This window comes from Diceros bicornis, chromosome 1 (genome assembly GCF_020826845.1).
Source record: "Diceros bicornis minor isolate mBicDic1 chromosome 1, mDicBic1.mat.cur, whole genome shotgun sequence".
In the NCBI taxonomy this organism is placed as follows: Eukaryota; Metazoa; Chordata; class Mammalia; order Perissodactyla; family Rhinocerotidae; genus Diceros; species Diceros bicornis.
The window spans coordinates 93,065,860-93,136,443 of NC_080740.1; the positions used below are offsets into that span (position 1 = coordinate 93,065,860).

General features: G+C 52.0%; 1 protein-coding gene across 1 annotated transcript; it reads right to left on the bottom strand.

Annotated features, from left to right (window-relative positions):
- Positions 1–4,344: 4,344 nt before the first annotated feature.
- Positions 4,345–37,292, bottom strand: RASGEF1C (RasGEF domain family member 1C). Its single transcript, XM_058548172.1, has 13 exons — positions 37,116–37,292; positions 36,841–36,963; positions 35,570–35,707; positions 28,137–28,337; positions 27,024–27,098; positions 21,585–21,674; positions 19,884–19,986; positions 19,296–19,375; positions 19,120–19,215; positions 14,297–14,392; positions 11,776–11,899; positions 4,837–4,909; positions 4,345–4,369 (listed from the first exon to the last, which is right to left on the bottom strand). The coding sequence occupies exons 1-13, from the start codon at positions 37,290–37,292 to the stop codon at positions 4,345–4,347; spliced, it is 1,401 nt and encodes a 466-aa protein (XP_058404155.1).
- Positions 37,293–70,584: the final 33,292 nt, after the last annotated feature.

Sequence of the window (70,584 nt, forward strand, 5' to 3'; positions counted from 1 at the left end):
ATTGGATGCCTCCAGGCCCAGGGCCCCGACCTGAGCCCTGAGGGGTGCAGGTAAAGCTATTTCACTGAAGACACTGTGCAATGGGACCCGAGCCTCACAGCACGGGTGCCGGTGACAAAGGTGGCGTGATGGGGAGTGAGGCCTGCTCTCTTCTGCTGCTGCAGACGAGGCACGGCTGCCTGGCAGGGCCATGGAGGGGAGAGGGAGCTGGGGGTAGCGGGAGGGTTCGTTTTGAATGTGATGAGACACCACAGGGCACTCCTGAAACACCAGGGGACACTGGGGGCTCAGGGACCCACAGAAGAGGAGGGGCAGGAGCAGAGGACAGACCGGTGTCACTGTGTCTGTGCTTGCGGAAAGACCAGGCGGCCTGTCGGAGCCCCTCCTTGGCTCCTCCACACCCTCAGGAGCAGAGCTCTAGAGACCCTGGTGGGGCCAGGCCCTGTCCCCGTGAGCTGGGTGTCCTCGGGCAGTGGCTTTGCCTTCCTGAGCCTCCATTTCGTCACTTGCCCAGGGGATAGTGACAGCTCCTACCCGTGGGGTTTGTTGGGCTGTGTATGAAGTGCCAGGCCAGGAGGGAAGCATTTGCGTTCGGGTGACGTAGAGCTTCCAGCGAGGCACCTCCACTGCGGCTCTTGACTAAACTACCCGCCTCCTCCCCCTTGACCCGCAGATGGGGTATATTAGCGGGCAGTGAGAGACTGCGGAGGGCATGGCTGGGGGTGCTGTGGGCGGGGTGCCCCTCCCTGCAGAACCTCATATGAGCCCTGCAGCATGGGGGGACGCAGCGGCCTGATCCCTGCCTGAGAGATCTGGGCAAGGGCCACTCTGACGGCCATCTGTCCGAGTTGTACAGGAAAGGAGGAGGGGGTCCGTGGTGTCCCTTAGGGTTATCTGGAGTCCTGCTCTGCAGGGGCCTGGATGTGGCCGGGTCACAGGATAAGTCGCTGGTCACAGAGAGATGCTGCCCAGGGAACCTCAGTGGGGGGGGGGTGCTGGCAGCAGCGTGGCTCCAGTGATGCAGCCATGTGGGTGCGGGGATCAGAGGACTTGCAGACCACCCACGTGACAATGAAGTGATTCTGAACCCCAGCCAGGCCCGGGTCCTCCGAGGAAAAGCCCAGCCAGGAAAGGCTTCCTGTCCCCCACTCACACTGTTCCCTCTCTGGAGGGCTCGGGGTGGGGTGGGGGGAAGTGCTAGGAGAGACCACAGCCACACCCTCTCCCTGGCCTCCTAGGCACAATGGGGCTGCTGGCTCTCCTAGAGCCTGGGGCCCACACGCCTGCCTCCTGGCTGAGCTGGGCAGCTTCAAACCTTGTGCTGCGTGTCGGGAGTCTGCGTCACCTGGCGCAGTGCCGGGCCTCACGGGCATCAGTCTTGGGCACCACCTGTGCTGCTGACACCTGTCCCACAGGCGTAGGCCTCGCCCTTCAGAGCCCCTGTGGGCCATCTGACTTGGCTGTAGGGACCGAGGCTAGGACAGCAGGAGGACAAAGGGACCTCTGCAGGGAAGGGCCACGTGTCTTGGATGTGGCTAAGGAACCGTCTGTGTGGCTGTGAGCTGAGCGCCATCCCTCTCTGGGCTCTGAGGTTGCATCTGGAGAAGGGGTACCACGATCTCCACCTAGGGGGCTGCTGGGTGGGTCCTCTGAGAGAAGGCCTCCTTTGGGCCGCACAGGGCCTGGCACCCAGCAGCTGCTCAGAGAGGTGGAGAGCGGGTTCAAGGGCCCCGTGGATGAACCTGAGACATAAACACACTCAGCCTGAGCCCCTCGGCCCTGCGTCCTCTGCGAGGCTGGCCATGGGCTGCCTCCTTCCCTCTTGCCCTGAGCCCTCTTCCAACTGGGAGTGAGCCCAGACCTCACTTTGCTATCCTCCCCTGACACCCATTCTGCACTGGGTCCCCGAGGGCAGGCAGGCTGGAAGGAGCAGGTGTAGAGGAGTGGGCTGCATGTTAGGAATCCTGCTCCAGAAGAGGCCTTGCACCTGAGGCTGCAGCTCTGACTAGATCGACAAGGAGGGGAACAGCATGCCAGGTGGTGGGAATGGCATGTGCAAGGCCACAGAAACAGGAAACAGTGTTTCCTTTGCACTGGGGCCGCAGGGCCTCTCAGCAGCAGGGTCAGCCCTGCCCTATTGGCACTGACAAGCTTAACCTGCCTCCTAGAGTTTCAATTGTCTGTCTGTACTGCTTTCTCCAACATCCTTTCCTCACATGTCTCCCAGCCTGGGACGAGGCTGCTGCAATCTCCTGGCAGAAAATAGGGAGGGCTGAGCTGGGCCTTGGCTGTGGGGGGCATGGCTGTGAGGAGGCATTTGAGGGCTGGCCCTGGAGAAAGCTAGGAGCCTGGGCCTGGGTGAGGGATGGCTTGAGGAGGGGAGGGCGCCGTGGCCAGCTGCCCCCAGGCCCCTTGGCCTCACCTGCTGTCTCCCCGAGTTCAGCATACTGGGGTTTCCTCACAAGCCCCTGCACAGAGTTGCTCAGGAGTAAGGAGATGGAGCCAGGTGACTGGCAAGGCCTGGGCCCTTGGGTCAGCCCCTCCAGAGTGTCCTGTGTCCCCAAGGCCGGGTAGGAGACAACCTCCTCTGCGAGAGCTGGGCCCCAAGCAGGCCTCCCAGAGCTCCCTGGGCATCAGCCCTGGACCTGCCATCACGCGTCTCCAAGGCTGGCCTAACTCCCTCGCACCACTTGCCCCCTGCTCCTGACAGGCAGCGCTCAGCATGACTGGGAGGCAGAGGGTCCTGTCTGATGCCGCCCCAGGGGACGTCAGGCACCAAGGGAGCGTGTTGGGTAGGGATGAGCGGATAAGAGATGCTTCTAGCCAGCTCCTGGGACCCCCCAGGATTCCTCGGCTTGACCTGAGGGCCAACTGGGCCCTGCTGGGAGCTGGGTGTAGTGTGAGGCGGGGTGGGAGCCTGGACTCAGTGGAAGCCTGGTCCTCCCTCTGCCACCTGCTCCCTGCACTACTCAGCCTGTCTCTCTGGGGTCTCAGATGGAAAGGGGGTGTGCCGGTTGGGGCTCAACCCTAGCATGCAGTGTTCCCACACCTCTGCCAGGCTGCCGGGCTCTTCTGGGGCCGTGCTGAGGTCCGGGTTCACCAGGCAGAAGTCCCCGAGTCAGGGGAGGCACCTGAGATGCTGGGGGCTCTGTCCCGAAGCCATGCTGCCAGGACAGCTGAGTCTGGTACCGAGTGGGCCCCAGCACAAGGGGCCTGATGTGGCCAGGAGCCAGCCAGCGTGGGCGGGTATACCCCGACACAGCCCCTCTGCCCAGCAGGCCCTGACCTGCATCACACATGACCCTCCTGATTTCCTGGCTGGGTGACCTGGTCACAGGCCAGGTGGGGGCTCAGTGGCTCCATGCCCCACTGCTTCCTGGCAGAGAAACTTACTCGGTGTGTGAGGGGCTGAGGGGCCCATGGGAGGAGCCTCACGGTGGGCCAAGTTGCATCGTCAGCTTCATCACCCCCACCCCCGATAAGAGAGGCGTCTGGCTGCAGAGGGCTGTCAGTATCCATTCACCGGGCCCCGTCAGCACAGCATGGAGAGGGAACGGCCACCATGGCCCCTCCTGACCCGTGGGGAAAACTGAGCTGGGAAACTGCCTGCATCCTGGCAGAAGCTCATCTCAGGCCCACGGGTGAGAGACATGGTGTGGATGTACCGATATGCGTTGATACCAGCTCTAAAGTTTACAGCGTACTGTACACGTTGTCAGCTCTGTGACTCAAATTTGTCCTGTGACCTGCATCACAGCTGTCACCAGAAAGCCATCCCCTCATACCAGCAGGATCCAGAAAGGGAGTGCACAGGGCTGCAGAAAGCAGCCATCGAGAGGGGTAGGGTAGGGTCCATCACAGAAGGACAGGGGACACTGAGGGCTCTGGCCCCTCTCACATCATTGTGAGCCCTGCTGGAGATGTGGAGGCTCCCAGGCCACCCGGAGACAGACTGGGTGTCGGCCTCCGTGGCACGCGTCACCCAGTGAGATCAAGACTGCAGCCGTCTGATCCTTTGAGGCCGTGCTGTGTCCTTGCTATGTCCTTGCCGAGGATGGACAAACTCACCAGCAATGTGACCCCTGCCATCCTGAAGGCAGGGTCCCTGAGGCACGTGCCACCTGCGTGTCTGGAGGCCCAGGCCCTGCCAGGGCTGAGGTTCCACAAAAGGTGGAAAAAGGTCTCCTGTGCCACGTGGTCACTGTGGTGGCGCCAGGCCATGGGGTCACAGTTTGCAAAGCAGTGAGATGCCAACACCTCCGCCTCCCGCTGGGCTGGCTGAGGCGGGCTGCAGAAGCCTTCTGCTGACTTCCTCCTCCTCCTCCTCCTGCAGCTCAGCACTTCTCACGTCTTCCCCAAAATAGAAGACCTGTGGATTTAAATGTGCTGAGGGCGGTGAGAGCCTGATGCCCGGCCGGGCAAGGCTACACTTCCCTCCAGCAGCGGCCTCCCGCCCCAGAGGGACGCCGCAATCCTCTGGGCTCAGTACTCAGAGCCTGCCGCTGCGGATCATTTCCCACCTCTGCTCGGCTGGGTTCACAGGCTGAACAAGCAGGAGATGGTGTGCGTCTCACCTTAAGGTGTGAGAATATGGACCAGAGGTTCCTGGCCCTGGGACACATCTTGACTGCCCACAGGGACAGCCTCCAGCCATAATCCTAGCCTCCTCTCCTACTCCAGCCCTTGAGTTCTGCCCCCACCCCTAAGACCCTGGCCTGACCTACCCCCTCCCCATGGGGTGGCGGGGCTCTCCGGAGGCTGAGATGCAGGTAGTGAAGCCCCTGGGCCCCGTCCTGGCCCCAAGCACCCCCAGCCCTGCTTGGCACACAGACTCACCTCAGAGACTTCCACCTCTCTTTTTCTGTTTGGTTCTCTGGGCTCTCACTTTCATAAGAAGCCAAATAAAGACCTAGTCAGAAAATGAAATTACACAATTATGGTTGATGATGATAACCTGTTCCACACCCAGAGTCTGACCTGCTTTAAGTTTTTACATCAATCTTGTCATTGAGAGGTAATTGTAGATTCACATGCAGTTGTAAGAAACAATACAGAGTGACCTGTGTACCCCTTACTCACTTTCTTCCAACGGCAACCACTAGCAAAACGACAGGACAGGCTCAGCACCAGGATATGACACAGATACAGTCAAGATGCAGAACATCCCATCACCACGAGGATCCCTCATGGAGCCCTTTTATAGCCACACCACCTTCCTCCCAACTTCATCCCTTGCTTGTCCCCCGGCAACCACTAATCAGTTCTCCATGTCTACATTGTCATTTCAACAGTTTGTAACCTTTTGGGATTGGCTCTTTTCACTCAGTGTAATTCTCTGGAGATTCATCCATGCTATAGGGTGTGTCAATACTTCATTCCTTTTTGCTGCTGAATAATGTTCCATGGTATGGACATACCACAGTGTGTTTAACCCTTCACCCACTGAACGACATCTAGGTTGTTTCCAGTGTTTAGCTATAACACATTAAGCTGCTATCAACATTCGTGTATGGGTTTCCGTGTGAACATGAGTATTCATTTCTCTGGAATAAATAAATGCCCAAGAGCGCAATTGCTGAGTCATATAGTAGCTGCATACTTACTTCTATAAGAAGTTCTACAACCCAAAGATTTTCTCTTGCTTTTTTTCCCTAAAGTTTTATAGTTTCACGTTCGAGTCTGTAATCCATTTTGAGTTAATTTTTGTATAAGTGTAAGACTTAGGTTGAGGTTCATTTTTTGGTTTATGGATGTCCAAATGCCCCAGCACCATTTGTTACAAAGGCTATCACTCCTCCACTGAATTGCTTTTGCACCTTTGTCAAAAACCATTGGGCATATTTGTGTAGGTCTACTTCTGGGTTCCCTATTCTGTCTCATTGATCCATGTGTCTGTCCCGCCAAGACCACACTCTCTTGATTACTGTAGCTATCAGCTTTCATATTGAGTAGAGTGGGTCCTCCCCATTTATTCTTGTTTTTCAAAATTGTTTCAGCTATTCTAGCTCCTTTGTCTTTCCATATAAATTTTAGAATAATCTTGTTTATTTCTACAAAAAAATCTTGCTGGAATTTTGATAAGAAGTGCATTAAACCTGTACTCGAACGCGGGGAGGAGAACTGATATCTTTGCTATGTGGCATTTTCCAATTCATGGATGTCACGTCTATCCATTTGTTTAGATCTTCTTTGATTTTTTTATCAGCATTGTGTAGTTTTTAGCATATAAATTTCATCCATGTTTTGCTGGATTTACACCTGAGCATTTCATTTTTTGAGCAATTATAAACGGTATTATATTGTCCACATATGCCTTGTTAGCACATAGAAATACAATAGATTTTTGCATGTTTATCTTGTATCCTGCGACTTTTGCTGAACTCAGGAGTTTTCGTAGATTTGGGGGGATTTTTTTACATCTTCTGCGAATAGGGACAGTGTTAATTCTTCCTTTCTGATCTGTATGTCTTTATTTCCTTTTCTTGCCTTTTGCATGGACTAGATCTTCCATTACTAAGTTGCATAAGAGTGGCGAGAGTAGATACCTTGCCTTGTAACCCATCTTAGTGAGAAAACAGTCTTTCACCATTAAATATAATGTTAGCTGAAGGATTTTTGTAGATGCAATTTATCAAGTGGATAAATTACTTCTATTTTTATTTTTTCTGAGACTTTTCCCCATGCGTGCGTGTTGAAATTTGTCAAATGCTTTATCTACATCAACTGATATAATGAAGTGATTTTTCTCCTTTAACCTGTTAATATGGTGGATTACATTGACTGATTTTCAAATATTGACCAGCCCCTTGCATCTCTGGAATAAACCCACTTGGTCATGATACATAATTATTTTTATATATTGTTGGATTCTATATGCTAATATTTTGTTAAAGACTTTTTGCATCTATGTTCATGAGGGATATTGATCTGTATTTCTTTTATTATCCTGTCTTTGTATAGTTTTGGTATCAGGGTAACACTGGGTTCACAAAATGAAATGGGAAGTTCCCTCCTCTTCTATTTTTTGAAAGAGATTGTGCAGAATTGGTATTAATTCTTCTTTAAATGTTTAATGGAATTCTCTAGTGTAACCATCTGGGCTTAGAGATTTCACTTTTGGGTATTTTTAATAGTTAGTTTCCTTAATAGTTATAGGGCTATTCAGATTATCTATTTTATGTTGACTTATGGTAGTTTGTGTTCTTTGAGGAATTGGTCCATTTTATCTAACTTGTCAAATTTATGTGCATAGAGTTGTTCATAGTATTTCCTTATTAGCCTTTTGATATTGGCAGAGTCTATAGTAACATCCTTTGTTTCATTCCTGATATTGATAATTTCTCTCTTTTCTCTCTTTTTCTTTGTCAAGAGGTTCTTTGCTAGAGGACGGCAATTTTATTGTTCTTTCCAAAGAACCAGCTTTTTGTTTAATTGATTTTCTTTATCGTTGTTCTGTTTCCCATTTCATTGATTTCTACTCTCCTGTGCTCTTCCTTCCTTCCTTCTGCTGGCTTTGGGTTTGTTTTGTTCCTCTTTTTCTAGGTTCTGGAGGTGTAAACTTAGATGACTAATGTGAGAACTTTCCTTTTTTCTTTTTTTTTTTTCTTTTGTGAGGAAGATCAGCCCTGAGCTAACATCCATGCCAATCCTCCTCTTTTTGCTGAGGAAGACTGGCCCTGTGCTAACATCCATGCCCATCTTCCTCTACTTTATATGGGACGCCGCCACAGCATGGCTTGACAAGTGGTGCGTTGGTGCGTGCCCAGGATCCAAACCCCAGGCCACTGCAGCGGAGCGTGTGCACTTAACCGCTATGCCACCGGGCCGACCCCTGACCTTTCCTTTTTTCTAATGTCTGCATTCAGTGCTGTAAAAGTCTTTCAGCCTTGCTTTAGCTGCATCCCACAGATTTTGACTGCATTATCATTTACTTTAATCATTTTTTGATTTCCTTTGAGACTTCTTCTTTGACTGATGGATTATTTAGAAAGGTGTTGTTTAGATTCTAAGTGTTTGGAGATTTTCCTGTTGTCATGTTACTGATTTCTAGTTTGATGCCATTGTGATCAGAAAACACACTCCGTATGATTTCAGTTTGTTGCAGTTTGTTTTATGTGGCTCAGGATATGGCCTATCTTGGTATATGTTCTGCGGGCAATTGAAAAAATGAGTATTCTGTAAATGTGTGGTGGTATGGAGTGTCCTGTAAATGTTGATCAGATCCTTTTGTTTGATGGTATTGGTGAGTTCTTCTATGTCTTTGCTGATTTTCTGTCTAGTTGTACTATCAATTGTTGAGAGGGGGCACTGAAGTCTCCAACTATAATTGTGGATCTGTTTATATCTCCTTCAGTTCTATCAGTTTTTTGCTTCATAAATGTTGCAACTCTGTTGTTTGGTGGATACACATTTAGGATTGCTATGTCTTCTTGGGAGATTGACCCCTTTATTACTATATAATGTCCCTCTCGTCTCTGGAAATTTTCTTCCCTCTGAAATTAATATCACAATTCCTGCTTTCCTTTGACTAATATTTCCCCATTCTTTTACTTTATAACCTGTCTATATTATGATATTTGAAATGAGTTTCTTGTAGACAGCATATTGTTGGGTCATGTCTTTAATTTACTCTGCCAATCTCTGTCTTTTACTTGGTGTATTAGACCATTTACATTTAATATGATTATTGATATGTTGGGCTTAAGTCTGACATTTTATTAATTTTTTTTTTGTTTTCTGTGTGTTCTTTCTGTTTTGTTTTTCTGTTTTATTTTTCCTCCTGGGGGTTACCTGAACAGCTTTTAGAATTCCATTTTGATTTATCTATAGTAAACTCCTGGAGGATATTTTCACTGGATATAGAATTCTGGGTTGATAGTTATTTTATTTCAGCAGTTGAAAAATGTGCCGTTGCCTTCTGGCCACCATGGTTTCTGATGAGAAATCTGATGTCATTTGAATTGTTTTCCCCTATAGGTAAAGCGTCATTTTTCTCTCAGTGCTTTTAAGATTTGTTTCCTTTTCTTTGGTTTTCAGAAGTTTGACTATGATGTGTCTTGGTATGTGTTTCTTTGGGTTTATTCTGTTTGGGATTCACTCAGCTTCTTGAATCTGCAGGATTATGTCTTTTCCAAATCTGGGAACTTGCCAGCCATTACTTCTTCTATTACTTTTTCAACCCTGCCTTCTTTGTCCCCTTCCTTCCCAGACTCTGATGACATGGGTGTTAGATCTTTTTTCTTTTTTTTTTTTTTGGTGAGGAAGATTCGCCCTGGGCTAACATCTGTGTCCATCTTCCTCTACTTTATATGGGATGCCGCCACAGCATGGCTTGACAAGTGGTGCGTCAGTGTGCACCTGGGATCCAAACCTATGAACCCCGGGCTGCTGCAGCGGAGCACGTGCACTTAACTGCTGCACCACCAGGCCAGCCCCTAGATCGTTTGTTATAGTCCCGCAGGTCCCTGAGGCTCTGTTGTTCAGACTGCATGGTTTCTGTTGTTCTGTCTTCCAGCTCACTGATTATTTCCTCTGTCCTCTCCATTCTGCTGCTGAGCCCATCTACTCAGTTTTTATTTCAGTTATTGTGTTTTCAGTTTTAAAATTTCCATTTGGCTCTTCCTTATGTCTTCTGTTTCTTTGCTGAGACTTTCTATATTTTTATTTGTTTTAAAGAGCCTCAAGGATGACTGGATTGCCAGGAGGGCCCTGCCAGGGGAGGCCTGGAGCTGAGGGCAGGGTGAGACTTCTGTCAGAGGCTGTGAGGCAGTCAGGGCTCAATACATCTTAGGTCCCTTCTCTTGCTTTTCTCCACTTTTTTGGGGTGGGGGGAGGGACAAGAGGAAGAGAAGGTCAAAATGGGAGGTGCTCCTCTCTAAGGGTGCTCCAGAAGGGCTGGGCTTTTATCTGTATGTTCACAGCTGAATTGCTGACTGGCACACAGCAGGCTCTCTAGAAATACTGAGACTGAAGGAGTGAATGAAATGCCCCTCCCTTTCTTCCCTCCCTGCCCTTAAACTCCCCCTGATCCCTCCTAATGTGCCTTTAACACATCTTATTACCCAAGTTCCATGAAGAAGGCATTGGCTAATGACAATAATCATCATAATAACCAGTGTAGGAGGCTGAATACTAGCCCTCAGAGAATCCCAGTCCTGTCAGTATGTTACCACCAATGGCCAAAAGGGATTTTGCAGATGTGATTAAGTTAAGAATTTGGAGATGGGTAGATTATCCTGAATTATCCAGGTGGGCCTTAAATGCAGTCATAAGTGTCCTTCTAAGAGGGAGACAGAGGGAAACTTAACTACAGGAGAGAGAAGATGATATGATGGTGGAAGCAGATGTTGGAGTGATGTGATTTGAAGATGGAGGGAGGGGCCATAAGCCAAGGAATACAGGCAGCCACTAGATGTCATAAAGGGCCAGGAAGTGGATTGTCCCCTTAGAGTCTCCAGAAATAACCAGGTCTAACACCTTGACTTTAGCCCAGTGGAATTGACTTCAGACTTCTAATCTCCATAACTGTAAGAGGATAAATTTGTGTTGTTTTGAGCCACCAAGTTTGTAGTGATTTGTTTCAGCACTAATAGGAAACAAATACAACTAGTATCGATGGAGTGTAGTTCTATGGGCTTTGCCTGTGCCAACTCAAGTAATTCTCATTGCGGCCCTGGGAAGTATATTCTCTTCTCACTTTATAAATGCAGCAGGGGAGGCTCAGAGAGGGTGAGGAATCTACCCAGGGTCACACAGCTCACTGGGGTGGGAGCAGCCCGGGCTGGTTGACGGATATATCAGACTGCTGAGCTTCTTGTGTTGGGGGAGGGACTCCAGTTATGGGTGATACCCCCACCAAAAAGTTACTGGCTCCAAAATAAAAAGTAAAATGGCAAAGTTGAAAGTATTAATAATTCAAAAACAAAATCATTTAAAAAATCCTTCCCCTTAATTTTTTGTTTTTGGCAGAACATGTTCTCCTGATCATGGGTGTGGGTCCCTTTGTAAAATGCTTGCTGTGACGAGGAGCCAGGCCTCCGGTGTGCTGAACAGGGCCTCTCAGGGTGGTTCAAGAGTGTCCTGGATCCAGAAAGCAGCTAACCGTGGGGCCACACTGCCCCCACAGGGACGATCAACTCAGGCCTAGACAACCACTTGCTTCTCCAGCACTTCCTCTTACTTGAGGAGGGGGATCCTAGAGGACACACACTTAGCAAATTCACAAGCAAATTTGTTATATCTGACAAATGATCAAGTGGGAATGCTGATTTACTGGAGGGGACAGACATTAATGGCTCTCTGGAGAAAGGATGTCTCATCTCATGCTGGTGTGTATCACACGCACGTGCACACATTCACACACGCACGCATGTGCACACACACATCAGCTGTGGAAATACCCAGGAGCCCAGTGCTCTGCATCCCCACATGAGCCCTGGGAGGGCAGTTCTTATCATCACCCCTACTTTACTGATGAGGAAAGTGGGGTCAGACAGATGGATGGTTCAGATTTAAGATGCCCAAGAGTGTCCAAACTACGTCTAGGGGGAAGCCTGGCCCTGGGGTCCCAACCCACAGCTCCTCAGGCCCCGTCCTGTGCTCCAAGGGTGGCAACCATCCAGCTGGGGGATGCAGCCTTCTCTGCTCCCTCCCAGAGCCAGCAAATGTGGGTATGGTGCGTCCTGCTCAGAGCAGGGGCCCTGAATGGCGATGTGACTATGAGACCACCCAAGAGTCCCATCGCTGGGGGTCAGGGAGGCCGTGGGACCACCTTACCATCCTCGCTGAAGATGGGGGCGGTGTGCAGGTAGTGGGTGATGCTGGGGTCTTGCTGGAAGGGACACTCCACTTGTTTCCATGTGATGAACTCTCCAACTTGCTTGGCCAGCTCCAGAAATTTCTGCCAGGGTCGTAGAGACACAAAATGGGTGCCCCCGCAGTGCCTGGAGGTCACCTGTGAGAGTGGGGCCAGCCCTGGCCAGGCTCTCTCACCACTCCCAGTGAGGCCCACCTATGGGGCAGGCCAGGTGGAACACTGGGCAGTAAATGACAACATCATCCACCGGGAAACCCAGGTGTTTGTCACATCTCCTCATTCCCTCTGAGGAATCTGCTGTGCCTAACACCTCGGGCTCACCAGCTGCTCGCATCATGGGGAGAGAGCAGCTCGGGCTGGGCCATCAGCTGGCAGTGCATCTAGAGGGGACTATTACTTTAGTTCCATTCTATTTATTTTTGTGGTCATCCCCACTTATGGCAAGTGATATATCCCTACTTATGACACGTTTGTTTATTTAGAGAATGTTGCAAAAAAATGTTTAAAAATGTATTTAAATAAAATTTATGTAAATTCATTTAAGCAGAATTTTATTTAAGTAAAATTTAAATTAAAAAAGAAAAACTGTGCGGGGCTGGCCTGGTGGCATAGCTGTTAAGTGTACTAGCTCTGCTGCGGCAGCCTGGGTTTGGATCCCGGGCGCGCACCGATGCACTGCTTGTCAAGCCATGCTGTGGCAGCGTCCCATATAAAGTAGAGGAAGATGGGCATGGATGTTATCCCAGGGCCAGTCTTCCTCAGCAAAAAGAGGAGGATTGGCAGATGTTAGCTCAGGGCTAATCTTCCTCACACACACAAAAAAGAAAAACTGTGCTAACTTAAAGAAGGATTTTTTTCCCCCTGAGGAAGATTGGCCCTGAGCTAACATCTGTGCCAGTCTTCCTCTATTTTGTATGTGGGTCGCCACCCCAGCATGGCTGATGAGTGATGTAGGTCCGTACCCAGGAACCGAACCCTGGGCTGCTGAAGTGGAGCACGCTGAACTTAACCACTGTGCCACGTGGCCAGCCCCCAAGAAGAATTTTAAATAAATAGCAGCCCAAAGTCATGACGGGGTGGCTGGTTCCAGCCCCTACTGCCTGCGCCCTGATCTAGGCCACATGAGCACCTTGCAGTCTTGCCTCTCACCCTCCAGCCTCGGTTCTGAGGACCAATGCAAGAAGGGCAAAGACAGGGGCTCCCACACCTGGTATGTGTTGGGGTCACCTGGAGAGTGAGCTCCCAGGCCCCCGTCCCTGCAGCCTCACCCAAGCCTAGCCTCTCATGTGGCCTCCAGCCCGGACTGCCCCAGGATGCAGGGCCTCAGCTTCCTGCTGGACAGGACTTCCTCCAGCCTTGCCAGCCCTCAGGGGTACCAAGCCTGCGGGCAGCATCTGAAGGTCTGTGGGGTGTCGATGTGAGGCCCCACAGTGGAGGCAACTCCAGCCAAAGGGTCCAGGCATTGGCTGGGGGCCCCGTCAGCAGGGGACACCTGTAGAGTCCTTGGTGGGCCTCACAGCGTGTCCATTCCTTCTAGTCCCTCCGTACGGCCGTGGTCGAAGGCCCATTTTACAGAGGAAGAGACTGAGATTCGGCCCAAGACTGACTGCCCCTTGGAGTTGGAGGCTGAGTAGGGCCAGCACTAGGGTGGGGCCAGCCCTCTTGTGGAAGAAGAGCCCCCTCTTTCTTGAAGATTGGGAGGGTGCATGGCTGCATGGCATGCTCTGTCGGACTCAGTGACCACCTGCTGGCACTGCCCCATGCCCTCAGGGCTTCTGGGCCTTGGCCCCCACCACGCTTAGCCCACCAGCCACACTGAGAAACATGTGCTGGGTGGGCCTGTGGGGTGGTCAAGACACAGAGCAGATCAGCCTGGCCTTGCTTCTGAGGAGCTCAAGAACTGGAGTGCTGTGCAAGGGATGCCCAGCCCACCGTGCATGGGCCTCCTTCTGCCTGGGAGGTCAAGGGGTCTTCCTGGAGGAGGGGACACTTGAGCTGACAACAGTGAGTGTCTGCAGAGGGAGAAGAATCTTTCTTTCCTTCTGCCCACTCCGCCCTCTGCCTGACCACTTCCTCCTGCTGCTCAGGGCCCTCCTCTGGGAGGCCTCCCCGACCCCAACGCACTGTGCCCCTGTGCAGCCCCTGTCATGGCACCTCGCCAGCTGTCACTGTGGGTCTGCAGGGCTGTCTTCCTCACCAGTCTGGTGCTGCTCCTCAAGGGCTGAAAATGATTCTGCTTCACCTGTTCTGGGCACAAGGCCCACACGGAGTCGAATCAGTGCCTCACAAACCTCAGTCTCCTCCTCTTGACGATGTGCGGTGGGGAGACTCCGATAATCCCACCCTAATGTCGACTGTGAGCTTCTGCGCTCCACCTCGGGGACCCATTAGTCCAAGTGTTCAGGGCCAGTGCTCCTGCTTGGGGGCTTTTACTGGCCTGTCTAACTTGGGGCACACCCCACAGGGGCCCCCAGACCCTACCTCGAAGTTGACATGTCCATTGGGGAGGCGGTTGGCGCAGCCCTCATTCAGGAAGTAGATGTCCTTGATGAGCAGGCTGAAGAAGGGAATGACGATCTGGAAGGGAGAGGGTGAGGTCAGCCCTCAGCCGGCCTTCCCGCAGGGGCTGCCAGGCAGTAGGCAGCCCTGCCAGCAGCCACCTGCCGCAGGACCTCAGAGGCAATCCTGGGAGGCAGAGGGCGGGAGAGACTTCCAGGGCAAGGCTGGTGGCCTCCGTGCTTCACGGGTTACAGGCTACTTAGTGTGCACCATGGGGGCAATATGGAAACCACAGAGAGAGGAGGCACAGGCCCTTTACTGGGGGGCCAGACCGTTTCCTCCCAGGCCCCAGAAGACCCCATGGCTGACTGAGCCCCTACTGTATATGGTGCCATTCCCCCTCGTGTTGGGGCTGGGTGAAAGATGCATACTCGCAATGACCCTTGAACATTGCTTCCATTGCCCACTGGGAGAGGCTGGTGGGAGCTTCCCCCCACAATCTGGGGGTCCACAGACCTAGGCCTCCCAGCTCGTGTGCACCAGGAGGAACAGTGCATGCTGAGCACACTGTGAAATATGTACGGAATACGAATCATCTATTGTAAAGTTTGTAGCCTCCTTTTTTTTAAATACATATTAAACAACTGTCATTCTATGTCTTTCTTGATGCTAAAGATCCGATCCTGATGCACTATGGTAAGGCCAAAAGCACGCCTTCTCCGGGTCCTGAGGGACTGCTCACTACCTCAGCCTGGGAGGGCGGTGCTCTGTTTCACTGTCGGATGTCTTGCTTCTCCCTCCCTGCTCTGCACCTGCCCACTCCTAGAGAATGGAGACCCACTGCTGACAGTTCACACCATCCTTGGGGAGCCAGCTGGGTCTACCCTGCTGTTGTGGGTTGAACTGTGGCCCCCAAAAAGATATGTTCAAGTCCTACGCCCTGTGAATGGGACCTTATTTGGAGATAGTCTTTGCAGATGGAATCAAGTTAAGATGAGGTCATACTGGTTTAGGTGGGCTCTAATCCAGTGACTGGTGTCCTTATAAAAATAGAGAAATTTGGACACACCCGGAAAGATGGCCACGTGAAGGCAGAGGCAGAGATGGGAGTGACGTGGCCACTGGCCAACAAACGTGCGAGATCATCAGAAGTTGGAGGCAACGAAAGATCCACCTCGAGCCTCTGGAGAGAGCACAGCCCTGCCAACCTTGACTTCGGCCTCCAGAACTAGGAGAGGATACATTTCTGTTGTTCTAAGCCCCCCAGTTTGTGTGCTTTGCTACAGCAGCCCCAGGAAACTAACACACCCGCTCTGCCTTCGGGCTCCAGCCAGGACCGGCTCCAGCCTGTCGCCCTTGGGACCAGGCACCAGGCCCTGACATTTCTGGCCCGGGGAGCTCTGAGGTCACCCTCCCATCCAAGTTGACAAGAGCTTTGAGTGAAGACCTGGCCACTGAGCACTCTGCACAGCACAGAAGCATGGATGACTCAGCTGGGCAGGGCAGATGGGGAAACCGAGGCCCATAGAGTGGCTGGGCCTGGCCTAGGGTCACCTGGCTAGTGACCACCAAGGCTAGGACCAGAGCCAGATTTAGCAGAGAAACCAACCGCCTGGTGTTTCCTGGGACGTAGGACTTTTGGTGCTAAAACTGGGGCAGTCCCGGGGAAACTGGGACCAACTGGTCACCCTAGATTTATGTGAATTCCACAAACATTTGCTCAGGTCTTCTCTGTGCCAGGTGCCAGGGCTTGGGGGACAGTGAGAGCGTGTCAGACACATTCACCCTGACCTCAGTGTAGCAGAAGACAGTCATGGGAACAGCCTACAGAGTAAGGAAGGCTTTGCTGAGTTTAGTCCCTTTCTGTGCCCTCAAAGAGCCCTCTGCTTATGCCCTTGTCACGGGGGCCTTGTGGCGGGCCTGAGAGCTTCCCCGTGCTGAGCTGTAGGTGACAGGATCGTGTTTCAGCCTCGCCACAGTCCTGTGAAGCAGGGCTCTCATTACCCTACCTTACAGATGAGGAAGCTGAGACCCAGAGAGGTTAAGTAACTCACATAAGTTCACACAGCAGTAAGGAGCAGAGGCAGGACTAAGACCCAGGTGGCTCAGCTCCAGAGCCCCTGTCCTGCCTGCTTCCATACCGTGCCAGGAGAGAGGGTGGTCTCTGTCCATCTCCCCCGCTCCACTGCTGGTGCTGAGGCCCAGGCCCAGTGTCAGTGCCTGACGGCTGAACGGGGTTGGAATGGGGAGAAGTGCTGGCACAGAGATGGGTAAGGTCAGTGGGCCTCCGCGGACAGAGACGCTCTTCAGAGGCCTGGTGCAGACTTCCTGGAGGCAGGGCCATCGGAGCTGGTCCTCAGGATGCTAGCATTTTCCATACATGAGCCCTTCTCACCACCTCCACCATGTCCATGTGGGTCCAGGCCCATCATACCAGGCTTTAGCATCCTAGCTGGTCTCCCTGCCCCCACGGCATGACTGTAAATTCACTGCCTTTGCTTTCTGGACCTGAGCAGTTTGATCAGAACCCAGCTCAGCTTGGAGGTGACCCAGAGAAGCCTGTGTGGAGTGGGCCCTGTGACAGAGACTAGGGGAGAGGGAGAGACAGTCAAGAGCCTGCCACAGGCAGGAAGAAAACAGAGTGCCATGACCACTGAGACCTCCTGCCCTCAAAGTTTCAGCTGGGGGCACCAGGGGACTGCAAGAGCATCTCCAAACTTCCATCCTTCCTTCCAACCCTCCTTCCATCCCGCCTTCCTTCCTTGCATCCTTCCTTCTGTCTATCCATCTTTCCACTCTTCCTTCCTTGTAATTTTCCTTCCATCCATTCATCCATCTTTCTGTCCTTCCTTCCTTCCACTGATCCATCCATCCTTCTGTCTATCCATTCTTCCATCCATCCATCCATCTATCCATCAATCCATCATTCAGCCCTCAGCTTTCCATCCATTTATGAAGCATCTTCTAGCTCATGTTCCCTGTCTCTCCAGAAGTTAGAGGAGAATGCAGTAAACTAAATGCACAGCTCTGTAAGTCACCCACCGACAGACCTAAACACAGAGCATTCCAGCACCCCAGAGCTGGAAGGGGGTTCAGAGTGCAGGAACACCAAGTCCCAGTCTGTTCACTCTGCCCCACGGCCACCTGCCTCAGCACACATGGAAGAAAAGCAGTCCAGAGCACCAGTGCCGTGACCGACACTGCAGACCAAAGGCTGCAGCCAACTCTACACACCCCAGCCACAGTCCACCACTGGGCCATATGCCAGTGTCCCTGTGACTGCCGCAGCACCTGTGCCCTGGGAACGGGAGGCAGCCTGGTGGGATGCACAGTCCACGAGATTCAGAGCCAGACAGGCCAGAGTCTGATTCCTGGCTCTGCCACCTCCTTGCTGTTTGACTAGACAAGTGAGTTCCCCTCTCTGAGACTCAGTCTTCTAAGCTGGGAAATGGCAATGCTGAAATCCACCCCAGAGAGTAGTTGTCAGAATTAAGTGGGGGGTGGAGGTCAGGTGGCCCTCAGGTGGTAGGTGCTCAATGAGGCAAGGTCCCTGCCCCTGCTGCCCCTGGTTCCCCAGTTTCCTGGCTCCTGGAAGACAGGCTCACCCACCCTGGGGCTCGAGGTCTCGCCTCACTGAATGCTGTCCCCACCACATCAGCCCTCCTGGGACCAAGTTGCTGAGGTGCTCACAGCCTGAACAGGAAGGGCCAGCTGCATAGGACACGGCCATCTATGTGGCCAGGTCTGTGCACAAATCCCCCTGGGTGGGGGGTGCCAGGAAGACCTGCTCGGGGGCACAGGCATGCATATCTTGGCCTGCTCCCCAAACCTGACCACTGGTGTCCATCCAGTACAACTCCAGAGTGACTTAGCATGTCAAGAACAGCAGCTCGTTCTATTATCCCTCAAGCTGGAAACAGACCCCCACAAACCGCAGCAGGGACCTGACTCCACCAATGTTCCTGCAAGATACCAGACTGAAAAGGCAGGGCAGTCTTGATGCTTCCTCCCCGTGGAGACGAACGACTCACATCATTGGGCTGGTGACAGGTTTTAAGCCAGAGGTTCACGCAATCCCAGGGCCTGTGCATGGTTTCCTGTATCAGAGGCCACGAGGGGAATTTGCAGGAGAATAATAATGATCAGGGTGAGCGAAGGCCCCCAAATGCAAATGTATAAGAACAGGACCTGTGAAAAGGCAGTTTTAGTGAGCAAGAAGCTTGGTTCAGCCACTGCAGATACGTAACTGATCTGAGGCCACATCAATGAAAGTATTACGTTTAGAATACAGAGGTATGAGACCCAGCGTATTTGGAACCACAATTTGATCTGAAACAGAAGGGACTCTGACAAATGGAGCAGTTCTGAGATCAAAGGGACCCAAGTGGGGCGGGACCTGGAGACCAGAGCTCAGTAGGGCAGGCCTGGGCTGTTGACTCAGGCAGAGAGAGGGAGAGGTCTGGGGGCTCTGAAGGACTGGGAAGTAAAAGGGGGAGCAGCCTCACTCGTGTGGCGCTCCAGAGAGGATGACCCCAGGGGGCTGACTGCGGCCCCATAAAGAAGCACATCCTACCAGTTCGGGCTGCTTGGGCACGGGCTGATCCGTTTTGGGAGGTGGTGAGTTGCTCATACCGGAGGCATGCAAGTAAGGCAACATGGTTGTCTATTACAGATGCTGCAGAAGGGCAGGGGGTTGGAGCAGGTGACTGTCAAGTCAGCATCCAGGTTCTCTGATGCAGCCTGCCTGGGCCGAGGTGGTCTGGAGCAGGGAGGAGCTCCGAGGGCCGGGCAGGCCTCTGACCTACCTTCTCCCGGCTGCTGTGGGCAGTCAGTGAGCGGTGGGCTGCTCCGCGCAGGGCTGTCCTGTAGTTGCAGAAGTTCCCTGTTGGGTCCGTCTGGTGCTGGAAGGAGACGGAGGCATTTGGGCAGCTGTGTCCTGGGGACAGCCGGTGACACCGGGCCGCCCAGCAACTTTGCTTACCTCAAGGATGAAAAACTTGGCTGTCTTCACTTTGGCCCAGGTCTTCTTCAGCCTGGAGACAGGGCTCATGTTCATGCCGGCTGGAAGAGGGAGGGCTGAGCTGGGGGGCCCGCTTCGGGCTGCACAGCCCCACTCACTCCCTCAGGCAGGAGGTCTCTGCCCTGCCCAGCTGGCCCAGCCCTTCAGGTTGCACCCTGACCAAGGTGAGGTCTGCAGTGGCCTCTGCCTGACAGACTATGGGCGGGTGCTGGTGGACATTGTGTCTGGGGGGCCCTGGCTCTGTGTGTGCAGGCCCCCTGCCCCTGCCCCCACCACACTGGCCCCATACGGTGGCCAGGGGCTGCTGTGGGTTCCTGCTTTCCCTGGATCTGGGGACACACCGCCAAGCCCCACCAAACACCCTGAGGAGGCTGAGCTTGCTTCAAAAGGGGCACCTCCCCAGGGCCTCTGGGCGAGGAGGTGGGCCCAGCTGGCACTGACCTCTGCTCAGAGGAGCACCCCGGCTTGCACCCCGCCTGCCTGGTGCGCCCCTTCCAACCTCTCTGGGGGCACTCGCACTGGGGGCCTTATCCGGCTTCACAGACTCACAGATGATGGCCATCAGGGAGTTGAAGTTGCCGATGTTGAAGCATTCGCGGGCCACGTCGATGAAGAACTCGATCACCTGGGCCCTCTGCTTCTTCTTGGCTGCCTGGGAACAGTAAGCCTGAGCCTCAGAGACGTGCTCCCACCGCCTGGACCAGACTCCTGCTCATCATCCTTCTCTAAGCCCATTTCATGGCCGAGCCGCTCAGTGCCAGGGCAGTAGCCTGAGGGCTCAGGGCATGTCCCAGGCAGAGCCAGCACAGAGCCCACTGCCAGGGGGGGCTCAGGTGGGCCCCCCTCGTGGGGCTGAGGGCCCCCCCTCAGGCCCCCCTCCCTCAGGCCCAACTCCCGCACTCCACCTCCGGAAGCGGAAAGCGTGGCTCTCTCGCCCTTCTCCCAGCACCAAGCTTGCTCTCCCTACATGGGGGACACACACACTGACCCCAGGCCCTGACCTCTGAGCAGCCCCTCCACCGTTTTCTGTAGAATGACCGTGTGACTTCAACCCCAGCTTGTGGCCGAAGGCTTGGGACATCAACCTCTCTGATGGCTCACAACCAAACCATGTCCTCCCTTGGGCATCCTGGGCCGAAGCACTGCCCAAGCCCCGGGCAGGCTCAGTCCAGGCTTCATGAAGGTAAACCCCGATCTCTGCTGCTGGGCCAATGACGGAAAGGTAAGAAGCGGCAGGGCATGGACCCTGCACCATGTTCTCTCCACACAGACACATTCTGCCTATCTGCCTACCAGGCAGATACTAAGTGTGCAGTAGTGGTCTTTACTGCCTGCAGGAAGTGTGACGTGGGGTCTGCGGAGAGGTGACACCCAAATCTCCTTCAGAGAGCTGCCTGCCTGAGGTCCTGCCCTGTCCTTTGCAGGGCAGCTGGCATGGTGACGGTGACGGTGATGGTGGCAGAGAAAGGCTGGGGATAGATAAAGGCCAACCATTCCGGCCCCATGTGGGAAACACTCTCACAGGCTGAGGCACCGTGGCTCTGCTTCTCCTGAGCAGTCCTGCCTCTTCCTCTTTCTCTGTCGCAGGTGTCAACCCCTCATGAACACCTTGCACCCCAAGTTCTGCCTCAGCATCTGCTTCCGGAGAGCCCAACCTGGCACGTACGCTGCCTGCAATCTTTCCCTGACAAGTGGCCTCTGGGCTTGACCTGAGGTGGGAGAGTGGGTTCAGAGGAAGGTCCCTCCACTGTAAGGAAGAGGGTCGACAGGGTCTGGCCCGGCGGGACTGCGACTCGGTGACAAGCACGTCTGGCTCAGCACTGCCGGGTCTTCCTGCTTTCCAGGAGAAGCCAGAGACCTGGACTTGGTATGTGCAATCTCCTCGTTATTAAAGGTGAGGTCATCTCTACCTCTCCATCCTAGTGAGCCAGGAAGGAAACGCGGCCGCAGCCAGGCCGTCCATGACAGACAGGAACAGATGGAGGGAGAAGAGCCACTTGCAGGAGCACTCGACTGCCCTCACTCCTGCAGCAAGCACCTCTGACACTCTGCCAGAGGCCAGTGGATCCCTGCCAGGCTCTAGCCAGAGGGGAAACGCCACTGCAGGCAAGCCGGAGGGATGTTCAGCCCGGCCCTGGGCTTAGAGACGGACAGGCTCATGATGCCCTTCGGGTTCCCTCCCAGCTGGGCTCCTCCCAACCTCTGGCCACCTTTGGCTACGCCAGGTCATGCCCCTGGCTTTCTACCCACCATGCAGATCTCAGTCGCCACGAGGTAGCACAGTCTGTTGAACCATTTCACGTAAGCCTCCAGGTTGTTAGTCTTGTCACTGAAACAAGGCTGGGGAAGACACAAGGACCACACTCAGTCTTTCTATCAATAACTTTTTGAACCCAAAGTCAGTTCATGATCACTATAGACAATCTGGAAAATGCTGAAACCTCAAATCTATCCACAAATATCAGTGATTTGATGTGTATCCTTCTAGTCTTTTTTCTATACACTTAAAGATGTAATTTAATATGAGATATATTAATATGAGATGTATATATGTACAGCTGATCCTCCTTATTCCTGGATTCTGTACTTGTAAATCTGTCTACTCCCTAAAAATTTATTTGTAACCCAAAATTAATACTCTTGTCACTTTCACTGTCATTCATGGATGCACAGAGTGGCAAAAAATTTGAGTCGCCCACCGCGCCTGGCATTCCCGGCTGAGGTTGAGCTAGGTAACGCCCTGCCTTCTCGTTTCAGCACCCACACTGTAAACAAGTGTCCTTTATGCAGTCTACTTAGTGTCATGGTGATTTCACTGCTTAGAGTGGCCCCCGAGCACAGTCCTCAGCCCTGTGTAGTGTCCCGAAGGCTGTGATGGACACTTAGGAGAGAACGTGCCTTAGATAAGCTTTGTTTAGACACGAGTCACAGGGCTGTTAGCATGAGTCCAATGTCACGGAATCAACAATGTATATTAAATAAGGTATCTTTAAACAGAAGCACACATACAACAAGGTTCTATACCGACTGGTTGATGGAAATGCTGTGATGAGAGGCTGGCAGGAACCTGACTCTGTACTTCCTGCAGGAGCAGTGGTTCTGTGGTCCCTAGTCCAGTGCTTGCACTGACTGACCACAGGCTGTAACCCTGTGGATAGTGAGAACCAGCTGTCTGTCTGTGTGCATCTTTCTATCCATATATAACCGTAGATATATTTCCATATTTTTCCACATAAACCTTTTCATGTGCCATAAACTATCCTTTGGAAATACAATTTTTTGAATTAATATAGAACATTCCACTGCATAAATGTACCATAATTTAAAAGAATCCAAAAGAAGTAAAAAAAGGAGGAAAAAAGAAACTGAAAAGATGAGAAAGACAATCGAAGAGTACAAGAGAAGCGAGTAAAAACAGATCCACATAGATCAGCAATTACAACCACTGTAGTGAAAAAAAAATCCGGTCTTTTGCTATTTTCAAGAGACACACCCCAAACCCAAGAATACAAGTGAAAAAAATAGAAAAATATGATAAATATCACCTAGCTAAATTAATATTAGACAAAATAGACATTAGGGCAAAAAACTACTCTAAGGCAGAACGCCTTGGGAGAGTTTAAAGGGTACTGCACAATGATAAGAGCTTCAATTTATCGGGAATATGCCACAAATCTAAATTTGTTGGCATCTAATAACACGGCTTTAAAATATGGAGGCGAAAATAATCAGAAAGGTAAGTTCTTTACAAGAAGAAAATTAAGAACACCTGTTCATCAAAAAACATAATAATGAGAATGAAAGCAACCAACCAGAAGAAAATTTGCAGTACGTTTAACTGACAAAGGATAATTAACTAGTACATAGTAAAAAAAAAAACTCATAGAAACTCTTAAAAATCCTTAAGAAAAAGACAAATCACCAATAGAAAACTAGACAAAAATCATGGACAGACATTTCATAGACAAAACAAGAATGTCCAAAACACATGAAAAGTTGCTCCATTTAACAGTTTGACAAAAATTAAAAAGTCTGACAATTTCCAGTGTCCAGGAGGCTGTGGAGCAAGAACAGCTCCCTGATGGGAGTGGGAATGGGTCAGCCTCGCCCAGGTCCCTGGTAAGGCTGGCCAGGTGCCCACTCTGGGACAGACGCAGCGAGCCCCTCCAAGGAAACCCTAGAGCAACAGTGCTCAGTGCTGTCCATGGACTCCTGGGGTCCTGGGCTCTTCCAGGGGTTCTCTAGGACACAACAATGCCCATATTCACAGTGTCACTGCCTTGTCACTGTGTGGACATTTGCGCTGATATGTAAAAGAACGGCGTGTAAAATTGCTGCCACCTGAGCCCGAATCAAGGCAGAGGCCCCACCCACTCCAGCGGTCACTGCGTCCTTCACGACTACACACTCATGGTAAAGGAAAAAAGCGAGTGCGACTTAAGAATGTCCTTGAGGAAGCAAAGCTTCTCAGTTTTACTAAATTTCAGCCTTTGAGTACACGTCTTTTTCGTATTCTATGTGACAAAGCAAGAGGACATGCAAAGCCCTTCTGCCGCATGGAGTCTGACGGGGTCTGGAGGGAAGCACTGCAGTGACCTACTTGTGAGCTGAACCAGCTACTTTCCTCATGGACACCGTTTCCACCTGATGGAAGGCCTGACCATCTATGGTTATTCAGACCTCAGTATTTGGCTGAGAGCGTCTCGAAAATGAACAAAATGAGCTTGTCACTTCAAGGAAAACAATTGATAGTATTTGTTGCCAAAGATAAAATTCACATTTTCAAGAGAAAATTGAAAACTTGTAAAATATGTATCCAGCTCTGTGACTTTGACAGCTTCCTAATATTTAAAGACTTTTTTGGGATGAGATCAGTAGTGATACTAATGAATCTGATTTAAAAATATTGTATAATGAAATGAGCCAACGTTCGTAAGATCTGCTTGATTCAGTGAACTCGTATTTTCTAAATGACCTACGGATCATGTTACAAAATCATGCCTGGGCAAGAGATCCCTTCAAACTGCAAGATGGACCAATGGATTTCAATGGAACAGAGTACAGAAAGTCCACTGATAGATTTTCAGATTGTAATTAATCTCAAAAATCTGCCACTTGCTGAACTTTAGCATAGTATCAAAGAAGAATATTCACAATTATCTGAAAAGGCTGTAAAATACTCCTCCTTTTTCCAACTACGCATTTGTGTGTGGCTGGATTTTCAACCAAAATAATGTAGCTCAAGAGACTGAATGCAGGGCCGGCCCCGTGGCTTAGCGGTTAAGTGCTCGCACTCCGCTACTGGCGGCCCAGGTTCGGATCCCAGGCGCGCACCGATGCACCGCTTCTCCAGTCATGCTGAGGCCGCATCCCACATACAGCAACTAGAAGGATGTGCAACTATGACATACAACTATCTACTGGGGCTTTGGGGAAGAAAAAGGAGGAGGATTGGCAATAGATGTTAGCTCAGAGCTGGTCTTCCTCAGCAAAAAGAGGAGGATTAGCACGGATGTTAGCTCAGGGCTGATCTTCTTCACAAAAAAAAAAAAAAGAGAGACTGAATGCAGACGCAGGTAAGAGAATCCAGCTGTCTTCTATTGTCGGTCATTAAAGAGATTTATAAAAATACTGTAAAACAATATTACTCTTCTCAGTACTTTTTTTTATTTTGGAAAATAGTTATTTTTCATAAAATATGTTATGTATGTTAACATGTAATGGGTTATTATTGTTATTTTTGGATAAATAAATGGCTAATATGATAAATATTGGTAGATATAATCTAAATAACCAAAAGTTCTTTGAGGTCCTCCATAATTTTTAAGAGTGGAAAAGCATTCTGAGACCAAAACATTTGCGAACTGATGCCCCAGAAAAATATGTGCCCATGTACACCAGGAAACGTTTAAGAATGTTCATAGTAGCAATATCTACAACGGCCAAAGGCTGGAAACGACAGAAATGTCCCCCTACTGTAGAGCAGGTAAGTAAATGCCACGTGCAATCTTATGTCCTTCACAATCAAAAAGTAATACTTGGAAATGACCAAAAAGCAAAACAAAACAAAAAAACAAACAACCTGCTATGAGTAGCAAAATCTTCCCCCTCCAGCCCCAGCCCCACGCTGGGCTCCCAGAGTCACGGGTGTCCCTGGAGATGGTCTACATGCATCTGAAGCAGATATGGATCATGCGCCCTCCTCTTTGTTGTTGTTGTTACACAAACGGTCACGTGCTCTTTGCCACTGCTTTTCACTCTAGTGTGTTCTTGACAATGGATCTTGGTGATTTTCTATACTTACAGTCGCTCTTATCCTTTTAAGAGTCGCATAGCACTCTGTGTGTGGATTTTTGTTGTTGCTGTCGAGTCAGTTCTGACTCTTAGCGATCCTGTGTGCAGCAGAGCGGACCCCTGCCCGGTCTTCTTGCACGATCCTCTCACCTTCCGGCGCTACATCAGACAATGCTTCGCTGCTATTCACAGGGTTTTCACCGCCAGTTTTTTCGGAAGTGGGCGGCCAGGTCCTTCTTCCTAGTCTGTCTTAGTCTGGAAGCTCCTCTGAAACCTGTCCACCATGGGTGACCCTGCTGGTACTTGAAATACCAGTGACATAGCTTTCAGCATCACAGCAACACACAGCTGCCCCAGCGTGACGACTTCTGACCAGGAAACAAACCCTGGGAACCGGCGCTGAGAGCGCAGAATCTTCACCACTAGAGCACCAGGGCTGGCTATGTATGGGTGTATTCTAATTTTCAATCCAGTCCCCATGGATGATAAGGCAGTTTGCTTCCAGCCTTTGGCCATAAAACACTGTATATCCCAAATATCTTTGTGCCTACATTTTTGTAGACATGGGTGTGTATATCTGTAGGACAAATTATTGGAAGTTGGCAAGTTGGGGTCCAGAGTGCACATTTCAAGTGTTGATGCTATTGCCATGCTGCCCCCCAAAGTGGCTGTGCGAATCTCACCCCCACCAGCCGTGGACGAGGGTGTCCCTTTCCCTACACACCCGCAGTGTAACCTCTGCTCATCTGAGAGGTGAAAATGCACTCGCATAGCTTGCACTTTCTTCACTAGGCGCCAGGGCAGAAGACACGCTTCCAGTTTCGGTTCAGATTTAACCCCTTGGTAAGCACCAGGCACTCTGCTGGCTGGGTTCTGAGAGCGGAGGCGCAGACTCTGAAATCGGGGTGTGGGCGGTGTCCTGAGGGCCGGCCCAGGAGGCTCCGCACTCATCAGACCGCAGAGCGCGCCCTCACCTTCCGGGCCCCGCGTACACCGCCCGCGCTTCCCCGAGTGACCACTGGAGGGCACCGGCGCCCACCGAAAAGCACCGGGAGGACACGCGGGGTCCCGGAGCTCAGGGCACCCTGCCCCCGCCCCGCCCCGAGGGCCTCGGCTCCCCGCCGCCCCTCCGCCCTCGCTAGGTGGGGGACCTGGCCGGGCACGTGCCGCCCTCCCAGGCTTCCCCGGGTATCAGGGCTGTCGCGGTGTGACGCCCTCGGGCTGGGTGGCGAGCTGTAGGGGAACGGGCGGAATGGACACGGCCCCTTCGAGCCCATCGCCCGCTCTGGGCCCCTCTGAGGCTCGCCCAGGTGATGCTCGCGAGCTCCCCCCAGACACCAGTTGCGGGGGGTGGGGGCGGTCACTGCTGAGACAGCCCGTCCGAGGACCTTCTACCTTCGTGCTGGCCAGAGGGTCCTTGTTCACAAAAGCCTGGACAAACTCCTCAGGCCCGATGTGTCGAAGCTGTTCCTGCACCGGAAGGGAGAAGAGGAGCCAGGTAAAGGGGGAAGGCGTGGGAGGGGGGCCCGCTGGGGGCCTGGCATGGTGGTCCTGGGGCGCCCTGCCTCCCAGTGGGCACCTCCCTTCTCACTGAGGCTCCACGACCCTGTTCTGGGTTGTCACAGAGCTCAGCACCATCCCTGAAGGAGGCAGCCCCTCCTTCCCATGCCCAGGGGCTGCTGCAGTTTCATGGGGGGCAGTGGGCAGTGTCCCCATGGGGAGTGCTTGTGGGGTGTGATAGCCAGGAAACCAGGCTTGAAATGGGGTAACTGATGATCTGCTCCCTCCAGGGGCAGCCTGGTGGCTAAGAGCATAGGGTCTGGGTCAGAACTGAATCCTGGCTCTGTCCCTTCTGCTGTGTGATTTCTAGCATATCACTTAACATCTCTGGGCCTTAGTTTCCTGATTTGTGAAAAGGGAATAGTAATAGCACCTACCTGGCAGGGCGGTGTTGGGTATAGTGCCTGGAAAGCAGTAAGGGCACCTAAATGTGGAGAACTAAAAGAAACCCACTCCCCAGCCTCCCCTCTGCCCTTGACCTCTGCATCTACAAGGAACATATGCTGGAGGCTGGGCTGGGGCATGCCCTTCACCAGCAGGAAAGCGTGTCTGGGCTTCTCTGGAAAGCTGGGGTGTGTGAGTCGTGGATGGGGAAATTAAGGCCCGGGTGGGGAAGGCACTAGTCCTGGGAGGATCACACAGCAGGTGGAGTCAGGGCTAGGATTTCGACCCATTTCCTCTGTCCCAGGCCTGGACTCGCAGACCTGCCAGAGGTCAAAGTTAGTCAGGGCTGGCACCTCCAGCCCTCCTGTTCCTTGCCCTAGGAGTGGTCAGAGACTGCTCCAGTGTCCAGGGCCCTCTGGAGGTACCCGGCTGGCCCTGCTGTGACGGGCTCAGGCCCTGGGTTATGCTGAGACAAGGCCAGGGGCCAGATGGGGGCAAGGGTGGCAGCTGTTCTCAGGTGTTCCCAACCCTGGTCTGGGCAGAGGGTGGCATGGGCCTGCTCACCAGCTCCACGTGGGTCAGCTGCTGGGCCAGTGTGTAGGGGTCACTGCAGACGGCGAGGAGCTCCCTATGGATGGAGGCCGGCGGCTTGGTCCTGTAGGAGATGGGCTTGTCTGCGCCCAGGAGGCCTTCCGGCCCCTGGCCCAGAGCCGCCAGCTTCTGGTGCAGAGCCTGAAGGAGCTGATGCATCCTCTTTCTGTATGCCTGAAGCGGGGAGGAGAGAGGGGTGCTCATGCCTGAACACCTGTCTCTGCATCCTTACCATTGGAGGGGGGCAGGCCCTGGGCTGGCAGGGATGGGCTGCCCCACCCTGGAGCAGGATCTGATCCAGGGCAGGTGAGGGTTGGGGCCAGAGTCAAGGTTGGCTGGGAAGGAGGCTGCAGGGTTACCAGTGGGAGCTGAGAGGAGCACACACCAGAGAGGGCGATGAGGGTCCAAAGCCACCCCGCCATTCAGACAGCGGGGCGGGGGTGGGGGTGGGCACTGCCAGGGGGCTGGAAGAAGGGCGAGAGGAGGAGATGTGGAAGGGACCCTGCCCTGGGCAACTGAACCTTTGCTTTAACGGGAGCCCCTCCTGTCTCCAGTTTGTTTACGCCTCAGTAGAATGACAGCTTGGCAGGGGCAGGGAGTCTGTGATGCCACCACTGTGTTGTCAGAGCCGGGCACGCAGTGGGCGCTCGATGACCGCTGACCGTGCCGACGGAGTCCTTTACCGTCACTCAGACAGATGGGTCCCGGCTTGGGGCCACCCTGGGCCGTGCCCCTGAGAGCCCCCCTTCCCCCACAGGGAAACTATTTCCCCCCAGAGACCCCTGTTTCCAAGGAAGGCGCCATCAGACCAGCTGGGTTTATTGAGCACATGTTCCCAAGGTGGGGCAGTAACCCACAGCACGAGCCCCTTGGTCAACAGCAAAGGGCTCCCCAGAGGTGGATTCAAGCCCCACAAGCCGTGGAGCCGACGGTGGGGGTGGCATGGGCAGTGGGGCCTGGCGCAGGGGCCGGAATGACAGCGGTGCTGGACAGTTGGTGCCGCCAAGTTTCAGGTGGAAACACACAAACCCGGCGGCATTTCGCAGGTGGGGCGTCTAGCTGGCTGGGCCGAGTGTGCCTGGGGGCCTTGATGGTCCCTCAAGTCTCTGATGGGGCTCAAGGAGGCCATTGAGTCCAGCAGTGTTAGTGCCCAGAGCTGTGGTGACGCAGTGGCATCGCCCAGCCCCTATGGAAGTGCTTCTCTGTGAAGTGGCCCTGGGCGGATGTGGCGGAGCCCTCAGGACACAGGGAGCAGGACAGGAGGCTGCCTAACTGACCTGACCCTAATTCCCCAGGCCGTGGGGGGCAGAGCCCTGTGGGCGGGGCAGTGTGTGGGTAACCGAGCTCCCTGCTGCCCGCGGAAGGAACAGCCCCTGTCAGCTCTGCTGCGTCCAAGAGCGTGGTCAGCACGCTGCCTCCTTCATTTGAGTGCTGGGAAGATGGTGAGCCGGGTCCAGGCACAGCTAGCCCTGGGCGACACAGTCAGTCACCTGGGAGCCCCGACCCCTCCCCCGGCCCCCAGTCTCTCTCCTTTACCCAGCCGGTCATCTCTCAGGGGGCTTACACGGGCTGCTGCGTTCCCTCACATCCCACTCACCTGCCTCCACTGCGCCATCTGGCTCCACTTCCGTCAGCCTTCTGACGACTCGTGCTGCCTCCCCCGGGACAGCGGGTCACAAAAGCCAGGGGCCATTCCTCAGGCTGCATCTGCCCTGGCCGGCCCCCCAGCCTCCTGGCTCCTCCCACCTGGGGCAGTTTGCAGGCTTGTCTGTCAGCACTGCGGTTGGATGTGGGGCTCCTGCTGTCTCCAGCTATTGCTCTCGTCCCCTCGCTCTGTACTTCATTCCTGGGTATGCTGCTTCAGGTCCAGGCTGTCATTTAGTGTTCATGTGTGGACAATGCCCAGTTTACCCATGCAGCTCCTCTGACCACCAGAGCCACATGGCCCGGGGCCACCCCTGGGTCCCTCCTCGCCCAGAGCCGCCTCCTCTGCGTGCACGCCTGTCTCAGGGAATGGAGCACGAGTGTCAGGCACACGTCCTCAAGCCGCCCTCTGCACATGCCCCTCCAGGCTATCATCAACATTCCTAATTTTGCTTTCTTCTGTTTCCATGTTTCATCTTCCATCATGGTCTCTGTGGTCCAGGCCATCGTAATCTCCCTGGTGGCTGCAGCGGCCTCCTCAGTGGGCCCCCTGCATCCGCACTGCACTCTGCAGCCAGAGCAGTCTGTTCAGATGACCGTCTGACCACTGCTTCCCCCCTTCCTTACAATGCCTCCACACTTTTGCCAAGACAAAAGCCTCGCGTGGCTTGGAGGCCCTGAGGTCAGCTCTGGCCACACTCAGTGGCCTCCACGTGGACCCTGCTCCCCTTCTCTGTGCTCCAGACACAGGCCACTCCTCCGTCCTTTTCACCGTTTCTCTACCCCAACCCCGCTGCCCCGGCAGGGCCTGTGCAGCCCTCTGCCTCTGGGCATGTTCTCATTGCTGGACCTCAGAGAGCCAGGCCCTTCCTTCACAGCCCCTGCCCACGCCATGACCGAGGACCACCTATTCCCTGCGTCTCCTCGCTGGATGAGCAGCTCCTTGAAGACACACCAGGTCACTCTTTGCTCCTCCCCAGCATGAAGGGCAGGGGCTGGCTCATGGGAGGGGCCCACATGCGTTTGCTGGTTGGATGAACATGGCCTTCACCTGCTTCTGGTCGGTCAGCCTCTCTGGGGTGGACTGCGGGGCCGTCCAGGAGGCAAGGATGCTGCGTGTCTGTGCCTACACTTTGACAGAACCACGCGCTTACCCTACTTAAAAATATGCAGATAATTTAGCAGGACTTGATTCTATTGAACCCATATTCACTCTGAAGAATTGTCATTTCCTGTTTTCTAATTCCTTTAGAATTCTTCCAGTGGGCTAACCTCAAGCTTATCTGTTGGTTCTTTCCTGAATCTTCTGCTCACCCTCTGAGTGTGGGGACGGTATCGCCCTTCTCTTGACCTCCTCTCATTTTCTTGCTGATTTCTGCACACTTGTGGACGGAGGCTCAGAGATCTCCTCGGTGAATCTGGGCAGACCCCGAGACCTCCCTGAGAACGTCGAGGCATTCCTTGTCCCTGTCAGGAGCCCACGTTACAGAGCACAGGGCGTGCCCAGCATGGCGCAGCACCCCGGACCCGGCTCGCCGCATGCCTGGGAGGACAGGGTCTGGATCATCTTCTTCATCCATTTCCACGGGCCACCTCGCGCATGCACAGAGCTGGGTTTAAGTGCAGAGGTCGTCCACGGGTGGTGGCCACAGCTCTGCAGGTGCCTCCAAGTCTCTGGGACTGGGCCTTTCGTGGCTAGAACCCCTGTCTCTGGTCGGACAAGCACAGACTCTGTTCTCTGAAGTTCTTGAAAACTTCCTCTGGAGCAGCCCAGCGCTGACATCCAGTGGGCTCAGCCCACCCTGCATTGGCCGGAGCTCCCCCCCCCCGGGGGCCTGTTTATTCGTCTCTGTTTCCCACCTTGGGGAAGCCTCAGAGACAGTGGGGTCAGTCCAGCAGACGGTCGTGTGGATGGGAAAGCAAGGTCAGTCCCAGGAGGGCTGCCTGTGGTGTCAGCCTCCTCTGCCCGCCCAGTGGGTGTGGCCTCCTGTGCTGTCTCCCTTATCAGAGCTTCGACCTTTGGGCCTTCCCTGGTCTCCCCCAGCCTCTCTCAGCCTTGGCACTGGCCTCCCTGAGCTGAAACTGCTGAGTCCAATCTACCAGGAGCCCCTCCAAGCCCCTCCACCCAGCACAGCGTGGTCCAGAGCAGGCGTCTCGATGCAGTGGCCAGGTGCTGGGAAAGGCTTCCACAGAAATCTCCAGAACCCACAGTCATGGAGAATGGCCTTCTCAGCTCCTCCTCAGCCTGTTGTTCCCAGCCACCAAGAGGTGGTGGGGAGCACAGTGAGGACATGAGGCTTCCAGGAAATGGCAGTGGGTGCAGGAGGAGAGAAAGGTGTTGCTTTTCATGGCTGCTCTGATGGGGAGGCCCACTCGGCCCTGGCCCTGTGCTGTCTCCTCCACGTCCCTGAGCTTGTTGTTCTCCTCACAGCTCTGTGAGGCAGGAATTATCACCCTCCCTCTTTAAGTCTCAGAGAGGTTAAGTAACTCGCGCAAAGACACACAGCTCTGAAAACACTTGTGTTCATCTCATTGCCTTGTGCACAGCACTTTATATCATTTGATTCTAACCCTGTGTGAGAAATCTTACAAGATAATGCTGAAATATTTTTGGAGCAAAAGATATAATGTCTATGATTTGTTTAAAAATAATTTGGAGGGGGGCCGGCCCAGTGGCGCAAGTGGCTAAGTGCATGCACTCCACTGCGGCAGCCCGGGGTTCGCCGGTTCGGATCCCAGGCGTGCACCGACGCACTGCTTGTCAAGCCATGCTGTGGTGGCGTCCCATATAAAGTGGAGGAAGATGGGCACAGATGTTAGCCCAGGGCCAGTCTTCTTCAGCAAAAAAAAAAAAAAGAGGAGGAGGATTGGCAGATGTTAGCTCAGGGCCGATCTTCCTCACAAAAAATAATAAAAAAAAAATTTGGAGGGAGGGGGACGTGTGTGAGGGGATAGAAGAAACAAGTTTGCCAAAATGTTGGTACTTGTTGAAGCTAGGTGAAGGGTTCACATGAATTCATGCTTACTATTCTGTTTGTGTGTATTTGAAATGTTCCATACCAGAAGTTCGATAAAAGTTAAAAATAATCCCCATATGCCTGAATTTTGGAAAGAACTTGATCCTCATCATAACTCACATTTACACAGGTGACTTCAGGGACTCTTTGCTGCAAAGCTGTGTGGTGACAACCATTTTACTGATGAAGAAACCGAAGCTCAGAGGGGCGAGGGGCCTTGCCCGAGGTCACACAGCTATGGTTTCCAAGCCTGGATCTGGGCTCATGCTCTGAGTCTTAGGGGCCCAGCCTCATCAGTCTGGTTTGCTGCTCACCAGCTCCTATCTGAGCCGAGCCTGAGCCCGAGCTGGGGGAGTAGCCTGCAGACTACCTGCAGCACTCAAGCGCCTGGAGGACATCCCCTTTGGAGCAGATGGTCTGTGCGGAAGGGCGACTTGGGGGTCACAGAGACACATGGGAGCACTGTCCCGGGCCTGGGGGGGGGGTGGGGGCCGGGGAACTCGGGTTCCAGCCCACACTGCTCAGCACACCTAATTGGATCCCAAGGGAAGGAGTGGGAAATGTTCTGAATGATTTATTTCTGCTCTGAGAACCCACACCTGGTGGATGGCTGCTCTCCATTCACAGGGCTCGGTTGTATCTTATTTTCATCCACTGGATGGTCAGAAAAGACTTCCCAGCACAGCCCTGACAGGTTCTCGGGAGTTGGTGAGGAGTCACTGCTTCTCAAGGAAACCAGCCCAAGACTTACACCTATCCTCCACCACCGCAGCCAGAATGGCAGGGTCTGCCTCTGAAATGGCTCTGCCAATGGCAGATGCAGGCCTGATAAGGGTGGATAATCCAGTTTGGCTTAGACCTCACGCTGCTGAAGGCCTCCTGGGAAGAGGGAGATGAAGTAGGAGACAGGACTCTTACCCCCTTATATACCCTTTACTCCATCCATCCACCCACCATCCGTGTACCCATCTCTTCTCCACCCATCTGCTATCACCCACCTCTCCTTTTATAGTCACCCACCCACAGATCCATCAATTTACTCATCTATCTTTCTTTCTTCCTTTCTAACATTTGCCACTCACCCATCCACCCACCCCTCCATCTACTCATCCATCCACCCACTCATCCATCCATCCACCCACCCACATATCTACCTACCAACTCATCCATCCATCTATCCTTATTCATCCATCCACTCACCCACCCACTCACCTTCCCACCCATGTTCTCACCCACCCACTGACACCCACACATACCCATCCACCTACCCTCCCATCCATCTGTTCATCCATCCACCCATCCACCATTCCTACCTTTTTCTCTCCCTTCTTTCCATCAATCTTTCCACATCCACTCACCCCATAAATTCACCTACCTACCCAATTACCCAAACATCTATCTTCCGCCCTCTACTCATTCATCAAAGTAGCCAACTATCTATCCAGCCAGTCAGTCAGCATCTCCCTTCCCTGCTTCTCCCTCCCCATCCTGATCCATCCAGTCATCGAGCCTTCCCTGATCCTGTTCCCTGCTGCATCCTAAGCCAAGCATCATGATCCCCAGATGAATCAGGGGATGCAGAGGAGGAGAAGCAGATGACCATCATCTCACCAAGCCCTCAGAATAGCTAAGTTACTTGCCTGCTATGTGAAGTGACCCCAGGGCAGGGCCTCCCTTTCTGAGCCTCAGTTAGGTCTCGGACTTGATGGCTTCCTATAGTCGAAGCTGCCCTAGCAGCTTTCCTTTGCTTCACGTGCAGCTGGCTCTGCCACGTGCAGACCCACTTTGGGGCACATTACTCGCTACTGGCTTGCCATGTTCAGTCTCCTCCCAGGGCAACTGACGTGCACTCCTCCCCATGTTCTCTTCTTCCAGATAAAGCAGTGTCAATGCTGGCCACGGCATCATTCTGGAGATGCCAATAAACCTGCCCCTTCTAAAGGGGCCAGGAGACCTGTGTCCCCTCTGCAGGGCCCTTCTTTGTATTCTCATGATATTCCTGGGCGTGGGAATTTTTCTCCTTCTTTCATCCATCAGGGAAGTGAGGCTTGGAGACCTTTAAGTGCCTTCCCCAATGTAACAGCTGGGAGAGCTGGGTAGGGCAGGGGGTGCAGAGGTACTCTGACTGACTCCCAAGCCACTAGAGTGCAGGGGCCATTTACCCCAGAGTGTGGTGTTAACCGCAGGGGCACCCTCTCTCCTCTGCTGCCCCCCTGCAGGGTTTACAGCTTACCCCTGGAGGCTGAGAGGATCCCAGGAGAGCCTGTCCAGATGAGTGTGGCGGTTATTCCCACTATTGCTGTTATCGTGGTTCATCCCGCAAAGCCCTTTTCTGCCCCCGACTGGCAGGTCCTTGTTCAGGAGCACTGACCACCTGCCCCCGATGTGGTGCAGGGGCAGGAGGGGGAGGCCCCTGTGGCACAGGGTCCCAGACGAGGGCTCTGCCAGGCTGGCCCAGTGGGTCACAGACCAACAGCCTGACCATGTGACCACAAAATTCCATGAGGGGGTGGAATTCCTCGCCTGCCATCTGCTGCCCTGGATGAGAGCAAGACAGGAGAGAGGTCAAGAGCCCAGGCCTGGACCCGAGGCCTGGACTCCCTGCCAGGTCTGCAGTGCCCGATTCCCTGATGGGGCAAGAAGGGGCTGTAGTGTGCATGTGGGGAGACAAGGGCCCTGAGGGGCCTGGGCACAGTCTCAGGCCCCGGCTGTGAGGGTGCAGACAGTTAAAGGCTGCTCGCCCACCTCGTCACAGGGGGCGATGCGGCCCACCATGTCCTTCAGATGCCCGATGGTCGACTCCTCCTGGAAGTCCCGCGGGAAGGTCTCCGTCCACTCGGCCAACAGTTGGAGAAGTTTGGGGCCAAACTTCCGGACCCGAGCCTGAAAGGCAAGTGAGGGGCGTCCGCGGTGGGTGAGGGGTGCTCTGGAGGGGTGCCACCAGCCACTGCCACTGCCACTCACTACTGGTCCTGTGCCCGGGTCTGAGCTGCCAGGCGGCGGTGGCCAAGGGGGGACAAGCCTCGTGCCTTCTCTGTGTCAGGCAACAGGGACGGGACACAAGGAGGGGGCAGACCACGGGGGGCAGAAGGGGGGAGGCACGCTTGGGGGAGGGCGTCATCTGTTTTTGCTGCCCCGCGTCCCATCTCCCTTTCCGTGGTGACAGCACCTCAGTTTGCCTTCGGGGTCTCCCTCTTCTTCATTCCCAGCCGGGGGTTCAGGGTACCGACCCCACCCCATGGCTCTAGGAGTGGGCCCAGATCTGTGCCGGCCAATCAGAGTACGCACAGTCCCGTCAGGCGCGGTGATTGGCTCACAGATGGGTTTGTGGCCTAAGCTAAGCCAATGAGATGGGGCTTTCATTGGGACCTCCTAAGACCTTCCAGAGACTGGGAAGGTGGGCGAGAGCCCGGACACCGGTCCCCGCGCAGGAGGCGCCCGCCGGAGAGGGAGGCTGGCCCCGGAGAGGGAGCAGAGTGTCAGAGGAGAAAGACCGTTCTCACAAGGCGGGACTGGAGACTCTGCAGTTTCCCGAGCCAGGAGGGTCCCTTTGCCGTGGACCAGGTGAAGTTGGGTCACTGTAACAGTGGAGCCCAACCGACACGCGTGCGAGGGATCTGGCCAGGGCAGAGGAAAGTTTACGGGGAGCCGGGGAAGGCTGGGCCATCAGCGCATCCCACAGAGGAGGGAAGGGGGGAACAGAGTGTGCTGGGGGCAGGAAGCCCAGCAGATGCTGCAGGGCCATCCAGATGACAGGGGTCCTACCGGCAGTGCTCTGGGGGCCCCTGTCTGGGCTTGGTGTGAGCTCAAGGGCTCCCATAGGGCACTGGGGAACAGCACCCGCATTACAGATTCAGGCTCTGTCCTTCTGGCTCTGGGCCTCAGACACGTCAGAAACCTGTGGGCTCTGTCAGGAGAATGGGACAGTCACTGCCTCTCCGAGAGGTTGGTGCACGAGGGCATGGCAGGGGAGCGCTGGTACACTCAGAGGCCCCCGGCTTCGCCCCACCCCTCACCTTGTCCAGCACCGGCTTGTCCAGCTGCTGCTGCTCAATGCACAGGTGGCAGACCCGGGCCAGGAGCTCCCGGGGCTCGATGAAGAGGCGGGAGCTCAGCAGGAAGGTGAAGATGTAGGCTTTCTGGGGGCACACGAGAGAAAGGCAGCAGTGTTCACAAGGGCACTGGGGGGCATGCCTCCCAGCCCACCCGGCCCCCTAGGCCCAAGGCCAGCCCCGGCCCTGTTGTCTTCCCTGTGGCTGCTGCCCCTCCTCCTCACTGGGTTGTCACCCACCTCAGGGTAGTAGTCTGCCGTGGGCACCAGGTGCTGGATCAGGGTGTCTAGGGAGGCCGAGGATGGAGCTCCGTCCAGGAGGGGCTGCCTGGCCTGCTCGCCATCTGTGGGCCCAGCAGGGGGTAGGCCAAGGCTACCCGGGGTGACCATGTTGGAGGCGCTCAGTGTCCGGGGCATGCCTGCCTACAACGGCAAGGAGCAGTTGGGGCACACCTGAGCTGTAGCCTGTTGGTTTCCCAGGCTCCTGGCTGGGCAGGCCCTGCCTCCCACAAGCACTTCTGTGCCCCCCTGAGGCCAGAGATCACTTCCTGGGAGGGCTGCCAGGGACCCCTACCCACAGCACAGCATCCTCTGGGACCATCTCTCCTCTACTCTCAGTCCAAGCCATTTAGGGACTGACTCTTTCCAGTGTCCACTCCCACCCCGAGTGAAGGTTGTTTTTGACAAGGCCTAGGCAGTCAGCATATTCGCCCATGCCCCTGACCATAGAGATTGGATCAGAGATGGGCTTGATCCAAACTGGGGAGCTCAGGGGGAAATCCCAGAATTTCTGTGGCACTTGGAAGCTCTTTCCCCTCGGACCCCTGAGCCAGTAGAATGGCACTGTTGGAGCCATCTTGTCCCCACAAGGAACCAGGAAAGTAGGCACATTCCTGAGGTTGGTGTGTGAGGCCCTGGATCCTGCGGTGCCTGAAGCTGCTCTGTGGACATAACATGAGCCTGTTTAAGTTGGGTTTCTCTCAGGTGCAGCCAAACAGCTGCCCTCTGTAGCCTGGCACTCCAGGCTCTTTGTGATTAGGACCCGCTGACCCTCTAGCTGTTCCCTCCTGCAGGAAGGCTCTCCCAGCATCTTCACCCCTCCATCCCTCTGGACACAGCTGATTCTCCTTGTCAGCACTGTGAGTGCTCGGGGGGCTGCTGTTGGTGCCTGGTGCAGCAAGGCCACCTGTGGTTGTTGTATGGGGACCTCTCCATCCAAACCTCTTCCAGGCAGCGGTCAGGGCGTGTGCTCTGACCCGGCACTGACTCAGGGGCCTGGCCTGCAGCAGGCGCCCATCCACGTGTGTGCAGTGGACCCATGCTTCCTCTGCCATGCTCTTCCAAGGACCCTGTAGGCCAGTCTTCCTGAACGAAGCCTGCCGGGGCATTCACAGCAACCAGTCCTGGCCAAGCCTCTGACCGTTGGACCGTCCCCATCCCGGACATTCAAGTCGCCCCCACATTCTCAACCGTGGAGTCCTGCAGGCCCACCACAGGGACTTCCAGGGATCAGTCTCCCCATTGCCCTGCTCCCCTCGCCCCTGCTGCCCCCACGCAGACCTTGACCCAGGTGACCTGGCCCTGAGAGTAGAGACAGATGGACATGGAGAGTCAGAGCTGACATTGGGGATCAGAGGGAGCCCCGTGGAGGGCCATCCCGAGGGTGTGTGGGTGTGAGAGGTGCGGGGACTGGGTTACAGCATGGGGAGGGCTCCAGAACCCGTGTGGGTGGCAGCCCGGACAGTCCTGGCCCTGGGGACAGCACAGCAAAGCTGTGAGTGTTCAATTTTCAGCCGATAAAACTGTAAAATTACACAAAACCACCTCCTGTCCATCCCAATGGGCATGCAGGGAGCTGCCTATGCTCCTCGGGGAGTGGTGGTCAGCTCTGGTGTAGGCTCCGGCTCTGCCCCACGCTCTTCTATCCACAAGTTAGAAAACTCTTGAGGCTGGCAAGCTCTGCTCTCTCCTGCCGGACACCTGGCACCTTCTCCCTGCAGTGCTGGGCCTCTCCCGGATCCCAGTCCAGTGTTCTCACAGACGAGCCAGTAGCTGGGGTGGAGGTGACTCTGGAAACCTCTCTGCAGGGCAGGGTGGGAGGGGCCTTTCTAGGGAGGCCAGGGTGCCGGCACTTCAAGAGAGGAGCTGGGAAGCTCCTGAAGCACCTCGGGGCTGGCCTGGAACTGGGGGCTGCATGTGGGGTGCTGGGTGCTTGGGGCAGGGGAGGGTTCACCAGCTCTGCTCTGGAGCAACAAGCTCACACTGGAGGCCAGGGGTGGGTGGGGACAGAACCATCATGACCCACAGGGATGCCCAGAGAGCAGACAGGCTGCCAGTGTGGCCCTCTGACCTCCGACCACCCATCATGTCCCCAGCTGGGCTCAGGCCTGGTCTCATGGATGGGCTTGCCTCTGCTGCAGTCTCTGGTTCCCTCGCGCTGTAGCTGAGGGTCACTCATTCATGCATGTGTGCATGGAGCGACTACTGGCACTGTTCTAGGCACTGCGGACCAAGCAGGACCACTCAGAGCTGGCGAGGGGTTGGGGAGAGGCAGACAAAAACGGGCCAAGGTTTGCAGAGAGACTGTGCCACTGAGGCACGTGCTCTGCAGGGTGTGCTGGAGCGAGGGGAGAGGGGTGACAGCTCCCTGCTGGTGGATGTTCCCTCAAGGAGGTGGGTGAGGTCAGAGTCTGCCATTCCTACTGGCCCTCCCCACAGGTGTGCTGATGCAGACAGGGCAGTGGGGGCCCACCCCTGGCCTCTGTGTGAGGACTGTGGGGGTGGGGGTGAGCTGCAAGCCGCCCTCTTCCTCCCTTCAGCAGGGGGTCCAGGCTGCCTGGAACAGAGAGGGCAGGGTGTGTGTGCCTGTGCTGAGGACAGGGCAGAAGGCAGTCCGCAGAAAGACTTGCCAGCAGGGACCCGCGTGTGCAAAGGCTCAGCCGAGCTGGGGGGCAACGTGGTGTGATTGTGGGAGTGTGTGCTCAGGTGGCAGGAGTCAGGCTGCGGTTCCTGGAGGCGCAGTGGTGAGCGATCAACTGGGGGACCAGGGAGGGTGCAGGGTGGAGGGGGCATCACATGTTTGGGTGCAAACACAGCTACATGGAGATGGAGGCCCCCCCACCATCCGAACGCCCCCACCCATAAGTAACTGCTTTTGTTAGTTTCTTATCTATCTTTCCAGAGCTTTTTTAGGCAAGGACAAGGACATATAAATACATATTCCCTCTTTTCTGTCTTTATTACACAAAAAAGTAGCACATTGTACACACTCTCTTGTGCTCTTTTCACTAAAAACTCATTTTGGAGAGCTTTCCATGGCAGGACAGAGCCTGTTCATTCTTTTTACTTTTTAACGGCCTCACAGTGTGCCATTGTTTGGATACGGATATATATATATATATATTTTTTTTTTTGGTGAGGAAGATTAGCCCTGAACTAACATCTGTGCCCATCCTCCTCTATTTTGTATCATGCCACCACAGCATGACTTGATGAGTGGTGTAGGTCCACACCTGGGAACCAAACCTGCAATCTTGGGCCACTGAAGGGAAGCACACCTAACTTAACCACTACACCACCGGGCTGGCCCCCTGGATGGGGATAATTTTTAAAAGCCAATGATGAAGAAGCAACCCAAGTGTCCATCGATGGCTGAAAGAATAAACAAAATGTGGTCTATCTATACAATGGAATATTATTCAGTCTTAGAAAGGAAGGAAATTGTGACACATGCTACAACATAGATGAACTATGAAGACATTACACTAAGTGAAATCAGCCAGGCACAAAAGCACTGTATGATTCTGCTTATATGAGGTACCTAGGGTAGTCAAATTCGTAGAGACAGAAAGTAGAATGGTGGTTGCCAGGGGCTGGGGGAGGAGACAATGGGGAGTTATTGCTTAATGGGTACAGAGTTTCAGTTGTGCAAGATGAAAAGAGTTCTGGAGATGGATGGTGGTGATGGTTGCACAACAACGTGAGTGCACTTAATGCTACTGAACGGTACACTTAAAAATGGCTAAGATGCTAAATTTTATGTAATGTGTATTTTACCACAATTAAAAAAAAAAAGCCATGATGGGAAAATTGTTTAGTGTCACAATTTCCCTTGAAAATCCTTGAAATCACCAGTAAATTCTCCAATCTGTGCTTCAGTGAACAGAGCCTGCATGATATATGTGAGCAGGGGTTGGGAGTCTGGGGCCAGCATAGACGGGCTCTGAGCCCGAGGGTTCCTACAGACGGGTCGCTACGGACTGGCAGGCTGCTCCGCCTGTGCCTTGAAGAGCCCTTTCAAGCTCTCTCTCTGCCTTGCTGGGGGCACGGGGCTCCGTGTGTGAGAACAGACTTGTGCACGGTATGACTCCAGTAGGTGTCCACTTTATACCCACTAAATGAACAAGACTTAATAAAATACCCAGTGCTGCCTGGCAAGTTGGAGCAGCCCTTTAAACACTGCTGGGCAGGGGTGTACATTGTCACATTCCCTTTGAATTGTACAAGATTTGGCTCTATGTGCGAAGAGCCTTATGTTTGATAGTGCCTTTTCACTTTAATCAAATCCTTGGAAATATATCCCAAAAAAATTATCTCAAGAGGAAAAGCATGGACAGGAGTTTGCTTTGGCATTAATTATAAGCAGTGAACAAAGTCCAGAGTACCATGGATGATGAACACGAGGAGAACGGACAAGCACATCACCATACCCACTAGTGGAGTTTCTGTTGCTGTTGACATGATCGTCATGAAGACTTGGCGATAACACAGGAACGGTTATGGGATAACAAAGTGAAAACGGCAGGAGAGAAAACTGCACATCTGACATGACACAGATGATACTATTCGAGTGGATAAAACCATGCCAGGGCACTGAAAAATGCATCATTGATGTGCACGCCCCCTTACCCCACTGTTGTTACTGTTTTAGTGTCATTCATTCACGCTGAAGGTAAGCTCAGTCATCAAACGAAGCCCCAAGGGTGAAGGGCCCCAGGAACACCTGCACCACTCCCAGGGCGGAGTCAGGGGCATGCTCACCCTGTGACGAGGTCACCGAGGGGACACTGAGAGGAGATGCCTTGTTCTGGCACACAACCGAGAGTGGCTGAGCTACGGTTTGCACTGCAGAGTCCACTTTCTGACCTGTCTAGGTGAGGCCCCCTTGCCCCAGGACGAGTGATGCGCCACGCCTTCACACACGCTGGACCTGCCTGCCTGGCGCCCCTCCTGACTCCCGGGGCCCCTGGGCCTCCGCAGCCCCAGGCCTCACACTGGCCTCGGTCTCCCTGCACCGCGTGCTATCTAGGAGGAGCCTGGCTTGCTCCCTGCTGCACCTGCAGGGCCTGCCCTGTGCCTGGCACAGGCATAGTGGGTGCTCAGTCATGACGTGTGGCATTCAAGTGACTCAGTGATGCTGGTGAGAAGTGATGAAGCCTGGAATTAAACAGTGCAAACGGGGATGTTGAGGAGAGGCCAGAACGCCAGGCACTAAGTGGTGGAGTCAGCAGGAGGGAGGAGCTGGGGAGAAGCTTGGGGTTCTGGGCTGGGAAGGCTGATAGAGCTGCTCTTCCCTCCCTGACCCCCATCTCATCCCTTAGCCCTCCCTTCTTACAGATGAGGAAACTGAGGCTCAGAGAGGGAAAGGCAGGGCTCACAGGCTGAATACCTGGCAGAGCTGGGACTTGAGCACAGGTGTGTCTGAACCCCATGCCCTGTTCCTGCCCACCAGCCCACAGGGGCACTGATGCTGGCGTCCCCAAGCCACAGCGTCAAGAGGACGCAGTCAGACTCCTGAGGTGTGACCAGCGGTGCCCAGGACAGGAGGAAAGAAGCACATGCTGGCTGGCGGTCGGTCACAGCGGCCCCTCCAGGCACCGCGTTTGGCCCGTGGGCGCGATGGGGATCTCCCGTCCGTGGCGCCTCGGCTCCTTCCCAGCCCAGAGCCGAGTTCCCGACCCGAGTCACTCCTCCTGTGCCTCCGTGCGCAGGGTCGGCCTTCTCCGCATTCGTTTCCTGTCCTTCCGGCTAGAACTCCGGGGTTTTGCTTTGGGGAATAACCACGCCCTCTGGTGAATACTGACCAGTCGTGGTGGGACTGGGCCAATCAGACGCCGCCGCCCTGGAACACGCACCTGGAGGGGACCTGACCTGGGGAGGCCTGACTCCGCCGCAGGCCAGGCGTGGGAGGGGCTGGGGTGGCTCCTAGGCAAGGGCTTCTGCCGCGGTTTCCCTGCCCAGCCCCACCCCCTCAGCAGTATCTGTGTCTCCCCCTGTTTAGGTCTCCAGGCCTGGCATCTGGAGGTCCTGGGGCTCCCGCGACAACTATACGGGGACAGCCTGCATTGTGTGGATCGGGTCCGCAGGAAGGCCAGCGGAATGAGGGGAGAGGACCAGCCGGCCGCCAGGCCCGCCTGGGCTCCATCCGTCTGGGGCTGAGCCCTGGCAGGCCACCCACGCCGGGCCTCGGCGCCCGCCAGGTTTCTAGGTTTCCAGGACCGCGTGGCCTACGCCTAACTCCTCCATGGGAGCCGGGGAGACGTCTCAGGGACAAGCGAGGACGCATCAGGATTATAAGGAAGGCGCAGGCCTAAAGGAGGATCTTTCTTTCATTCCCCAACTTCTCACGGACATGTGGGTGTGTGACTTTCTTCTTCACCCGCCCGTACAGAAACACGCGGCCGAGGGCCCTGTATTCCTCCGCAGCGCGAGGCCGCTGGCGAGCGGCCAGGGCTGTGGCCAGAGAGACAGCTCCGCAGGGCTCCGGGGGCTGACCACACGCTCAGACCTTCCAGGCTGAAGAGACGCCAGGACTCCTGACTTGTATGTTTTGTATTCTGATTTTAAGGGTGGCAATTAAATTCATCTTTTAGAAAAAGCCCCTGTGGGGGCCACACCGGGGGCCAAAAGCACATTTAGAAATAACAGCTGTGTCTCCCAGGTGGCCAGTCTACAGCCCCACTCTGTTGTCCCAGCCCCCAGCACCGGTGGTTGGCATTAAAAATCTGCAGAAGATGGAAATCCATCAAGTCTCTGCACCTGGGTGGTCAGTGCGGCGTGTCTTGGGGACTGGAGAGGAGAGGTTCTCTCAGGCCTCCTTCTCTGGGTGGGCACTGGGCCAGGCGTGGTGGAGGGGACAGAGGTAAAGGATGCTCCTAGAGGAGAACCCTGCCGGTGGACTCCTCTGAGCTCTGAGAACAGGGAGAGGAGCCGATGAGACCACGTGCACCAAGCACCAGCACAGTGCCTGCCGGTAGGAGAGAGGGCCCCCCACGGGCGCTCCCCGCCCGCAAGGGCCTGGAAGCACAACACCGTGGTAATTCCAACTGCTAATGAGGCTCTGTGTCACCTGGACTCCTGCGGCTCACAGGGTTTCCCCGCTGGCGGTGGCCTCATGGCTTTCCCGGCTCTTCCAGCCCTGCAGCTACAGCATCTGCTGGGGATTATCCCTGCTGGGGTAGCCTCAGGCGTCCTGGGCCCACAGCTCCACAGCAGAGCCACTCTACCCTTGCCTTAAGATGTAGCAGACGTTCACACATTTACATATCGTCATGCCACCATTTCTCCCCTCCCCCGTTATACCTTTTTAAAAGTTCTGGTGAAATATGCTTAACATAAAATTTACCACTTAACCATTTTTAAGTGTACACTTCAGTGGCATTGAGTACATTCATGCTGTTGCACAACTATCACCACCATTCATCTCCAGAACTTTTTCATCTTCCCCAACTTAAACTCCATACCCATTAGATAACTCCCCACTCCCCAATCCCTCAGCCTCTGGGAACCGCTGTTGTGCTTTCTGTCTCTGTGAATCGCACTACTCTAGGGACCTCCTGTAAGTGCAATCAGACAGTATTTGTCCTTTTGTGACTGGCTTATTTCACTTAGCATAAGGTCTTCAAGGTTCATCCATGTTTTGCAAATGTCAGAATTTCCTTCCTTTTTAAGAGTGAATAATATTCCACTGTGTATTTATACCACATTTGCTTCATTTATGCACCCATCAGTGGATGTTTGGGTTGCTTCCACCTTGGCCGCGTGGTTTCCAGAGCAGCTGCACCATTGTACATCCCACCAGGGACGTAAAAAAATGCTTGTTCCAGTTTCTCCCCAGCAATGCCAACATTTGTTGTTTTCTGTATTTTTGATAGTAGCCATCCATTCGGGTATGAGGTGGTATCTCACTGTGGTTTTGATTTGCATTTCCCTAATGATTAGTGATGTTGAGCATCTTTTCATGTGCCTGTTGGCCATTTGTATATGTTTTCTTTGGAAAAGTGTCTGTTCAAGTCCTTGGCCCATTTTTGAATTAAGCTGTTTGTTTTTTGTTGTTGTTGAGTTTTAGGATTTTCTTTAGGTATTCTAGATATTAATCCCTCATTAGCTTTGTGATTTGTAAATATTTTCTTCTATTCTGTGGGCCGCCTTTTTACTCTGATGATAGTGTCCTTTTATGCACCAAAGTTTTTCATTTTGATGAAGTCCAATTTCTCTCCTTTTTCTTTTGTTGCTTGTGCCTTTGGTGAAATATAAGAAATCATTACCAAATACAATATCATGAAGTTTTTCCCCAATGTTTTCTTCTAAAAGTTTTATAATTTCAGCTCTTATATTTAGGTCTTTGATCCATTTTGAATTAATTTTTGTATATGGTGTTAGGTAAGGGTCCAACTTCATTTTTTGACATGTGGATGTCCAGTTTTCCCAGCACCATTTGTTGAAAAGATTGTCCTTTCCCCATTGAACAGTCTTGGCTCTCTTGAAGAAAATCATTTGATTATACACAGGGGTTTATTTCTGGGCTTTATATTGTTTCATTGGTCTACATAGCTCTCTTTATGTCAGTACCACACTGTTTTGATTACTGTAGCTTTGTAGTAAATTGTTAAATCAGGAAGTACAAGTCCTCCAATTTTTTCTTTCTTTCTTTTTTTTTTTTTTGGTGAGGAAGATTAGCCCTAAGCTAACATCTGTTGCCAATCCTCCCCTTTTTGCTGAGGAAGATTGGCCCTGGTCTAACATCCGTGCCCATCTTCCTCTACTTTCTATGTGGGATGCCTGCCACAGCATGGCTTGATAAGCCACGCATAGGTCTGCGCCCGGGATCCAAACCTGCAAACCCCGGGGTTCCTGAAGCAGAGTGTGCGAACTTAACCACTACACTGCCGGGCTGGCCTCTGTTTTTCTTTTTCAAGATTGTTTTGGCTACTCAGGGTCCCTTGAGATTCCATATGAATTTTAGGATGGATTTTTCTATTTCTGCAATAAAAACCATTGGAATTTTGATGGAGATTGCATTAAATCTGTAGATTGCTCTGGATAGTATTGACAGTATTGAGTCTTAACAATATTAAGTCTTCCAATCTATGAACACAGGATGTCTTTCCATTTATTTGTTTTCTCTCATTTCTTTCAGTAATGTTTTGTAGTTTTCAGTGTCTTTTGCTTCCTGGGCTAAGCTGATGTAAGTATAAGTTCCTAAGTTTATTCTTTTTGATGCTATCGTAAATGGAATTCTTTTCCTAATTTCCTTTTGGATTGTTCATTGTTTGTGTATTAGTTGTGTAGAAACACAACTGATTTTTTGGTGTTGATTTTGTATCCTACTTTGCTGAATTTGTTAATTAGTTCTAACAGGTTTTTTTGTGTGAAATCTTTAGGGCTTTCTACATACAAGACCATGTCATTTGCAAACAACATTAATCGATTTTCATATGTTGAGTCATCCTTGCATTCCAGGAATAAATCCCACTTGGTCATGGTGTGTAATCTTTCTAATATGCTGCTGAATTCAGTTTGCTAGTATTTTGTTGAGGATTTTTGCAAGCAATGTTCATAAGAGAGCGTGGTCTATAGTTTTCTTTTCTTGCTATGTCTTTGGTTGGCTTTTGTATTAAAGGCAAGGCTGACCTCAGAATGAGTTAGGAAGTGTTCCTTTCTCTTTATTTTTTGGAAAAAGTTTGAGAAGGATTCGTGTTAATTCTTCTTTAAATGTTTGGTAGAATTCACCCAGAGAGACCATTAGGTCCTGGGCTTATCTTTGTCAGGAGGTTTTTGATTACTGATTCAATCTCTTTACTAGTTATAGGTCTATTTAGATTTTCTATTTTGTGATTCAGTCTTAGTAGGTTTTGTGTTTCTAGGAATTTGTCCATTTCATCTAGGTTATCCAATGTGTTTGCATACAATTGTTCATAGTACTTCCTTATAATCTGTTTTATTTTTGTAAAATTGGAAGTGTCCCCACTTTCGTTTCTGGTTTTAGTAACTTGAGTCTTCTCTCTCTTTTGTTTTTCTATTATCAATCTATCTAAAGGTTTGTCAATTTTGTTAATCTTTTTGAAGAACCAGATTTAGGTTTCACTGATTCTCTCTATTGTTTTTCTATTCTCTATTTTATTTATCTCTGCTCTAATCTTTATTAGTTCCTTACTTCTGCTAGATTTGGGTTTAGTTTGTTCTTCTTTTTCTAGTTCCTTAAGTTGTAAAGTTGGTTTGTTGATTTGAGATCTTTCTCTTTTTTTAACGTAAGTTTTTACAGCTATAGATGTCCCTCTTAGCACTGCTTACACCTCAGTCCAGAAGTTTTAGTATGTTGTGTTTTCATTTTCATTTGTCTCTAAGGATTTTCTAATTTCTCTTGATTTCTTCTTTGAACCATTGGTTGTTTAAGAGTGCATTGTTTAGTTTCCACAAATTTGTGAATTTTCTGGTTTTCCTTCTATTGGTGATCTCTAACTTCATCCTGTCATGGTTGGAGAAGACACTTTGCATGATATCTATCTTCTTAAATCTATTGAGACTTGATTTGTGGCCCAACATGTGGTCTATCATGGAGAATGTCCCCTGTGCACTAGAAGAATGTGTATGCTGCTCTTATTGGGTAGTCCCATATATGTCTGTTAGAGTTAGTTGGTTTATTGTGTTGTTCAAATCCTCTATTTCCTTATCTTCTGTCTCATTGTTCCATCCATTATTGACAGTGGGGTATTGAAGTCTCCAATGATTATTGTAGAACTGTCTATTTGCCCCTTTAATTCTCATAATTTTTGCTTCGCATAATTTGATGGTCTGTTTTTAGTTGTGTAAATGTTTATAATTGTTATATCTTCTTGCTGTACTGAACTTTCTATTAATATATGACGTCCTTCCTTACCTCTTGTAACCTTTTTTGATTTAGTCTTTTTTTGCTATTAGTATAGCCATCTCATTCTTTTTTGGTTACTATTTACACAGAATATCGTTTTCCATCCTTTCACTTTTAACGTACAGTCATGTACCACTTAACGGCAGGGATACGTTTTAAGAAATGTGTCATTAGGTAATTCTGTTGTTGTGTTAACATCATAGAGTGTACTTACACAGACCTGGACGGTACAGCCTACTGTACACACCTAGGCTATTTGGTACTAATCTTATGGGGCCACTGTTGTGTATGTGGTTCGTCATTGACCGAAATGTCGTTATGTAGCATGTGACTGGATTTATGTCTTTGGATCTAAAATGAGGCTCTTGTAGACCTGATTTTTTTTTAATCCATTCTGCCAATCTCTCTCTTTTTGATGGGAAAGTTTAATCCATTTACATTTAAAATAATAACTGTTAAGAGGGATTTACTTCTGCTATTTTGCTCTTTTTTCTATATGCCTTATAGCTTTTTGTCCCTCATTTCCTGTATTAGTATCTTCTTTTGTGTTTAGTTAATGTTTTGTTTTGAAACATTTTAATTCTTTTCTCATTTCCTTTTGTGTATATTCTATAGCTATTTTCTTTGTGGTTACCACAGGGATTACATTTAACATCCTAAAGTTATAACACTCTAATTTGAATTTATACTAGCTTAATTTAAGTAGCATACAAAACTCTGCCCCATATGGCTCTGTCCATTCACCATTTCAGTTGATGTCACAAAATCATATCTTTATGCATTTAGTGTCCAAAAACATAGACTAATAATTATTTTTTAAAAAATGCATTAGTTCTTAAATCATGTAGAAAACAAAAAGTGGAGTTAAAAATCAAAGTTACCATAATACTATCTTTTATAATTACCCATGTATATATCTTTACCAGAGATCTTTATTTCTTCATATGGCTTCAAGTTACTGATTAGTGTCCTTTCATTTCAACCCGAAGGACTCCCTTTAGTATTTCTTATATGACAGTTTTAGTGGTAATGAACTCCTTCAGCTTTTGTTTATCTGGGACTGTCTTAATTTTTCCCTCCTTTTTGAAGGACAGTTTTGCTGGATATAGGATTCTGGGTTGACAGTGTTTTTACTTTCAGCACTTTGAATATTTCAACCCACTGCCTTCTGGCTTCCAAAGTTTCTGATGAGAAATCTGCCAAAAATCTTATTGAGGGTTCCTTGTATGTGAGGAGTTGCTTCTCTCTTGCTGCTTTCAAGATTCTCTCTTTGTCTTTGTCTTTCAACAGTTTGATTATAATGTGTCTCATCATGGGTCTCTTTGAGTTTATCTTACTTGGAGTTTGTTGAGCTTCTTGGATGTTTATATTTATGGCTTTCTCCAAATTTGGGAAGTTTTCAACTATCATTTCTTCAAGTAATCTCTCTGCTCCTTTCTCTGTCTCCTCTCCTTCTGGGACTCTCACAGTGTGTATGTTGGTCTGTTTAATGGTGTCCCATGGGTCCCTTAGGCTCTGTTCACTTTTCTTCAATCGTTTTCCTTTCCGTTTCTAAGACCCAATGATTTCAATCATCCTATCTTCAAGTTCACTGAATATTTCTTCTGTCTGCTCAAATCTGCTTTGGAATACGTTTATTCCAAAGTGAACTTTTCATTTAAGGTGTCATAATTTTCTGCTCCAAAATTTCTTTTTGGTTCCTTTTTATGCTTTCTCTCTCTTTATTGACATTTTTATTTTGTTAATACAGGTTTTTAACTGGCCACCTTCTATTTAACTCATAAGTCCATCATCTGGTCTTTCTCAGGGATGGTTTCTTTTTTTCTTTTTTATTGTGGTAACATTGGTTTATAACATTATATAAATTTTAGGTGTACATCATTATATTTCAATTTCTGTGTAGACTGCATCATGTTCACCACTCAAAGACTAATTACAATCCATCACCAGACACATGTGCCTAATCACCCTTCCTCCTCCCCCCTTCCTCAGGGATGGTTTCTGTTGATCTATTTTTTTCCTTTCAATGGTCCATACTTTCCTGTTTCTTTGTATGTCTTGTGATTTTTTGTTGAAAAATGGATGTTTGAATCTTATAATGTGGTAACTCTGGAAATCAGATTTTCTGTGTTTCCTGTATTTTGTTTTTGTAAAAAAATTGTAGGGTGCCTTTGTGCTGGGATCAGCCTGAGGTGTAGACTTAAGGTCTTTTGGGGTCTTTTTTTGTGTGTGTGTGAGGAAGATCAGCCCTGAGCTAACATCCATGCCAATCTTCCTCTTTTTGCTGAGGAAGACTGGCTCTGGGCTAACATCTGTGCCTGTATTCCTCCACTTTATATGGGACGCCGCCACAGCATGGCCTGACAAGCGGTGCATCGTTGCATGCCCGGGACCCGAACCCCGGGCCGCCAGCAGCAGAGTGCATACACTTAACCACTATGCCATGGGGCCAGCCCTTTTTGGGTCTTTTCTAAGCCTGCACCTTTTCATGGGCATGTGCAGTAACTGTTAAAATTCCCCCCATATGTGGTTGCTTTTGATTGTCCTAAGCCGGCTCCCAAAAGGGGAAAAAGGGGGAAAAAAGGAGGGAAAAAAACAGGCTCTGGCCCTTTAAATCCCTTGGAAGCCTCTTCAGTTAGTGGGGATCGCAACTATGGTGGCCTGCCTCTGTATGTGCACCTCCATGATCAGAGGCAGCAATAAACATCAGAATCCAGACCCCTGCTATTTGGAGAACAAGGTCCTTATTGCCCACCTTGGCTCCCATAAGCTGCTCCAGGAACATGTGCATTGCTGCCTGCCACGAGGCTGAGGGCTGGGGGATGAGTTGCTGCTACCATGCTAAGACCTGACATTGACCAAAAGTACCTGGTATTTACTGTCCCAGCCTTCCTCTGGAAGCTGCAAGCCTTTGAATAGACTCCAGAGTGCTAAAATAGTTACATCCAACAGATTCTGCCAGTTCAGCTGCCATCCAGCTGGAGATGGAATCCTGGTGCTTCCTCCTCTACTGTCTTCCCTGATGTCCCCCATTATGTCTTTAACTAGATATTGCTATTGGGTTTGTATATGGATTTTTATATCTTATTAGTTCTAACAGTCTTGGGTTTTCCAGAGCCAATGACATCTATAATTAATGCTAATTTCATCTCTTCCTTTCTGGTGGTTAAACATCACTCCCTTTTCTTGTTATAATGCATTGCACAGAACTTTACAGCAGAAACAATACTGGTGAGAATAAGCATCTTATATTGTTCCGTCTCTCCATCAGGGTCACGTGTGCTCTGGGGACAGAGCTGAGAGACCTTCTAGGCTGATGTTCCTAGCCCCCTGCAGCTTTTTGGGACAAGCTGGGGCCACACAGCCCCTAAATCTGCATGTGTCCTGAAAGCCCCAGGTCTCCTCCTTCCCCTGCCATGAGAAAGAGCTGCCCAGCCCAGCCTAGAAGGGCCTCTTCAGAGCCCTTGTTTCAGCCTCCTCAGTGTTGCGTCTATCTATCTGTGCAGGGCCCCTAGGAGCTCTGAGGAGAGGCCTAAATTCCAAGCTTTTCTCACAGAGTCCAGTGTAGACCTGCACCCCAGGTAAGGTGTCTGCTGCCTCTTTGCTTGGGACTGCTTCTGATGCGTCTACGGGAACAGGGATAGTCCCTGTGCCCTTAAGAGATGACGAGCTGAACTCAGGGCCATTTTCAAGGGTCTTGGATGAAGTTCCTGCTCCACCTGACCAGACAGGTTCTGAGCTCCAAAGGTTTCAGTTCAAGAAGAAACAGATTCTGTGACATGCTTCCTGTGTCTTTTGTTCTCATCTTAATCCTTAAAACAACCATATGGGAATGACTGCCCACTTCATAGATGAGCAAAACTGGGCCCACAAGAGTGAAGTGGGGTGGACAAGGTTACCAGCTGGTGACTAGTACCTGGATCTTGGGCTCCCAAATCCAGTCCCAGTTCCTGGCCCTGGCCCAGGGAAGGGAAATTGGTAAAGGCTGAGTGGAAGACAGACATGGCCCAGAGATTCAGCAGGGAAGCTGGGTTCAGTGGCTGGGAGCTTGGGGAGGGCAACCTGGCCCAGCCTTCAGGAGGCAGGCAGCCCCCTGAGCAGTCCTTGATGGACTCAGCTGAAGGAGAGACCTCTTCCCACAGGCAAGCCCTTCCCCCACCCTCACAGGAACCTCAGGGGAGGAAAGGGTCCACCTGGGGTAGGGGCTGGACCATGCCAGCTGATGCCCGGCTGCTCTGAGCAGTGGCAGCATCTTGTTCAGGCCCCAACAAACCCTGTGGTCCTCTGCTTCTCCCTCCCTGACAAAGCCAGGAGCTAAGGCACTCATCTCCTTTCAGTGTGGGTCCCGTGAAGGGCTCCTCTCTGTTCCCTGCTGTCTGATGGGATGCTGTGGAGGTGCTGGGGCCTCCCCCAGGCCTGAGCCCAGAGGTTGTGCTTGCCCATGCTGGGAATGCACCTGGCCTTGCCTTTGGGAGGCCACCCAACAGACTTCGCTGTAAGTGGAGGACTGGCCTGAGTTATTTTTATGCTCCGTACGGCCCTCAGCTCCTCCTGACAGAGTCTGCTGCTTCCACATCTCGGGGCTCTGAGAGCTCAGGGCCAGGCTTGTAGGCAATGTGTCGAGTGCAGCTTGATAGCACCAAGACTCACCACAGGTCAGTGCCTGAAAATAGAGCTCTTCAGAGAGGGAAAAGTCAGCCTCTCTCTGGCTCCATGATCTACCCAGTTCCTCACTCTTGGTCCACATCCTCGATTATTTCCTGAGGACACACTTCTAGAAGGAGAGGCACTGGGCCAAAGGACATCAGTGCTTTCAAGGGAATCAAAATGTACCGCCCAATTGCTCCCCCAAGCCTGAGCGAAGAAGTTTTGTTTTAGCCTCCCAACCGACATGCTTCCTTACTTCCAGAAGCACTTCTCCCCACTGGCTGGAACTGTGGTTAAGGTGGGGTGGGTTCGGGGTAAACTGGGTCCTGGCCCGTGAGAGCAGTATCCACTCCTCCCACCCGCGAGCAGGGGACCCAGGTTATCCAATCAGAGTAAATCCTGGGCCTTGTTTGGAGACCACAGGGAGAAGTGTTCCCTTGCACACTTCTTTCTAAATTAGAAAGAATTTTTCTTCAGAATTTTGAAGGCATTATTTTCTGGCTTCTCTCTGAACTTCGTAGAATTTTTTTTGTCCTGGTAGGGTGACCAACCATTCAGGCTTGCCCAGGACTGTCCTGGTTTTAGCACTGACAGTCTCATATCCTAAGAAACCCCTCAGTCCCAGGCAAACCAAGATGGTTGGTCATCCCAGTCCCAAGTGTTTTGTGACTCCACAATGATACGCCTCTATGTGGGTCTTTGCCATCCCTTGTGCAGAGCACTTTCCAGACTCTCCAGATGCAAACTCATGCCCTCAGTGCTGGGAAATTTTATTAAGTCATTCCACTAATGACTTCCTCTCCTTCCTTTCCTGTTTGGAACACTGCGTATTCATAGTGGACCTCCTGGACTTGTCCTCCAATTTTTAATCCTCTCTATTTTCCATTTAAAAAAACCTTATTGCTCTACTTGCTGAGCTTTTCAATTTTATATTCCAAACCTTCTATTTATTTCTGCTGATGTTTTTAATTTCTATGCTTATTTTTTTCTTTCACTGTTCCTTTTTAAACGTATAACGTTCTGTTCTTTTTTCATAGATGTAGTATCTTTTCTTGCCTCCCGGAGGATATCAGTAACAAGTTTTATTTGAGGTTTTCTTCTCCTTGCATTGCCTCTGCTTCCTCCACTTGGCCTTTCCCTGGTTTGTCCTGATCTCCGTCTGCCATGTTGGAAGCATTCCTCACATGTCTGGGAACCCTCGGCTGCCAGATGGAGACTAAGACGCTGACTGGACACGCTGAGGGAGAGGGCAGGGCTTGTGGTCAAGCTCACTGTGGGGAGAGCTGGGTGGGGTGTTTCGAGGGAACTCGGATACTGGGGTTGGGAAGAGGAGCTGTGGGTGTAACTCCTGATTGCAGCCACCCCTTAATTCATCCTCAGGCTGGGGATCTGGCCCTCTCAGGTCTGCTCTATCATCGGTTCCTCCCCCACCTGCTTTCCAGCTTCCTTAAGTTTCTCACTGTTGTCACCACTCCTGTTCTCCCTGTCCTCGTGTTTGTGTATTAACAGAAGTCCCATTATGGTATTTTAGCGGCTCCACAGGCACTGTGTGCTCAGCCTGTTGTCCTGAAGCTCTCTCCAGCAGGACTGGAGGGTGAGCAGATGGAGGCCTGTGCTGCTGGCGGCCGTCTAGCCACCAAGGGGAGGCTGGGCACCCCCTGCCTTCCCCTTGAGGCAAGCAGGCCTGGCGGGGGCAGGAGGACAAGCCTTGACCACAGTATTTGAGTCCTGAATCCAGCTGCACCTGAAGTCAGCCCTGCTGGTGGACTTTTTATTTATGTGAAACAATAAATTCCCATTTTTTGTTTAGGTCACTTTGAGCTGAGCCCCTCACTAGAAGTGGAAAGAATCTTGGTACTAAAAAATTGTTCCAGGTGACACTCGTGCTTGCAGGGCTCACAACTGCCCACTGTGGCCTCAATTCTCCCAGGGAAGGTGGACAGGGATGCACCAGTAGACTGGTCTCTCTGCTAACTTGGAGGTGCTTCCTGCAGATTCCCCAGTTCCTGTGGCTCAGCCCTGCACCCCTCCCAGGTCCCCCCGCAAGAAGCCATTTGGCTCTACCTGGGCCTGAGGAGCAGACAGGGTCAGGGAGGCCAGGGTCCCGTCGAGGCAGCCACTTCCTTCCATGTGCAGCTGGCCTCTGGGGCCTCCAGCCTGGACTGCCCCTGCTGGCCGGGCACCTGTGCATTTGCTCTATGAGCTAAGACACCTTCTCCAGCTGTGCAAGGGGTGGGCTCTGTCCTGGGGAGGGCACCCCTGTGTTGGTGACACACATTGGCCGTCGCTTCACACCTGGGATCACTCCATCTGACCCCCTGCAGCAGAACCTCCTGGGAGACCCCTGAGCTTCCCTCACCCAGATTTCTCTCCTAATAATTCCAGCATCAACTCCATTATCCTTGTCGGCTTTCCCTCTGGGGAGAAAAAACTGGCCCCCTATTTCAGAAAAGCCATATACAATATGCCTGTCACCAATGATACAGTGTTAGGAAAGCTTTTAAAATGTCTTTAAAGCTAACACAGAGAAAATCAACCTCTGGATAGGAGCACAAATGGAGGAAAAAAGGCGAGGAGAAGAACGTCTCACACCACGTGGTGATATTAGGGAAATGCGTCAACAAGACAGATGACAGGAAACCGAGAAGGGGCACGTGCCCGCATCTGGCCGCCCTGGAAGGTCGTGGATACTGAAGAGAGGAGGTGCATCACTTAGGAGAGGAACTGATTTCCCCACCAACATTCCCGTTCCCCCACTTGCACAGCCAGCCTGTAGCCTGTGCTCAGAGCCCCGGAGCCCGGGGGTGGGGTGAGGCTGGCAGCAGAGAGCAGAGAAAAATGGACTCTCTTGCCAGCTTCTGCTTTTTATATGCATGGGAGAGACATCATGGATACACGCAAGGCTCCTCCATAGCCCCCAGACTAGAAAAATGTCTCCCAGGCTTAGGGGAGAGGGAGGGGTTGTAGGGAGGGGTGGGGTGGGTGGGAGAGCACCCCCCCACCCTCCCACCCCTGCCCTTGCTCTTAGAGCATCTTTTGAGAAGTGAAAACCAGCCAGACAGGTGAGTGGGCTCCGATGGTAGAAGAGCCTGAGCCAGTTTCCAAAGGAGGTGGTGAGAAAGGGCCGTGGGGGATCTGCCTCCGTGAGGCCCTGGACGGCACTGGGGACTCCTGGTGGCGTCAGGAGCAAGGGAGGCCAGGTGGGAACTGCCCCAGAGAGCCACGAGGCCCAGCACGTGGTTCACCTGTGTGGAACAGACGGGACCGTGGACACTGCCATGGGAGACTTGGGGGTCTCTGACATTAAGCTCTTAATCCTAGCTCCCTACCCTTTAGGGAGCTTTTAAAATGTCTTTAAAGCTAACACAGAGAAAACCAACCTCTGGATAGGAGCACAAATGGAGGAAAAAAGGCGAGGAGAAGAACGTCTCACACCACGTGGTGATATTAGGGAAATGCATCAACAAGACAGATGACAGGAAACTGAGAAGGGGCACGTGCCCGCATCTGGCCCTGGGGCCCAGGATGCAGCCCCACGAGGGCAGATAGCCATACTGACCCGGAGGAGGGTGGGGGACTGCCAGGGCTCTGAAAACAGGGCTCCGAAGAAGGCCAGCTGGAGGCCAGAGAGGTGAATCTGATACAGTCTTGCCTCCCCTACATGGCTGTGCCCCAGGAACACAGCACTCTTGTGCCTGCATTTGCAGGTCTCTGCCAGGAGCACCCTCTCCTCACCTTACAGGGCTGACTCTCCAGCATTCAGAGTGTGCTGGGACACCTCTGGGATATTGTGACCTATAATAAGAAATATATCCATCCCCATTCCTGGCACAGAGCTCCTAAGACCCTTAGAATTTCCTAAGTGATGAGAGTGATAAAGGTGTCTTGATATTCATAACAAATACCTTTCAATCACACCTGATTTATGTTAATGAGGTGACTTTTGGAAAGCCCCTAGGATGGGGGTGAGGGTCGCTGGGGGAGCCAGCCATGTGATTAGAGGGTGGGAACTTTCAGCCCTACCCCCTGACCTCCAGGGAGGGGAGAGGGGCTGGAGGGTGAATTAATCGCCAATGGCCAATGATTTAATCAATCATTCTCACATAATGAAGCCTCCACAAAAACCCAAAAGGACGAAGTTCAGAGAGCTTCCAGACTGGTGAACATGTGGAGGAGCTGGGGGAGGGCATGGAAGCCCTGCCCCTTCCCACAGACCTTGCCATTCGCATCTCTTCCATCTGGCTGTTGATCCACATCCTGTATAATATCCTTTATAGTAAACTGGTAAACATAAGTAAATGTTGCTCTGTGTTCTGTGAGCGGCTCCAGCAAATTAATCAAACCGAGGAGGGGGTGGTAGTGTAACCACAGGCCCATTTAGAGCCAGTTCGAACAGACCCCATGTCTTATCAACAAAGTGATTAAGGATTGTCTTGCAGAAAAACTGCAGTCACGCAGCCAGGGCATGCACAAAAGAAGAAATCGTGACCTGAAACGACCTCGGAACCAAAGATCCTCCTACAGAACCCAAGGACCGGGACGGGAGCGGAACTTGAAAGCTGGACTTTTATCAGAAGCAAGGAGTGCCTCATTCAGGAAGATCTGGTGTTCAAATTCCTTCCCAACTTCATCATAAATGTTTAGAACCTCATCATAAATGTTTAAAACCTTACTGTAAATTACCTGAAGCCCACCAATCAAAACCTGTCCCACCAGCGTTTCTGCGTGACAACGTGTTCTCCCTAACCTCTTAAATTTTGTCCCAAATCCTGAATCGGGGAGACAGATCTGAGGGCACACGCCCCCTGTCTCCCTGGATAGATCGATCTTGCAAAATAAAGCTGATTTCTCCCCTCAAAGGCTGGAGCCGTAATTGAACTGGCTTGTTTATGCGCATCGGGCAGAGAACCCCAATTTTGTGCAGTAACAGTAGGAAACTCTGATTTATAGTCAGTCGGGCAGATGCACAGGTGAGAACCTGGAGTCAGAAGTGGGGGCAGTCTTGTGGGCCTGAGCCCTTGCCCTGTGGGACCTGATGCTGTCTCCACGTAGAGAGAGTCAGAATGGAGTTCACTTGTAGGATGCCCAGCTGGTGTCGGCAGTGCTGTGAGTGTGAATAGCGTGAGAGTAAAGGAGGGGTGCGTACCAGACCCCCTCAGACCACACCACGCAGCCCTGCCTCTGGCGGCCCCCCAGCTGCCCGTCACTGGGGTTATCTTCTTTCGGTCCTTGCCACGTCCTGAGGTTCTCATGTCTGTTTGTTTAATTATTTCTTCTCTACCTCCCCATAATATCTCGAGCCCTGGAACATGGTGGTTCATATCCCCTGCAGCATCCCCAGTGCCTGGACTGTGCTCGGGCACATGGGGGACACCCCAAAACACATCTGAAATGAAGAAATGAGTGAGTGGATGGATGCATCTCTTACATTCTGGTCCTATCTGTCTGCTGACCTGCGGTGTGGCCTCTCTGGGCCTCATTTCTCACTGCACTAGTGCGACCGGGGTGGGAAGGTCCCTGGGGCTGTCTAGCTCTGGCCTGCGAAGGGACATGAGGACTGTCCAAAGTCAACAGCAACCTGGCTTCCTGCTCACAGGCCCTGCTGCCTTGTTCCTGAAAAGCAGGACGATGTTTGCTTGCCTCTAGCCACCTGGTGCCCTCCCATCTTCCTGGGCCACAGAGGCCCCAGGCAGAGGCTGGAGATTCACCACTGTGTCTCAAAGTGCCAGGGTGAGAATCCAGCTGGGCCAGGAGTGGAGAAATTGAGGCCAGACAAGGGCATTTGCACTCCAGGTCCAAGCTCTGGCTTCCAGCCCCGAGGATCCCCACTCCTGGGCGGTGGATGGAGGGGCCACAGAGCAGGTGCCACCATACAGAGCAGACCCGGGCGGGAGTTTGAGAGTCTCAGAGCCGAAAACCAAACCACCCTCCTGACTCAGACCGCTGTGTGCCACCCTGAGCAATGGGAAGCCAAACATCCTTTCATCAGTGACATTTGATAAATGGCTCCCTTGGTCGCATTAAGGAATTTTTTACAGGCACGCATTGTCATAAACAGAGTTATGTTTATTACTAACTCCTATTTTAGTGTTTTATGCCATTCTAGTTCCTCCACCTTTCCATATACGTTTAGAGTGACCTTGTCTATATCTACAAAAAATCCTGCTGGGAATTTGATTGGAACTGCAGTAAATCTGTAGATTAATTTGGGAAGAATTGATAGCTTTACTATGTTGAGTGTTCCCACCCATGAGCACAGTATGTTTTTAATGTCATTGCCTTCTACATTCATCTCTATTATTTCCTTCCTTCCATCTGCTTTGGGTCCATTTTATTCTTCTCTTTTTAGTTTCTTAAGGTGAAAGTTTTACTTATTGATTTAAGACCTTTCTTCCCTTCTACTGTGAGAATTAAATACCATTATTTTCTTTTTAAGTACAGTTTTGGGCATATCCCACAAATTTTGACATGTTGTATTCTCATTCTCATTCAGTTCAAAATATTTCTAATTTCCCTTGAGACCTCCTCTCTTACCTATAGATTATTTAGAAATATGTTGTTTAATTTCTAAGTGTTTGGAAATTTTTCTATTATTGTTTTATATTTGATTTCTAATCTAATTCCTTTCTGGTCAGAGAAGATACTTGGTATTAGTGCAACGCTCTTATAATTGTTAAGGTGTATTTTATGATCTAAGACAGTGTATTTCGGTGAATATTCCATGTGCACTTGAAAAGAATGTGTGTTCTGCTGTTGTTGGGTGGAGTGTTGTATAAATGTCAGTTAGGTCCTGTTGGTTGATGGTGGTGTTGAGTTCTTCTATGTCCTTGCTGATTTCTGTCTACTAGTTCTAATGATTAATGAGAGAGAGGTGTTGAAGTCTCTCACTATATTTGTGGATTTGCCTATTTTGCCTTTCAATTCTGTCAGTTTGCTTTATGTATTTTGAAGCTCTGTTATTAGGAGCTTACACATTTAGGATTATTATGTCCTCTTTGTCAATGACCCTTTTTATCATTATGTAATGTCTCTCTTTATCCTTGGTAATTTTCTGAAATTTACTCTTATTAATATCACCATTTTAGGTTTCTCTTGATTAGTATTTTTACCTTATATCCTTTTTCTATTCTTTTTCTTTTAACCTATCTATATTATTATATTTGAAATGAGTTTCTTTTAGACAGCTCAGTTGGATCATGTAAAAAAATCCATTCTGACAATTTCGGCCTTTTAATTGGTGTGTTTAAACTATTTACAATTAATGTATTAATTGTTGGATGAGAGTTAACATTTTATTATTTTTTAAATATCAACTTTATTTTCTGGAGCAGTTTTAGGTTTACAGCAACCATTTTATTTTTTCTTTTTGTTGCCTCTGTTTTTAATTCTTCTGTTTCCCATTTTCTGCCTTCTTTTGATTCATTTGAACATTTTTTAGCATTCCATTTTGATTTATCTATTTGGTTTTTTACTATGTCCCTTTGTATAGTTCTTTTCAAGGTTGCACTAGGGATTACAATATACATACTTAACTTTTCACAGTCATGATTTAGAATCAGTATTTCACCACTTCGCATAGAATGTAGAAAACTTAACTACCATGTGGGTAGCTTTACCCTCTCTCATTTATATTTTAGGCATCTTATGTGTTACATCTACATACACTGAAACTGAACCATCTGACAATGTTATCATCTTTGTTTTCAACCATCACACATATTTTACAAATTCAAGACAATGGTCTATTATATTCATACATATGTTTATCATTTCTGTTGCTCTTCCTTCATTCCAGATGTTGTAAGTGTCCTTCTGGAGTCATTCCCTTTCTACCAGAAGAACTTCCTTTAGTAATGCAAGAAAGCAGATCTATTGACAATAAATGCTTAGTTTCCCCTCACCTGAGTATGTCTTATAACATCTTCATTCCTGAAGGATATTTTCTATGGATATAGAACTGTGGCTTGACAGTTCTTTTCTTTCAGCACACTAAGAATGTTGTTCCACTTACTCATTCTTTTTTTTTTTTTGTGAGGAAGATCAGCCTGAGCTAACATCCGCGCTAATCCTCCTCTTTTTGCTGAGGAAGACCGGCTCTGAGCTAACATCTATTGCCAATCCTCCTCCTTTTTTTTCCCCCCAAAGCCCCAGTAGATAGTTGTACGTCATAGTTGCACATCCTTCTAGTTGCTGTATGTGGGATGCCGCCTCAGCATGGCTGGAGGAGCGGTACGTCGGTGCATGCCTGGGATCCGAACCCGGGCCGCCAGTAGTGGAGCGCGAGCACTTAACCACTAAGCCACCAGGCCAGCCCTGTTCCACTTACTTCTGACCTCTATGGTTTCTAATGAGAAATCCACAGTAATTTGAATCATTGTTTCCTTATAAGTAAAGCATCATTTTTCTTGGCTACTTTTTTTTTTCTTTGTCTTTAGTTTTCAGCAGTCTGATTTGATGTATCTGGACATGAATTTCGTTGTGTTTTATTCTGTTTGGGATTCACCTTGTTCTAGGATTCTTGAATATGTGAGTTTATGTCTTTGACTAAATTGGGAAGTTTTCCACCATTATTTCTTCAAATACCTTTTCTGCACTGCACTCTTTCTCCTGTCCTTCTGGGACTCTAGTGACGTAAATGTTAGACTTTTTGCTATAGTCCCATGGGAGCCTGAAGCTCTGTTAATTTTTCCTGCAATTTCTTTCTGTTGTTCAGATAGCATAATTTCTTTTATTTTTCATTTATTATTATTTATTTTTTGTGCGTGTGTGTGAGGAAGGTCAGCCCTGAGCTAATATCCAATGCCAATCCTCCTCTGCTCAGGAAGACTGGCCCTGGACTAACATCTGTGCCCATCTTCCTCCACTTTATATGGGGTGCTGCCACAGCATGGCCTGACAAGCCGTGTGTCGGTGCGCGCCCGGGATCCAAACCTGGGCTGCCAGCAGCGGAGCGCATGCACCTAACTGCCACGCCGCCACAGGGCCGGCCCCCAGACAGCATAATTTCTATTGAACTAGCTTCAATATCACTGATCATCTTCTGTCCTCTCCATTCTGCTACTGAGCCCATCCAGTTAGTTTCCAGATTTTGGTTATTGCATTGTTCAGTTCTAAGATTTCCATTTGGTTCTTTACACTTCTTATTTCTTTGCTGAGACTTTCTATCTTTCCATTTGTTTCAAAAACATTTGCCTTTACTTACTGGACCATTTTAATAATAGCTGCTGTAAAGTCTGTTGGATAATTTGAACATCTGCGTCATCTGTTCATTATCTTTTCCCATGTGAGTTGAGATTTTCCTGGTTCTTCACATGTCAAGTAATTTTGGATGGTGTTTTAGACATTTTGAATACTGTGTTTTCAAATTCTGGGTCCTGTTGAAATCCTACGGAAAATATTTATGTTTTTGTTTTAGTAGGCAATTGACCTAGTTGGGCTTGTGCCAAAAGTTCTGATGAGGATTCTATGGTTGTGGTTTTACTGTTAGTTTTATTTTCAAAGCCACTGAGTTGGTATTCAAATTTGTGTGCCATGCAGTGGCCAATCTGAGACCAGGTCAGTGGTCTATTCTGTACTTTAGTTCTCGAAGCCTGGGGTGTGCTATTTAGAGTCAGATCCCCAACAGTGCAGCTTCGGGATGAGCCCCGGAATTCATAAACAACTTTATGGGGTTGCTTTCCTGAGCTCTTCCCTTTCTACAATCTCCGTGGTATTTCCCAGTTTCCTAGGACTCCCCTTTTTGGTGTTCCAGCCAGAGAACTAGGGCTTTACTTACCCCGTTCTGCTGTGTACTTCCCATGAATATTCCTGCATCTAGGGCCAGGTGGTAGGAGGACAGAGAGAGAAAGAGAAGCAGCAAGTTCACTCTGCCCTCTGCGGGGCAACAGCGGCTTTGCTCAGAGGAAGCTTCTGCTCCCTTACCGCTTGTGGGATCGCTTGTGGGCTGGGGTATAAAAGAGCAGAGCGAAGATGTTTTAAATGGATTTTTCCACGCTCTCTGAGCAATAAGAGAGGCCTTCCTGCTCCTTGAGCCAGAACCAGAGGGTTTCTCCTGGAGCTCTCTGTTGGTGCTGACGTCCCTTCTAGCTTTCAGGCTGCCCTGAGCACAGGCTGGGGAACACCTCAGTGGAGAAAAAATGGTAAACTCACTGCCAGTTCGGTGGTACTTCAAATTCTGATTTTCTTCCCTAATCTGCCTGCTATTATTTAGTTTTCGCAGTCTTCAAATAGCTGCTCCATGCGTTCTGTCAGAATTTAAGCTGCACTCAGTGTGACAGCTAGAGTGGAGTATGCCTGTACTGTCTTGGAAACATAATGCTGGGGCTTATATTTTATTTTGTAATTTTATTCTTTTAAAAATCCATTATGTTTGTATTTATTGCATTAATTTTTATGGTCACTTTCTATTTATGGGAAGTGATACTCGTGATTTAGGTAGCAATGTAAAATTTCATTACAAAATATATTCATTTTAATAAATGACCTGACTTTATGAAAAAGAGTAAGCAAGACTACCCCAGACCTATCTGCCTGCTTGCTGTGCCCAAAACATGCCATCCACACCCCCACCTCGGAGTCGGGTTTGCACTGTTTCCTCCACTGTAGAACACTCTCCTCCTGTTCCCTTTGAAAGTCAGCTGCAGTGTCCTCTCCTGGAAGACACCTTCAAAAACGCAGTAGACAGGGGGCTAGGGCCAATGCACCTGGAGGTGCCGCTAAAGGAAGTGAGTGAGGAAGGGTCCTCTGAGCAGCTGGGGTTATAGACGGAGACCTGGCGAGGGCTGGTCAGCTGGGAGAGCGTGAGGTGGGCAGACGTGTGTGGCGAGGGTGTGTGGGCTCCTCCTTGAGCCTCAGTTTCCCCCATGCACAACAGGGCTGATGAGCCCGTGGAAGCACGAAGAGGTTGTGAGTGGATGCGCCCAGCCTAGCGCCTGGACTTGGTCAGCACCACCATGGGCTACATCCCATGACATGCCCATCCCTAAAGTCCTTCTCATGGCCCGTGAGGTCCCATTGATTGGGCTCCAGGCCCAGCTCTCTGACCTCATCCCTAATTCTCCCCTTGCACACGCTGTGCTCACTCCTGCCTCGGGGCTCTGTGCTTGCTGTTCTCCCACTGTGAACGCCCTTCCTCCAGGCCTTCACCTGGCTGCCTCCCTCTCATCCTCCATCACAGCCTTGCCTGACCGCGCGTCCACACGGCACTCGCCGCCCAGTCACTCTCCACCCTGGACCTCACTCCGTGTCCCTGTGGCATTGAGCCAAGTCTGAAGTTTCCTGTGTCTCATGTTCTTGTTTGTCTCCCATCCTCCCTAGAGACCGTGAGCTCCTCTGGCACAGCTTGTCTCTCCTGCTCACGGCTGCTCCCCCAGCATCTGGAAGGGGGCTCAGGCAGCACGTGCTGGATCAATGAATGAACAGCAGTCACAGGGCGGTGACTGGACGCAGCAGCACACAGAGGAGAGCGGAGAAAGTGCTCCACGGAGCCTGGCAGAGGCTGACAGTGCTCACCAGGCTGCTCCTTGGGCCGGCCAGCCAGGCGGCAGCTGTAGGGGAGGAGTGTGGCCTGTTTTGTGAGGCGGAAACAAGTGTTTCATTTACCACAGAGAATGAATATCAGTCTCTGTGTGAAAAACACATTTGCCACTGAGCCGTCTGAAGGGAGAAGCGGGGATGAAAGTGCTAACTGTTCCTCAGGGGAGGCGCTTTTTAACCCCCCTCGCCCCCAGCTGAGCAGCTCTCCAGCCCTGCCTGCCTCGTCCCTGCTGGGGCCAACCGCCCGGGCCTGCTCACCCCTCCTGTGACTGCCCCAAGTCAGCCGGCCGCAGGTTCCTCTCCTGTCAAACCTGCTGATCGCTCCTGTGGCCCCAGTCCTCCAGCGGCATTTTCCCTCATCCCCATCCCACCCTGGCCCGCCTGGACCTCTCCCTGCCCTGCCCGCCTGGCCGCCCGCATCCTGCTGGCTCTGGGCCCCTCTGTGCTGCAGCCAAAGGAGCCACACCAGCCGGCACGCCAGGTCACGTCCCTCTCCTACTCCCCTGTCTTCAGGGCCGAGTCCCCAGTGGGATCTGCCCACCGGCTGGGCTCTCTCCTGAGAGCCAGGGCCTGGGGGGACAGGGCTTTCAAAGCACCGCAGAATGGCCTCACAGTGGGGCCCTGGAGTCCCAGAGAGCCAGGACAGCCTGGGTCAGAAGGCCACCGCCCGGTTCCAGGGTCCGGGGTCCACACTGAGATATGGGCCATGGCCCCCATTCTAGGCAGCCTCTGGCCCTCCCCCAGCCCAGGAGTAGGACCCCCACCCTGAGCCTCCTCAGGAAGGGAGCACCCGGTGGGGCACGGGGAGAGAGAGCATTTTCGGCTCATGTTTCGCGGCTTCTGAGCTGCAAGAGCCTGGGAGCCTCGGCTTCTACAGCTGAACCCCGAAAGCACCACTCCAGAGAATCTGCAGAAAGTGTGAGCCCCCCGGGGCGCATGGGCAGGGGCCTGCTCCCGGAGCTAGCAGGGCAGGGCGTCCACAGCGCCACGGTCCTCCCTGCCACAGCTCTAGAACCCAGCATAACACCCCTGAGGGACGGGCACGCAGCAAACTCAGAGCCCGCTTTTTGGGCTGAAGGATTTGTCTTCAGTCACCGTAGGACACTGGGGACGTGTCCTTCCCCGCGCCCGCACCCCTGCCCCATCTCCACCGCGCACCCTGCGGGGCCGCTGCCCACACGTCGCCGGAGCCGGGGGCAGAAATAGCCAGCTCGTCTCCAGGTGTCTGCATGAGCCAGCCGCAGCTCCTGAGGAAACCTCGCAGGCGCTGTCAAGGACGGGACAGGTGGCAAAAATAAACACTTTGTTTTCTCCCTGCAGCTTCTGAGAGTCATTTCCAAGAGTGGTCAGGGGGGCTCAGACCTGGTCCGGGGCGGGGCAGGGCAGCCGCGGGGTTCCCCACTGACTGGCTGTGGGACAGCCCCCTCCCCTGACAGCGCTTGTCTGCACGTCTGTGACGTGGGCTCCTAACACCCACCTAAGGGGGGGACCCACTGTGGGGAAGAGCAGGTCAGTGCCGTGTCACTGGGTCCTGCCCACTGCACCTGAAGGTGGACCAAGGAGGACCAGCTCAGCCACCTTCTCTGCGACAAGAGATACTGAGGCCCCATCATGCCCAGACAGCTGGGCGGTCACCCCGGCCTGGTCCCCCTCCTCCCCTCAGGCATGAAGTGCCCCCCAGCCAAGTTGCCCAGCCCTCCACTGCCGCTTGTGTTGCCCTGGCCTCTCGTGGAGCCCAGACCAGGGGCTGACTGAGTGTGCCTGGGGCTGTCCTGGTCAGGGCTCAGGGTCACGGACTGGCTAAGAACGCGGGGCTGGAGGGGCAGGCTGCCCGCAGTCAGGACAGAGTTGAGGCTGCACGGACATCACCCCCTGGGGCTGCTTCCTTCCAGCTAGAGATGGCTGTCAAGATCTGGAACATCTTCAAGGAAGGAGAAACAATTTCATTTCTCCCCTGAAGCTGGAAATCTGGGGGAACGAGGTAGAGCCTGTGCAGTTTTCTGTTAACGGTGACCTGTGAGTGGGGTCCGCAGGTGTGAGGCCCAGACACGTGGGGTGGCCCCAGAGAGCTGGAGAGCCCAGTGGCCAGGCAGGTGGCTGTGGTATTCCAGCCTCCCTCCCCCGCGGATGCGGACGGCGGAGCTGGAGAACTGCTGGGAGCCTGCATGGGGCCTGAGTGACGACGAGCAGGACCACTTCTCTGAAAATAACTCTGAGAAGCAAGAAGCTGCTGTAAATGCTTCTCATTCTTGCTGTAAGAGGAGGCTCTCACAGCTGAACTTGAACAGATTCGTCACTGTCTTTTCTGGGAAGAAGGGGGAAGATGAAGTCATCAGTGTTATAATAAAACAAAGAAACATACTGTTTTTCTCTGGCTTCTCTCAGAAATGTCCAGCAGACAGAGAAAAGGCCCTTGTCAGAAAGGCTGAGAACACGTGTGCATGAGCGTGGCTGAAGCCCTAGCCTGCAGCTCCCCTGGGAAGTCTGGGTTCAGTCCCCATCCTCTGCAGCCTCTGGGACAGTGGGGCCGTCAGCCCAGCCGACACCTGGGCTGTGTGTGCACAAACACACAGCTGCGGCTCTGGGTCCCTCGAGACTCGCCGAAAAGCAGTCTTGTCATTATCGGTACTTCACAGAAGGGGAAACTGAGGCTCAGAGAGAGGGCCTGACCCAGCTGGAACGTGATGAGGACAGGAGGGTCCCCACCCCTTCCGGGGACTCCAACTGATTACTGGGCTTTCATTGCCTTCTGAAAATGGGTCCAGGTGGGCCCGCAGCAGGGACTGATTCTGACCTTGGGAGGGTCTCAGTCTCCATACAGAGACCCCAGGCGAGTAGGGAAAGGCCCAGGCTGGATGGTAGGCTACTCACACCACAGGCCCTGGAGGCTGCCCTGCTGCACACGGGGGACCAGACAGAGAGGGGCCTCCCCAGCCACTGTCCTGAAAGACGGGCAAAGGCAATGGTGTTAGAACCCGGGTCCTGTGTAAGAGGCTACTTGGCCATGGCCACCTTTGCAGAGCCGGCAAGCCCTTGCCTCTGAGGCTGGGACCTCCCACCACCGGGGGAAGGGCCGTCCTAGTCAGCTGTGGGCACTGGACACCTGTCCCCACCCTCAGCATCTGGGGGAGGCCAGCAGACACCGGAGGAGCTGCTGGAAAATGCAGATGCCTGGGCCTGGCCCCAGCTCCTCGTCAGCCTGGAGGGTTCCAATGCTCAGCCCAGCCAGGTCCTTCACCTGGAGTGCCGAATTTGGGGACCCACAGACCTGCTCCACCGCTCGCCGGGGAGCCCTCGGGCAAGTCCCTTCCCCCGCAGAGCTTCCTGAACAAGTGGACCCAGTGCTCCACCTGCACGGGTGGACGGAGGGCACAGATGCGAAGCAGTCACTGCCCACGACTCCCGGTCCAGACACAGTCAACATGCATGCCCCTGAAGTGAACGTGCGCATGTAAGAGAGCGTGACAGCGCCCTGGGAAAGGGGCGGCGGGGTGCCCTCCCACAGGTTTGCTGGGCCTTCCAGCAGGAGCAGGAGCGACGGGGACGCAGCAAGAGTGACCACAAGGACAGCGGGAGCCGAGTCACCGTGTCACCAGTGCCGGCCGTGCTTGGTCCTCACCCACCTGCCACACGGCTGCTCCCACTCTCCTGTTTCACGTGAGGCAACTGTGGCTGAGGGACTCGCCCCTGCAGCACTGGGAGCTGGGAGCTGGGAGCCAGGGCATGGCAAGGTGTGTTACCCAGAGCCCAGCTCACCCCTCTTCCTTTCGCTGGGCCCTGGGCCCCCATGTCAGCGCGTGGAATCCCCCAGGGGCTGGAGGAGCAAGGACGCCCACTGGGAGGAGAAGCCTTCACAGGGCTGGGGACACCTGCATGCCAGGTACAGCAGGTTGACATGGCTGGGGCTCCCCCTGACACACCTGCCCTGGATAGGCCCCTGGGTCCCTCCAAGAGCCCAGTCAAAGGCTCAGGAACTTAGGGACACAAAACTCTTCATTTCAGTGTTTGTTGAATGAGCAACTCCAGGGTCACTTTCAGGATATTTCCAGACCTGACTCCTGTATGCACAGTTACTCATTTCATCATACTCCTCATGTCAGTTCACATTTTGACATTAGCATCGTCCTTACCGATAACAACTGTGAACTCGTGGGTCTAATGTGCTAGCTATATGCTTTTTAAAATGCATTAAAAGAAACCCTCTCAACAGACGACAGTGACTGAATGGTGGACAAACGCTGTGTGGTACTCAGCCCAGCCTGAAGAGGCAGTATGGCTGGCCCCCGAGGACACAGCTGTCAGGTGGGATAGATTTCAGCACCTCCTGCCTTGGGGTCTCTTAAGCCAACCAAGCTGCCTCCTTGACATGACCAAGACCCACAGGAAACCATGTCCCTGGGCCTCCGCTGGCCACGTCCTCTGGCCGCAGGTGGTCCTTGAGGCAGAGGCTGCACCGGCCATGCCTCCCCGCACCCCTCTTCCCTCCCAGTGGGCTTAGTCTTGTAAGACTGGCCTGAGTGGCGTCAATCCTGTCATCAGGACATGACTTCCCGGCTCTGCACAGGCAGTGGAGCGGCCCAGGAGCCACCTGTCACACCTCCTGGGCCTGCCAGGACGCGGCAGGGAGGACTCGTTGCTTGTGCAGACAGGCCCCTGCTTGGGTGTCATAGGGCCCTGGCTTTCCCAGGCTAATACTTTTCTTCAAAAAAGATTCAGCTACACAGACGCTATAAAAACACTGCTGCTCAGGCGATGGCAGCTGTTAGGGGCTGGCAGAGGCCAATCCTGCCCATGTGTCTTCCTGGCCCCATCTTAGTCAACCCGGCCTCCTGAAGGAGCGGACCACAGACAAGAGGGGCTTCCAGGGATGGCAATTGTGCCAGCACAAGGGGGACCAGGCTGGGGCGGGTGAGACCCTCAGAGTGAGAAAGAGGGGCTAGGTGAGGGGCAGTGAGGGGGTGGCTGGCCTAAGGGCCACAGAGCGACTGGGGCTACTTCCAGAAACATCCACCCCTGGGGAAGGATGTCTTTGGGGCCATCTGCACAGCAGCCGTGAGCCTGTCCCTCTCTGGGCCGCCTCCCACCCAGCGCAGGGGCTGGCCTGCCTTAGTCACTTATTATTCAAGCTGAATTCACTGAGTGCTTATGCTCTGCTCACCCAGCAGCTTTCCCAAGGAAGTAGGCTGTTAATTGGCTCCATTTTCAGCCACAGCTCCAGCAGCCCGGTGAGGGCCCTCAGAGCAGTGTCGGCATGACGCCCTGGCCAGGCCACACCAGTACATGGACCGAGAGAGGCTAGGGTAGCAAGTACTAGCATGCCAGAGGGAGACCGAGTTCGCCTCCTGGTCCCAGGCCAAGACTCGGCCCTGCTGCAGCTGCCCAAGGTCACGGGCCTCTGTGACTTCTGCCTGCCCAGCATCTGTTCCTCCTTCTTTTGTCAGCAGAATCCATTTTGTCCTCCCTCTCTTGCCTGTGGTAGGAGGGCACATGGCCTGGTGGCCACTCAGGGCAGGAACTGCCTTGGCCTATGATGGTTTGGGATGGGCATGAGATCTGGGCCCAGCCACTCAATGCGTTCCATCCCCTCAGCCTTTGGGATAGATTCATGGGTAGGCATGTCACCTGGGTGGGCCAGCAGACTTGGTCCTTGGGACATTTGTTTGAACTGTCAGAGCAGAGACTCTTTCTGCTCAGGTCAAGAAAAGGATAGGAGGTTAAGTGTGAAGCTGCTGGGGGCCTTCTTGAGAAAGGAGACGGAGAAAGCAGAGCCAAGAGGCAGAGAGAATAAGACCATGCCCTAGATCTAGCCACGCCTGAAGTCCACTCCTGGGCTTTTTATTTACAGATACAAACACATTCTCTTTTTGTGCTTAAGTCTGATTGAGTTGAGTTTCTGTACTTGCAATAGAAAGAACTGTAATTCCCCAGGCTCTGGAGACAGATGTATTTCTGGAGTACACCATCACGAGCAGGCGGGGGTTACACTGAATCAGCTATGGGCTGTGGGGAGTGCATTGGCTTTATACACAGGCCGACCAGGACGTGGATGTGGGCTTGGTCCCTGGCTGTGAGACCCTGGGGAGGTCACTTTCCCTGTCACATCCTCATAAAGTGGGCCTAATGACCCAGCTCACAGGCTGACGTGAGGAGGGGACACAATGGCAGGAAGGACCAGCTGTGGGCAGGACATTCTGGGAGTGGGGGAGGGTGTGTGTAGGGAGTGCGGCAAGTGCCAAGGCCCAGAGGAGGGAGTGAGCCAAGAAGAGCAAGGCCACTGTGGCTGGTGCGGGGTGATGAGGACCCTCGCCCTGGGGCACAGGATTGGGAGGTGGCGGGTTTGGTCAAGTGCAGGGTCTGTGACTGCTAGGAGAAGGGTGG

Coding starts and splice junctions, on each gene's coding strand:
- RASGEF1C (XM_058548172.1), bottom strand. CDS start 37,292: ATGCCCCGGACACTGAGCGCCTCCAACATGGTCACCCCGGGTAGCCTT. Junction 35,708..36,840: donor ACAAGCCGGTGCTGGACAAG/GTGAGGGGTGGG, acceptor CTTGCCTTTCAG/GCTCGGGTCCGGAAGTTTGG. Junction 4,370..4,836: donor GAGAGGTGGAAGTCTCTGAG/GTGAGTCTGTGT, acceptor TTAAATCCACAG/GTCTTCTATTTTGGGGAAGA.